The following is a 69,728-nucleotide window of genomic DNA, read 5'->3' as shown; positions in this document are numbered from 1 at the left end:
ACATAGTCATAATTGCATTTAGATTAAAAGCTTCTAAATGACAGTTGTTAGACTGAATAAAATCACCAGCCACATTGCATAAGTATAACTAAAAGAGTGACATATTCACCATGTGAAAGTAACCACAAGGAAACTGACAAAGGAGACCGCCCTGCGTGTGCTCTGGGTCGAGGAGCCAGCAGAGGGCTCAAGACCACAGGAAGTCAGGGCGACCTCAGGAGTGTGGGCAGTGGCGTAGCTTCAGACACCGCAGCAGCAGAGTTAGGGGAGAGAGAAGCCAGCAGACAGCTGGAGAGCGTAGCATGAGTCTGACACACTCGGTAGGCCCATCAAGAGGAGTGCGGTTATGTAGAAAGCTTGACCAACTATTTACCAAAACATTTAAGTGTACCTGAAACATTGGCAAAAAAAGACCACACCCTGGCTCTAGGGTTGGTCTCTACAGACTCCACATTGAGCTCCTGCAGAACATGCCCCTCCTCTAGATGGCGCTAAAGGGCCTGCATCCTCTCCATATTCTGTGGCCAGGACTGAGCTGCTAGCCCACACAGCAGCAAGGGCTCATCAGGAAGCAGAGGCAGGGCTCCAGTAGCAGGGCCAGCCCGTCACAGGATGCTGCTCTGGAGGCTGGTGGCCCCGCGCCTCCTGGGCTGGTGGCCTGCTTCCCATCGTGCTGTGGGAACAGCTGGGGTCTGTCCTCCTGCGGCATGGGTGGGGAGCTCCCCGGGTCCCCTGAGGTAGGCCCTGGAGTGAGCGCTGGTCTGGTCCTGCCAAACCAAGACCTAGAGAGTGACCAAGCTCTAAGCAACTCACCAGCAACCAGAGACAAAGTCCAGAGGCTGAGACAGGACGTCCACAGGAACACGCTTTATTCCGCGCAGGGTGAGTAAGACTGCAGTGCTTGGCACCCAATCAGAAGTTTATCAAAAGGGCAGAAGGATGTAACCTGTATTTCAACAGAGACATGCCCAGAAGTGACTGAGAAGACAGAGTCCGTAGATGTGTGGACAGCCATGGTAAGTGCTACGGCAGTCAACGAGCATGAAGGGTGGGCGAAGAGACGTGGGTAGTTTTTTTGTTTTTTGTTTTGTTTTGTTTTGTTTTTGGTGGTACTGGGGTTCCTGGAAGCCCTTCTACCTCCGGGCTACACTCCCAGACCTATTTTTACATTTTATATTTGGAAACAGGGTCTCCTAAGCCAGCGCGCGCGGCTGGCTTTGAACCTGCGCGATCCTCCTGTCTCTGCCTCCCAAGCGCGGGGATTACAAGTGTGCGCCACCACACCCGGCAGACGTGGGTAGTTTTTGAAATATACAAATCCAAATTCTAGAGATGTCTTAAAAATCAGGTTAAGCTGGGTGTGGTGGTAACACCTGTTTTTGTTTGTTTGTTTGTTTGTTTGTTTGTTTTAAGAACAGTGCAAAAGCAATTCAGTGGAGGATTGTCTTTTTTCAACAAAGGGTGCTGAAACAGTTGGCTGTTCAAATGAAAAAGAATGGACTTGGACTAGTACTTTACACCATAAATCATGTATGTGTACACGTGTGCAATCTATAATTTTAAAAAATTGAGAGGAAAACAGGAGAAAATTTTTGTGTTCTTGGGTTTAGTAATGATTGTGTGTGTGTGTGTGTGTGTGTGTGTGTGTGGTACTGGGGTTCCTGGAAACCCTTCTACCTCCAAGCTATACTCCCAGACACATATACATATATATATATATATATATATATATATATTTTTTTTTTTTTTTTTTTTGGAAACAGGGTCTCTTCAGCCAGCAAGGCTGGCTTTGAACCTGTGCCATCCTCCTATCTCCGCCTCCCAAGCATGGGGATTACAAGCGTGCATCACCACGCCCAGCTTAGTAATGATTTCTTAGATATATCACTAAAAACAAGATCCATAAAAGAAAAAAAGTTGACAAATTAGACCATCACAATTAACAGCTTCTGCTCTTTGAAAAACTCTTCTAAAAGACTAGCCCTCAGGAGCCTGAGGGAAGAGTTAAGTCATGTCAGTCTTAAGGCCAGCTTAGATTAGTAAGACACGATCTCAAAATGGCCAGGGGTATAGCTCAGTGGTACACTACCTCAGGGTTCAATCTCTAGTACTGCCCCAAAAACAATGAAAAGGTGAGCCAAGACTGGGGGGTACTTGCCGAGCTCCTATCTGACAAACGATCTGTATCCAGAATATATAAAGGACTCCCCAAACTCAGGAGTTGTAATAAAACCCACGTGTACCAAAGTCTACACAGACACCTGTAGGCCAACGCTGATGGCAGCTCACCCAGAAAGAACTGCTCACACACCTCGGTTGTTAGAGAAACACAGGTTTAAACCAGGACGAAATGTCACCTTGAACCACTTACCGGTGCTAATCCTTTATAGCAACTCATCAATTTTGTGTGTGTGTGGTCCTGGGGTGGAACCCAGGGCTGTCTACCTCCGGGCTACACTCCCAGCCCTATTTTATACTTTATTTGGAGACAGGGTCTCACTAAGTTGCCGAGAGCCTCTCTTGGTAGCTGAGGCTGGCTTTGAACCTGTGCGATCCTCCTGTCTCAGCCTCCCAAGCGCGGAGATTACTAGCATGCGCCACCACGCCCGACAACTGATTAATTTCTTTAAAAAAGCAAGTTAGAATTTTGATTGCAATTAAGTTGGCTCTACATTGTTTGAGGGAGAGTCGCCACCTCATTGCCACTGAGCTCGTCCTAAACATGGCTACACCCTGAGCTTTCTGGGGCCTTCTTAAAGTCCCTCACAGCAGCAGAGACTCGCTTTCTGGCAGTCGAGGTTCTAGTTAGGGACGCTCTTGAAAATGAAGTTATTTTCTATCTTATTCCGCCAGTGCTTGCCTCTGATATCTAGAGACAGGATTGAGTTTTCATCGCACCCTGTGACCTGGCAAGTCTTGCTTATTCGTGCAGAGTCTATTTTGTCAATTCCTTAAGACTTTCCACACAGAGAATCATGAAATCTCCAGAAATACCGTGTTGCAAACCCCTCACTTCTCTTCCATGTCTCCTTCTCCGTAGCCAGCCCATCAGCGGGCGCCATGGGTCAGTGCAGGCCTGGGCCTCCGCCTTCCCTCCTGGGTCAAGCGCACAGCCAGATGCCCGGCCATTCGAATGTCTGCGCACTGGACGGTGTCCTCGCTGCGCCTCCAAGTACGGCCACGATGGTGCGGACGTCCACTTTCCCAGGCCCCAGTTTGCCTTACATCAGCCCAGAAGTCAGAGAGAAGGGTGCTTGTCCGTAGCTGCACAGACCAGATCCCCTGAGCTTTCCACCAGCAAGGAGGCCGGCCGGGCTGGACGCTCCTCTTACAACGCTGGCAATAACCGTGCCAGTCCACGAGATCAGGGGTGAAGGGGTGGAGCTGAGGCGGCGCCGTGATCGTGGCTCTGCCCGTCTCCCACTGTTGCTGCGCACGTCCTGGCCACTGCAGAGGTACGTTCACATCGTGGGCTCAATGTTTTGATAGGGACAAGCCCCAAGGGGCTACCTACCTGCCCCTGCCTGCCACTATGGGTCAGGGAGTAACTATGTGTTCTGCCAGACTCTGGGCCGGCCTCATAAAACCACACATTCCCAGACAGGGTAACAATGGTGATGACCCGGCCAGACCCTGGCTCTGAAAGGGTCACGTGGTGCGCCCGAGCCCTGGGAATTAGCGTGGCTTCAGAGCCGTGCCCGGCGTCCCGCGGCCCCCAGGTCCCTCCTGTGGCGCAGACACCCCGTCAGCGGCCGCATCCCTGTGGAGGCCGGGGGGCACAGATCTGTCGTGTGCAGTGTTCCCGGCTAGCGGTCTCCCCCGGGCACCGAGTCCCCCTTTCATTCCAGCCTGTGAGACAGTGAGCTGGCTGAGATCTGGGCTGCGTGAGGGGCTGCCTCTGCTGTGATGACAAACTAGTGCTGCCGCTGGTGGTGAAGCCACCGCCCAGCAGCGACGAACCCGCACCCATCAGCTGGTACCAGGCCTCTGCTCGCTACCTCTGCTGGAGACTGGAGGTGAATTGATGGTAGCAACAGAGAACACAGCTGACGAAAGACAGTTACTAACCTCAGGGAAGATACGTTTCCGTTCCCTTCAGGCTGGGACAATTAAAGGGACACGGCATCCTGGGCATGGTAGCTCAGTTTAAATAATAAAACACCTCAGCCAGAACATCAGCCAGTGTGGAGGTCATAGAGAGTTCAGATTGGCTGAAGGTTTGGAGAGCCCAGGGGGAGATGGCTTTGCCCCGGTCCAGAGCACACAGACCCCTGGCACCGGGAGCCTTCACATCTGCCCGGCGGCCCAGGCCTCAGGACAGCTGGACCCACAGCCCAGCGGCCCAAAGCAGTGTCTGCCTGCTGCTCCCTCCAAGCCAGGTGGTTCTCCAGGCTGGCTACCGCTGCTGGACCCCACAGTCATACTGGACACAGGGCAGCCACAGCCGTGCGGACACACAGCAGAAGGGGCTGGCTGGAGTCACAGTGCCACCCCCACAGTGGACACAGTCTCCACACACACAGAGTGGGGCAGGCGGCTCTCCTGGTGTGTGGGGGTAGGAAGGCTCTTCTCCTTGGGAGGCAGGAGACAGAGCAGGCTGGCAGAGTACCCCACCGTGCCAGGGCCTGGACCTCCGGAGGGAGGACTCCATCTGAAGGTGGTGCCATTGGCTCCAGCGAGCTCCTCAGGGGTGTGGGAACTCACTGAGGAGGTCAGCAGGGGCCGCCAAGGGCTTTTTGGGGTGTGTGCAGGGGAGCGCAGGTGCGGCTTCCATGCAGGGTCAGGACTGCATGGACTGGGCGAGGTGGGTGGCAGGAGACGCTGGCCCTGAGACAGCCTCTCGCCTGGCCTGGCCACCATGTCAGCTCCCTGCCCTCCCGGAACCTTCCCAGCACCAGGCCATTGTCAGCTGGGCTCCACGTGGCTTCCTGGGGACCCAGGGGCACCCGAGGGTGTGCATAGTGCTAGCTTCCAGCACCCATCAAGACAGCACATCTGATCTGCAGCGTCCAGCAGCTAGGCTGTCACTTCCGAGAAGGAGCCAGGCTGGGTACCGGTGTCCCAGGACAGAAGGGCTGTGCCTTTCCGAATGGGGGTTCCTTGGCAGGTGCACTCACAGCGGGAGGGGCCAGCTTCTGGTGTGGGCAGTGCCCACACTGCCTCCCTGGCACCAGGCACGGGCCCTGAGAAGCCCTCTTCCTGAAAGTCTCAGGGCGCCTAAGGCCGCTCCGCCACCCCACTGGCCCTGAAGTCCTTCATGTTCCAGTTAAACATTTCAGTTGCTGCAGCCATGGGTCAAATGCATGGTTTTCTCAGGCACTCCATTTTCTAAATGACCTTTCCTGGAACCAGTTTGCCAAGCTTCTTTTCTGTTGGGATTGAATAGACTCCCCAAAATTCATGTATTAAAGTGCTAAGCACAGCTGGGCCTGGTGGCACAGGCTTGTAATCTCAGCATTTGGGAAGCCAAGACAGGAGGGTCGCGGTTTACAGACAGCCTCAGCTACTACTTAGGCTCTTTGCAGCTCAGTGAGACCCTATTTCAAAATAAAGAATAAAAACTAGGACTGGGGGGTGTAGCTCGGAGGTAGAATGCTCCTGGGACCCATCCCCAGTATCACAAATAAAGTGCTAAGCCCCCAAAACCTCTGGGTGTGGCCTACTTAAGCTAGGGTGGGCTAGTTGGGGGGCCTAATTCAGTATGGTGGTGTCCTTGTGGAGTGGGGAGACAAGGCAGGCATGTGCTCAGGGAGAGCCCGCGAAGACAGAGGCAGAGTTCAGTTGGGTCCTGGGCCTACAAGGAGCCGGCAGAGCTGGTGCCCAGCAGCAGGTCCCCACTGTCCCACCTTGATCTCAGGCTTGCAGCCCAGAGCTGCAAGCCAGGGGACAGGCGTCTGTCACTCCACCCAGTCCGGGTCCTTTGCCTGTGCCGGCCAGAGCTGACTCCTTCTCCAAGTCTGGCCCAGGACCAACCCAACACCAACACACTGCAACGCTGAGCTCCTGAGTTCTGCCATAAGAGTCGTAGGGCAGAGTATGTTTCTGCAGCCACGGCCTCTGAGGGATGCGGTGACCCATCTCCTGATTCACTGAAACTCCATGTGGTTTTGTGTTTCCCCTGCACTGCTGTGAAATCAGAAGTGCTCAGGCCTCCACTTATCCTGCAAGCCCTGCAGATGGTTTCCTGAAGCCTGGATGGAAGCTGCGGCCATCACCACACCCCAGCCTCTGCAGGTCCCGCAGCACCACCCTGACACCAGCATGTGGCCCGGGTCCTCCTCCCCCCACGGGGGGCACCCACGCTGCCTTCCAAGTCGGGTGAAGCGAGCCCGCCCCAGGGCACGGTCCCCGAGGCCCTCCAGGCTAGTACACCACAGGCAAAGCCACGGTGGAGGTAGCGTTGGCGGGCTCCCGTGGGCTTGGTGGCTGTGGCTGATCTCCAGCAAAAGGGAGCCAGCTTTGGGGCCGGCAGGAAGGAGGCGAGGCTCTCCAGCTCGTTCACCCAGGGCTCTGAGCCGGCAGCCGCTGCGGCCGCCGCCATAGTGAAGCTAGCTTGGCATTTACGGCGAAGTTGCGGGCATGCAAAGGTCGGCCGCTTAATCAGGTCTAATCAACTCACATGCAAGTGCACTGACTGCCCCTGCAAACCCAGACAGCGTTCCTGTCCTGCGAGGGTGGAGCACTCTGCTCTGTCGTCTGTGGCCAGGCTGAGGCCCAGCCCCAGGGGGATTTTGCTCTGAGAACAACCGGAGCTCCTGTGTCTTAATGCACGAAGCTGGAAGCCTGGTGTGGCAGCAGTGAAGGGTTCCAGATGTGCAGGGCCCCTTTACTTGAGCTGGGCGGAGGCGGCATGCCCTGCCACTCAGCTGTGGCTGGTGGCCACGGTCTGCAGGGACACAGCAGTACAGAGGCTGCCCCTCCCCCGGGAGGAGCAATGCACACCCGGGAGGCTTCTGCGGGGCTTGCAGTTCCTTCCAACACATGCTCTGTGTGTGCTCTGCAGAGTAGTGAGTGTTGGCGCAAACGCGTGTTCCTTTCCTTAGAAGACCCCCCTCCATCACTTTCAGATCTCCCGCTGGCCCCTGGCTCTCTGCCCCTCTTGTTGGGCCCATCAGGGCTGCCTCTTCTTCCTGGAAACCCGCGTTGCTGAGCACATGCGGGAGAGGGCCCTTCTGTGACAGCGTTGACACGCTGCAGGTTTGAGGCAGCACATCGCCAGTGTCTCCCAAAATCCCAGTCGTCTCCCTCCCATCACGGACTGAATCATGTGCCCCAGATCCGTGTGCTGGCACCTCTGCCCTCTGTGATGGGATTTGCGGGTGGGACCTGCTGATGATTAGCTTCGAAGGCTTCTCTTTCCAGAATGGGATGTGTGCCCTTGAAAACATAAGCCCCAGGATCTGGGTCCCCTCCTGCCTGGGAAGGTCCTAGAGAAACCCTGCTGGAACCTCAGACAGCCCTCAGCAGAGACCTGCAGCCGCCCAGTCGGGGCAGCTCAGCCTCCACCGCTGTGAGAAACGGACGTCAGCTGGTTTTGCCCAGTGGCCAGAGACAGAGTCACCCTTCCTTTGGCTTGCTCGGCTTCAGCCTGGAGGCGCAGCCTGGGGAGCTTCTTGCCTGGCATTGGCCCCAAGGTAGGGGGTTGGGGGGCTGTCAGGCCTGGTGGGGGGGGGTACAGTGAAACAATGGGGAGGTGGGAAGGCAAGGTGCTCTGAGTCCCAGGCAGATGCAGGGAGGGAAACCAACGGTTCCCTGGGGAGGAAGGCCCGAGCTTTGGGTGACGCCCAGGGCACAGAGCCAGGGCAACGGCCACTCACCCGGGCACCTTCTGCACACTTGGTCATCCCGGGCCTTCGTGGGTAGCCGAAAGCTAACATCTCTCCAGGGCATCTTGGCCAGCAGGTTTCAGTCGTCTCAGTCCTGGAACCCAGTGTCCACTGCGGTGGCTTTACAAACCCCACATCTTTTACCACGAGAGTGCCACCGGTGGCCCAGGTTTGCAAAGAGCAGGGATGAAGGAGTCTTCGCCTCCCAGCCCTGCCCGGGAGGCTGCGCTGGGGACCACAGACAGGGAGCGCGAGCATGCAGGCAGAGATCCAGACCTCGGGGTCCTGAGGCTTGCAGCCCGAGAAGAGGAGGAAGATCCCCTAGGTACGGTCCAGAGGCCCCTGGTCAGGATGGGACCCTGAGTAACTGCGATGAAGCTGGGGACACGAAAAGGGTGCCACAGCCCGACCACAGAGCCCTGCCGGCCAGCCACCGCGCTGCGAGGCGGGAGCGCGGCACAGGTGGGAGCGCGGGACAGGAGGGGCGGCCAGACTGCGCGAGGGGTCCTGCAGGGTCCTGCAGGCTCGTTGGGGGGCGGCAGGGGAGAAGCAGCGCGGAGACCGTGGGGGCCTGCCCGCTGGCGCGGCTCTCCCTGGAGGGGTCCCGCGCACTTCTCCGCTGGCCGCCTGCTCCTCACGGCCCGGGTAGCCCTGGCAGGCCTCATCCAGGCACCCCGCGAGGCAGGAGAGCGCAGAGGGGAGGCCCGGCCGCTCCTGCCCGGGAACCTCCAAAGGCGCCCAGCTCTCAGGCGTCCGAGCTCGGGGCCACACGACCCGGCGGCGAGCGCGCAGCCTGCACAGAGCCGCTCCTCGCTCCTCCGGGTCTGGGTGTCTGGGGGGCCGCTGTGGGGGCGCGGCCGGGCTCCTCCCCGCCCACCTGGGGCGTGGCGGAGGCGGAGCGGGGAGGGCGGGCGCCCCCGACCCAGGCGACTAGATAAGAGCCCCGGGCTGCGCCCGCCCAGCGCAGCGAGCCGGAGCGGCAGATTTCGCGGACCTCAGCGCCAGGACGAGCCCGACCGAGCCCGGAGGCAGGTACAGCCGGGGTTGCCGTCGGGCGCCGTGTCCGCGAGGCAGTGCGGTCTGCAAAAGTCTCCCACAGTCTCGGGTGCCGAGCGCGGTCTGGCAGTGAAATTTGAGACCCTAAGGCCGAAAGGTGTGTGCCCCAGCCGGGCTGCAGGGCCATGCCCGCCCCCAGGACCAGCATCCCGCGCTGACCCTGGGCGGGCGAGGAGCGCAGGGGCCACTGTTGCTTCCTTCCTGGGATGTGCAGCTGGGGCGCCCCGACCTAGAGTCGGAGCTGACGCCCCTTAGACCCCTCTCCTGGAGGTGATTTTCCCAGTCTCTGCATCCTTCCTGTGCGTGGTGAATGTCTGAATTGTAAGATGGGGCGGGTTGCAGGGAAGGACCGGCTAACACAGCTCCTTCCTTGACCTGGGCATGGGAAGAAAGGATGCTTTCTCGGGGGCGAAGTGGGCCTTCTGTGCTCAAACCTCTTCTCTGAGGCCCTGGGCTCAGGAGCAGGTCTCCCTCCTGCTGAGGGTGGGCCCCGCTGCCAGGCAGGGACCCACGGTCGGCAAAGGCTGGAGTCTGAGCAGAAGGGCCTGCGGGCTGTGCGTTCTGGGCCTCCTGCCCTCCGAGGCCACGGAGTTGCGCAGACAGTCGTTTCTGGCGGGAGGTTTTGGTTTGGGGCGCAGAGGAAAGTTGCCCCAGTAGAGCAGTGCCTGCTGTCCCGCCTCAATCAGCAAGCCTGCGCGGCGGAGGGGCCAGGTTGTCACTGTCAACGCTGCCCTGCGCTGCTGCTGCTGCGCCCGGGGCTTTGGGGAAGCAACTGGGAAGGATTTCCTGGTGAGGCTAGCGTGGAAGCCCCAGGCCATCCTGTAATCCTCCATCCAGCTCGGGCGGGACACGGGAAGGCCCTGGACACAATGGACGTGGAGACAGCCCCAGGCACGGGAGTGTGTGTGTGTGTGTGTGTGTGCGCGCGCGCACACACGTGTGTAAGCCCTCCAGGTGCAGATGCACGTGAAGAAGGCCCTGGGCACAGGTGGATGTGGAGGCACAGGTGTGTGGAGAAGCCTGGCACAGGCCCATGTGGATTGTGCAGGTGTTTTTTGAAGAAAGTCCTGTAATTGTTATTTTTTAAAACTTAGCTAGTGTAGCCAGTTCTGGTTGTGTGGAGTACACACGTGTTATTATAAAGACTTACTGTTGGTGCTATTTGAAGATCATGAAATTACTCCCTGGGAGTGTAGGGAAAGGAGGTAACATCTGTGCGTTGTTATTAGAAAGCAAATCAAGTCTTGTACTTGACAGGAGTTGGGGTGGGCATGGTGGTGTGGGGTCTCTGTGGCTGAGGGGTGGGGAGCGGTCAGCCGTGGGTCTGTCTTGGGGTCTCTGTGACTGAGAGTGGGAGAGGTGCCATGGGTCTGTCTTGGGGTCTCTGTGGCTGAGAGGTAGGAGCGGTCATTCATGGGTCTGTCTTGAGGTCTCCATGGCTGAGGGTAGGGAGAGGTATCATGAGTCTGACTTGGGGTCTCCGTGGATGAGAAGTGGGAGCGGTCATCCATTGGTCTGTCTTGGGGTCTCTGTGACTGAGGGTGGGAGAGGGTGGGTCTGTCTTGGGGTCTCTGTGGCTGAGAGGTGGGAGCGGTCAGCCATGCGTCCGTCTTGGGGTCTCTGTGGCTGAGAGGTGGGAGTAGTTCAGCCATGGGTCCGTCTTGGGGTCTCTGTGGCTGAGAGGTGGGAGCGGTCAGCCATGGGTCCGTCTTGGGGTCTCTGTGGCTGAGAGGTGGGAGCGGTCAGCCATGGGTCCGTCTTGCGGTCTCTGTGGCTGAGAGGTGGGAGTGGTCAGCCATGGGTCCATCTTGGGGTCTCTGTGGCTGAGAGGTGGGAGTGGTCAGCCATGGGTCTGTCTTGGGGTCTCTGTGGCTGGGTCCCCCACACTGACTCCCACTGAGGCCTGGGGTCCCCACCTCTCCTTGGCCTGCGGTGTTACCGTCAGGGCGTGGGATGCGCTGGTCCTTCCCTGGGAACACAGAGCAGCTCCTACTCTGGCCCAGGGCTCCTGCAGCCGGCTGCTAACGTGCACTCCACTTTCCTGTGTGTGTTTCCTGTTGGCCGGAGAGCAAAGGGAGGGAGCACGGAATCCCAGGTCCTGTCCACCCATGAGTAAGAACAAATGCTCCGTGGGACCGATGTCCTCCTTGGTGGCTCCAGCTAAGGAACCCAACGCCATGGGCCCCAAGGAGGTGGAGCTGGTCCTGGTCAAGGAGCAGAACGGGATGCAGCTCACCAACTCCACGCTGATCAAGCCGCCGCAGAGCCCCGTGGAGGCCCCGGAGCGGGAGACCTGGGGCAAGAAAATCGACTTCCTGCTCTCCGTCATCGGCTTTGCAGTGGACCTGGCCAATGTCTGGCGGTTTCCCTACCTGTGCTACAAAAATGGCGGAGGTGAGCTCCCCCCGGGGCTCTGCATCTCCTGCCAGGCGGGCACGGGGCAACGGGAGCAGTATTCTCGGGAAAGGCAATGCCCCTGCAAGAGGCGCCATCCTCCTGTGCAGCGGGGCTGCTTGGCGCAGGAGCATGCTGCAGGCAGGCCCCCAGGTGGAGAGCGGGGCCTCTGGTGTCGGTGGCGTCGTATAGACGAAGAGGCCAGGAAAGAAGGAACTGGGGAGCCTTGGCTGGCCACCATTCTAATCTCACCTCAAAAGAAAATACTCAGAGCACCAAAGAGCAGTGTCTTTGGATGGCTCAAACAGTGCTTCAAAAGTATGTAGAGGCCTTGAACTTGCAGGGGCAGAGAGGAGCCTGAAGTGTGCCCGTCCCCGCCCTCCCCTCCTCTCCCAACCTCACCGGCCCTAGAAGGGTGGGCTGGCTGCACAAGGACAGGGCTGCCCAACACTTTCCACTGAGAAGCCACATAATTTGGTGCCCATTCCCCTCGTGCCCCTCGTGGCCCTTCCTGTCCCTGCCAGGTCTCCCTGACGGGGGCCTTCCTGCCAGGTGTGAGACAGGGAAAGCCTCCCTCCCAGCTGGGCCCTCAGTAAGTTGGCTGCATGATGCCACCCAAGAGTGAGCAGGCACAGTAAACTCCCAAAGACAACCGAGCACTTCCCTGAGACCCAGGCGATGCTGACCTCCCCCGAGGTCAGGCCAGGTGCAGGAGGTCTGACCGTGGGCGTTAACCTGTATGTGGCTGGAGGGTGCACACGGGAGCCTGGGAGGCTCCTGCACCAGGGCTGTGAGAACCCCAGCCGCAGCCCTGGCAGAGGCAGGCACCAATCCAGGAACCAGAGAGTGGAAGCTCTGGGGTGCAGATCCCAGAGGATGAAGCTGGAGCGTCAAGTAGGACCCAACCAGGAGGGCGGGCCAGACCCAGGCTGCAGGGGAGAAGCAGGCAGGTTCCGACCTCATTACATGGGGTGGGGATAACCCAGGGTTTTAGCAGGAGGATGGCCAGGCAGGGAGCCTCCAGGCCCAGGGGGGAAGGGTCATGCTTCAGCCTGGGACAGTGAGGCCCAGCTCGAGTGGTGAGATGCACCCCGCCCACACTCAAGGTCCCGCCCCGTCCACAGGTGCCTTCCTGGTGCCCTACCTGCTCTTCATGGTCATCGCTGGCACGCCGCTGTTCTACATGGAGCTGGCGCTCGGGCAGTTCAACAGGGAAGGGGCAGCCGGCGTTTGGAAGATCTGCCCGATCCTGAAAGGTAACATGCGGGACATGTCCTTGTGCCCTGGCAAGGTGTAGACCACAGCAGGGCTCTGGGGCTCCGGAGCAAGCCGGCCACATGGTGTATTAGAAGCATGGCAGCACAAACACATTCTACCACGGGGCCACTTTAGAGCTCTGTCATGGCCAAGGACAGAAGAGACAGTTCCCTTGTTCCCAGGGTGCTGTCTGCACTTTATGTGTGGTGTTATTTTATCAGGGTGTTAAAATGGTAGATAAAACATCCATTTATCTATTGATCTGTCATCGACTTGTCCTGTCCATCAGTCACTATTTATTTAGCACCCATTCATCAACCATTTATGTATGCCTATCTAGCTATCTGTCAGTCATCCATCTATATCTTCATCCACCTCCCTTCTGTATGTATCTTAAGCGATCTATATCTATCTATGTATTGTCTTTCTCTCTATGATTGAGCTTTCTACTGGTCATCTATGTATCTATCTATCTGGCTTTTCATTGAGCCCTGTGTTGAGCCAAGGTGCCACACACAGGGCCTGGAGGGCACGCTGTGCTGTCTCCACTGAAGATGCAGGCTCTGGGCATCAGAGGGCTCCAGTGCTTTTTCCAGGAGGAGCAGAACAGGCTTTGACCCCAGACTGTCCAGCTCCCCAGCCTGGCCCATGTCATGCACTCCTGAGCCAGTATCGCCTCCTTGGCACTGGGGGCATCTCCTCAAAGAGACCCGGGAGCGGTCTGCCTGTGGACTTTCTCCTAAGGTCTTGGACACTGCACAGGAGAAAGCAGAAGCCCAGCAGTCTCCCGGGTGTGACCAGGGGGTCAGTGGGTGGGTACCGAGACCAGCAAGTACCTCTTAGCAGTGGAGACAAGTGTTATCTCCAGCTGCCGAGGCCAGCTTGGTGGGGACAAATCGCTCCGTGGCCATGGAAACACTGGGACCGGCAGGGTACAGAGCCTCCCAGGCCTCTGGATGGTCTCCATTCCTAGTGACCTAATGGGGACTCTTAAGACTTTAGCAGTTTTTTCCCCTGGTTAAGTGATTCCTTGAACAGCAGTAGAATGGAGCTACAGAGACTTCCCTCCCTGCCACCACACACACACAGCTTCAGAGTGAGACAGCGTCTGGGGACAGTGTGGGCACTGATGGCCCCTCTGAATGCAGGGGTCAAAGCCTCAAGAGCCCCTAAAACACCTGTGCCCTGTGTCATCCCCAGTGGAGGAGGGTTAACTGAAGATGTGGGCTCCTCGGCAGTGGGTGCCCAAGTCAGCGTGGACACTTCGCTGTCTGTTCACTGCACAGCATTGATTTGGCCGAGCTCAGCGAGCCCGAAGGGACCGCTCCAGATGCAAAGAAGCGTCAGTGCCCAGGCTGGCACCAGCGGGGAGTCAACACTGCTTCTGAGGCTGTTGGGACAGCCTTCACTCAGTTCCCACCCAGGTGGCATCTGAGAGCTCGGGGCTTAGCCTGCCACATTGGAGGCAGAGCCCGCCCACCTGGAGTGGAGGGAGGTCCAGGGCTGGCAGCACTGCCACACGGGCGTGGCTGGGCCAAACTGTGCTTGTTTGGGATTTCAAGACCGTGCTCTTCTGGTCTGGAGGATGCCATAAGTCTCTTCGGTACCCTGTGCCTTCAGTCTACTCTGGAGAGCCAAACTAGACTGGCCTCCATGTGTACAGGTTGGGAGAGGGGTCGTAGAAGAGGCTGGGAGAGGCTGTGGTCAGCGGACGGAAGCTGGCTTCCACCTGGACATCACAACCAAAATGCCAAAGCAGACTTTTATTTTTCAACGTATGAAACATCAGTAGGCGATTTCCAAGAACTTCCAAGCACTCAGCAGTGCTCACAAGCTTGACTGGGGTTGCCAGAGAACTTCTGGCCTTGACAGGAGAAGCTGTGGGCACCCAGTCGGAGGAAAGTGAAGACCACAAATAAGGGCCCTTCGAGAATGCGGAGAAGGTGGACAGCTGCACGCAGCGCGGTCCCTTTGCAGCCTCCCTCCGTGTGCCTGCACCCCAGATCTGCTTTTGTGCCCTGCTGATACTGAGTCCCTCCGAGCGCCAGATGGGGCCAAAGCCGGGCCACATGTGAGCCCCCAAGAGCAGACTCTCAGCCAGGGCCTGCTCTCTCCCTGGGGGACCCCGTGACTAGGGAAGCCACTCCTCTCACAAAGCAAGCCTCCAGCACTGGTATCTGCGTAATCACAGACAGTTCAACAAATCGAGGAAAGAAAAACTTTTTCCTTTTAAGGACTTGAGTAGTTTAATACCACTCAAGCCACGATTCCCAGCAGTTGTTCCTTTTTTTGTGTGTGGCACTGGGGTTTCTGGAAGGCCTTCTACCTCCGAGCTACACTCCTAGACCTATTATATATATATATAGGAAACAGGGTCTCTTAAGCCAGGGCAGCTGGCTTCAAACCTACACGATCCTCCTGTCTCCGCCTCCCAAGCGCAGGGATTACAAGCGTGCCCACCACGCCCGGCCAGTTGTTCTTTTTTGCTGGGTCTGTAGGTTGATCATAGGATGCCAGTTTGATAGGAGACCTTGGCTGCTCCTTAAAGTGTGAGCCAAAAACACATTTCCTGGGTACCCTGGTACAAGCACCTCTCCCTCCTCTGCCTTTTTCTTTTTTCTTTTTCTTTTCTTTTTCTTTCTTTTCTTTTCTTTTCTTTTTTTGAACTTGGAATTGAACCTGGGGCATTCTACCTCTAAACTACACCCCCAGCCCCTTTTTATGTTTTGAAACAGGGTCTTGGTAGGTTGCTATGGTCTTGCTAAGTTGCTGAGGCTGGTCTTTAACCTGCCTTCTTTCTGTCTCGGCCTCCCAAGAACTGGGATTACAGGTGTGCTCCATGACACCCGGCTTCAGCCATTTTTTAAGTCTAGCTGATATAAATGTTCATGTCTCATTAGACAGTACTGCACAGTGACGGACAGCCACCGCTAGCGTGCCCCGATCATCGTGGGGCTCAAAGGCCATTCGTTCTTCAGTCAGTGACTGGCATGCTGGGCCCTCCTGTAGACCAGGGAGCTTCCCCTGCCCCCAACCAGGAGCTGAGTGCCCCCTCTGAAAGCCAGACAGACAGTGGCGTGCAGGGGAGGCCTCCCTGCCTCGGGCGTGTAGTGCCTAGAGAGGCTTTGGTGGCCCTCAGCTCCAAAGTGTGCCTCGTGTGTCCTGGAGAAGAATGGCCTTCAGTGGTAACTGCTTCCTCTCTCCCGCTCTCCTTTCCTTCCCATGCGCCTGCACACAGACACAGCAGGCAGACGCTACATCCGGACCGACGGGAGGACCTCTCTCCTGTCTTTCTCCTAGTGGACCTGCCCAAGACTCCTGCAGGAACTGGAAGGGTGGCACCACAGAGATGTTTTCGCTAGCTGGGATTTCTGAACGTGTCTCTGGTCCTCTCCCCTGCTAAGACCAGCTTTGTGGGTGTGGGGGGGGGGCGCTGGCCCTTGTGGATGGTGGGGAAGAGTGACCACTGCCCTCGCAAGGGCTCAGCACCGAGCTTAGTAGGAAGCTTCCTTTCAGGTTGTCTGCTTACTGCAAAAGACAAACCTCATTTTATACAACTTATGGAAACATTACCACCGTAACGTACTGAATATAACATGATTCACAATATTTATATTCAATACTGTTTTAGTGTGGCTGATCAAACTCAGCCTTGCTCTGAAGAAGATTGTGTGGTGGCTCAGAGGAAACAAAACAGGAGGCCTGCAGAGCTGGGCAGAGAAATGCCAAGCAAAACAGCAGCTAAGAGAACCGACAGAAGAGCGCCGGCTGAAATGCACACTTGGCCCTGAGCTTCCTGGGAAAGGAAATGTGTCACGCTTTCTTAACGTTTCCTCTGGAAACACAGGGAGTAAGCCTGCCACCTGTTTAGGGAGAGCGCTCCGCAGGGCACTAGAGGGTAAAGAGGCCCTGATGGAGTCTTACCTAGGAGTACAGTGCTGTGGTCGGCAGCAGTCATCAGGTCTTTAGCAAATGGAACAGTGTGTTTCCGTGGCTGGGTCTTGAGTGACGTTAAGGTGTGACTGGGCAGTCGATTGGGTTGGTAAAGGGCTACACTGTGATGGCACAGGCCAGAGGCTTTCAAAGCCTCTAGCTTCTTAAGGCACAGAGCTCAAAGTGGCCAAATGAACGGGAGCACAGCCTCCCTCCTGGGAAGCCATTTCCTCCCCAGGCTGTGGGGCGGCTGGAGAGCAGCACAGGGGCGAGGCGCTCCCAGTCGTGGCCTTCTGTAGCTCTGCGTGCTGCGCTGTGCTGCCAACCACACGCACGCACTGGCTCGGGGAGTCGCACCGCTTTGACAGACTTGTCACTCTTGTGAAGGGCGATGCTCTTGTCCTCTGTTACGAAGTCCAGAGGAAGGACCCTGCACGTGTCAGTGGCCCCAGAAGGACCGGGGCAACATCAGTCCTTCCTTCAAACTAGACTTGGATACACTCCAGTATTTATTTATTTATTTATTTATTTATTTGGTGGTACTGGGGTTCCTGGAAGCCCTTCTACCTCCAGGCTACACTCCCACGGGCTACACTCCCAGACCTCTTGTATACTTTTTTTTTAATGTGGAAACAGGGTCTCTTAGTGCCTCCCACGCGCAGGCATTGCAAATGTGTGCCACCACGCCCAGCTCACTCGAATATTTAATCAGATTCTTTTTGAGTTCCCAAAGCTCCAAGCTAAGGATTTGGTGTACAAAGATTTAATCTTAAAGAAAGGTTTCAGATTGGTCATCACAGTTGGCCAGCTGTCAGAGAAAACTTCCCGTCATGTACTTCAGAACAACATGGCTTCCCAACAACATGGCTGCCAAACATGGCTTCCTAGACAAGTTCACCAAATCACAACCCAGGCTCTCTTCTGAGGCTCAGTGAAAAGAATTACGATGTAGAATTACTTAAAATTGACCAACTTTATGTTGAAGAAGCCCTTCCAAAGGAAACAATTTTGGTTTTGTCATCACAGCCTTGGAGCAAATTTTTCAAGGAGGACTACTACTCCTCATCCTGGGTTTAGAACAGGTCAATTTTAGTACCTTTTTCTTTGTTCTTGACTTTAAACAGGTCCCTTGAGTGTGAAAACAGACTCGCCGTGGGTTAAAACCACAAAAAGAAATCCAACCTACTCCCTGCAAATGGCTTCATTTGTTTTATTTTAGTTTTAGTTTTAGTTTTTGGTACTGAGGATGGAACCCAGGTCATTCTATTTCTGAGCTACACCCCAGCCCTATTTTTAATTTTTTATTTTGAAACAAGGTCTCACTAAGTTGCAGAGGGCCTCGCTAAGCAGTTGAGGCTGTGAACTGCAATCCTCCTGTCTCAACCTCCCAAGTACTGGGATTACAAGCGTGTGCCACCATGCAAATGGCTTCTTGAAGCCCCGTTCCTCCCCAACCCACAGCAAACAAGTCCAGACATGGCAGATAAACAGCCTTTAGTAAAACAAATTAAGGTTATAGTCCAAACCAGTGCTATTCACAAAGCTGAGAAGGAATGTCAAAATGAAAACAATTCCATGTGGAGCATGGTAAAGCAAACTATAATCGTAAGAACACGACGGGAGGAGCCCCTTGACCAACGGGAGGGGGACTTCTAACTGCCAGGGCATCTGCCCACATGGATGGCCCCTTGACCAATGGGAGGGGGTCTTCTAACTGCCAGGGCATCTGCCAGCACAGATGCCTCCCCCTGTTGGGCTGCTTACAGTAGCCTCCCACCAAATGACAGATCCCAAATTCTGGGTTTTGTGATCCTAGAAAGGATACACTTAATGGCCCTTGGTGGCCCTGGGTTCTTCTGTGTGGCCCTGGGCGGCCCTAGGAAGCCTGGATGGTCTCGGCCTGACCTGGGTGGCCCTTGATGATCTTGTTTGGCCCTGGGCGATCTTAGGAAGCCATAGGTGATCATCCATGAGCCTGGGAGACTGGATGGTCATGCATCGCCTGGTGGCTCTAGCTGGTCTGAATGGCCCCAGATAATTCTTTACCCTGCGTAGTCATAGAGAAGGCCATGGGTAGCTATGGATGGCCACGAGTGGCCTCGGGTGACTCCAGGTGGCACTGATGCTGTGAATGGCCCTGGACAATTATGGACGGTGTTGGGTGTCCTGGACGGTCCTGAATGAGCCTGGGTTGCTCTGGAGGGATGGCCACGGAGGCCCCAGTTGTCTCATGGTGCCTGTCCATGGCCCTGGACAGCTCTGCAAGACCCTGAGCATTCCTAGTGACCCTGGATGGCCTTGTTTTCATGAGTGTCCCTAGATGGCCCAGGATAATACTGGGTGGCCATCGGTGTCTGTGGCTGATTCTGCTGGTTTATAAGGACCTCGTAACCCTACATGACTCTGGGTTGGGTTGCCCTGGGTGACACAGAACAGCCCTAGATGGTCCTAGGTGAGCTTGAATGTTCCACGTTGGGCCTGAGAAGCTATGGGAGCTACGGCTGGTCCTTGCTTGCCCTTGGTGGCCGTGAATGACCTTGGCGTGCATGGGTGGCTCTGGAGGAGCTGGGTGGCCTCAGATGATCCTCTGTGCCCCTCGCTGACTGCAGGGGACTCTGGACATACAAGAGTGGTCGTAGCCTTCAGCGGCCTTAGATACTCCTCAGTGGCCTTCTACGCCTTGCTGGCCCTGAGTGGCCCTTGGAGATGCCCGATGTCTCTGGGTGGAGGATGGCTTGGGAGGTGGGTGGCCCTTCTTTGCAGCCACAGCGTGCAGCTGGCTTCAGCCCTTTCATGAGTCCTCCCCTCCTGTGTATTGAGCTGTTGCTTGGGACTAAGGAGTCCGTGCCTGCCGGCTCAGGCGCAGGAGGAGGAGAGGGCCATCTTCCACTGGTGGCTCTGTGCTGTCTCCCAGGCGTGGGCTTCACAGTCATCCTCATCTCGCTGTACGTGGGCTTCTTCTACAACGTCATCATCGCCTGGGCAATGCACTACTTCTTCTCCTCCTTCACCATGGACCTCCCCTGGATCCATTGCAACAACACCTGGAACAGCCCCAACTGCTCCGAGGCCCAGGCCAGCAATGCCAGCTCCGGCCTCAACGGCCTCAACGACACCTTCGGGACCACACCTGCTGCGGAGTACTTTGAGTAAGTGGGAAGCCGGCTCCTCCCCCCGGCCTTGAGAAGGGAGGCCTGGCAGGACTTGCTCGCCCCCGGGGTGTGGGGAGGACCCCCTCTGCCTGGCCTTCTGAACCCCACAGTGGTAGCCTCGTAGCTCAGCAAGGCCCTGCTGGAGTGAGCCTCGTCGGGGATGGTCCCCTGCTCCATGGGGACAGTGAGGGCCCAGTGGGGAGGCAGGAGCCTCCGGAGACTGCGAGGCCGCGTGGAAGGAGGGGCCCGGGCTCACCTCCGGCATGAGCGTGGCCCGTGTGTGGCCGCCCGTCTCCACCCGCCCTGCAGGAGGCCAGAGCTGTGAGTGGTGTTCTGCCCCTCTGCTCGCTCCATAGCAGTGCTCTGGCGCCTGGCCGCGCAGACGCGTGTCCGCGAGGTGCGAGGACCGTGCAGGTCTCGAGAGGCTGCCTCTTATTTTACAAACGCGGTTTTGCCTCCTCTGCTGCCTTCTCCTCTGTCCACGGGGTGGCCTCCCCTCTCCCACGCAGCGTGTTCCTGCGTCTCATGGGCCACGCAGGCCTGCCCCTCTCCTGGGTTCCCTTCCTCAGCTCCCGCATCGCCAGGCGGCCTGGCCTGGGGCCGTGGCTCCCCGTAACCCACCACCTCCCCTCGGCCTTTGCGGTATCCGGGTGCAAGCGTGTGTGAGAGGTGCTGGTGTGGGCACCGCAGGCGGGCTCAGGTGGCCCCCAGCATCTCCCAGCAAAGCTTTACCCGAGCTCAGTAAGTGTCATGGAGACAGGCGGGAGACAGCCCCGGCTGGCCGGCGTGCGTGGGTGCGAGTGTGTGAGGCTCTGGGGTGCCCGCTTCCCTCGGACCGCGGAGTCTGCCAAAGCCGAGGAAAGGACCCTGGCCGCAGTTGCTGTGGGTTCAGGATCTCACGTGGCCTGATGTTCTTTGGGGGCGGGTGGGGGAGCAGACTCCCTTGACCAATCAGGGCATCATTTTTATGCTTATATGAGACAGCTTGGCAGAAGGGACTTTGACCAATCAAGTTGGAACAATACAGGTTTTAACCACAAGGAGGTACATTTGCAAAACACCCTTGTAGTTGTAGAAGTTGTAGGCACAGTAAGAGCTGGGACTCTCAGAGGTGAGCAAAGCCCCACCCTGAATGTGCAGATGTGATCTCCTTGTGACAAGCAAGAAACATGGCGTTGTCCACATGGAGCCCCGCCTGCCGGCAGCCAGAAAAGACATTAGCACGGTCCTGGGGGTGGAACCCAGGGCCTTTGCATCTCCAAGCCACACTCCCAGCCCTATTTTTTTTTTTTTTTTTTTAGTCTTTTTCTTTTTGAAACAGGGTCTCACTGAGTGGCGAAGGCTTCGAGAAGTAGCTGAAGTAGTCTGTGACCTGCAATCCTCCCATCCTCCGGTCTCAGCCTCCTGAGTGCTGGGATTCCAAGCCTGCACCTGGTTAGCACATTCTTATGGGAGAAGAGAGCAGAAGGCCGTGGGTCTGCTCGTCACTCCATTTCCCAGGGTTAATACTCTGCCAAAGGGGAGCGAGGCCCAGAGCACCTGTGCTGCGTCTGCACAGCCCCGCACTGGGGCAGCACGTGACCCAGGAGGACAAGCCTGCAAGTGTGGGTGCTGGACAGACGCACCAAGGCCTGAGTGGCAGAGGTGGCCGTGCGGAGCCGGTGAGTTGTGCAGTTCAGGGACAGCCGGACTCTCCCGAGCTCCCCAGCACGGGTGGGTAGGAAGAGGCAGCTCACGCTCCAGGCAGGTTAACTTCCACTGCACAGGCCAAACAGTGGCTGTGTGGAGCCAGTGTCACTTCCAATTTTCTGGCAGATTCAGTGTGGCTTGGAACATTTGGAAAGGCCACGGAGACGTCCGAGGAGCGGGTGATGCCGGTGGGGACACCAGGCATCTTTCTAGGGTGTGGGGAGACTGGCTCCTCGGAGTGACTTTGCAGATAAGAAAGTTAGAGGTCATTTATGATGAAAAGTGCCAGAAAAAAGACTCTGTGTTATTTTAAAAATCAGTTTGAGCAGGCCATGGTGGTACTTGCCTGTAGTACCAATACTCGGGAGGCTGAGACAGGAAGGTTGAAGATTTGAGGCCAGCCTCAGCAACTTAATGAGATCTGTTTCAAATTTAAAATTAAAATAGAGCTGGGGTTGTAGCTCTGAGTTAGAATGATCCTGGGTTCAAACCCCAGTAAAATACACCACACACACACACACACACACACACACACACACACACCAGTCTGGAAAGGAAGGCTGGGCCGGAGAGGTGACAGACCCCTTCCCTCCACGAAGGCCTCCCTACAGCCCTGGAGACCCATGCTCACAGACGCAGCTAGGATGGGGAGGAAGGGGATGGGAGCGGCTTTGCAAAGCACCGGCCCTGAGCCACGAGTCCTCACTCTGCACGGGTGCTTGCTGCTCCCAAATCTCCAAGAGGGTCTCGTTCTTGGGGGACCCAGGGTTCCCTGAAGCAGGCCCAGTGACTGTGGGTGCCCAGGTCTGCAGGACAACAGGGCTTCAACCCCACTTTATCACGACGATCACTGTGGGAAAGACGGCAGGCTTCTATAGGCACATGTCTCGAGAACTCGTACCCACCACAAAATACACACAGGGAAAGGGAACGTGGAGGCCAAGCACCCCGTAGTGTGGGCATCCAGGGATAGGGTTCCGACTCCTTGTACAACGTGTGCGTTATGGGGTGTTAGGGATTTCACAACTAAGAAAAGGGCCTTGGTACATAACACCAGCCATGTGTAACTGGGCTCTGACCACAGAGAGACAGCCTGCTGTCCAGGACCCAGCTTTCCCAGACACGGCAAGCGCCACATACCCCCGGCTCCTGCATCCACCAGGCTGACCATGAGAGGACCCTGTGGGAGTGGGCAGCCCCAGATCCCAGGGGCCCCAGCCTGGGCACATAGTGAGCCCCTATCTCAAAAAAATCGTACACACATGCACACATGCACAGGTATGCTTATGTACATACATACATACATGCATTACACACATATGTACATATATATACATATACAAATACACATCTGCTGCTGTTGGGTCGAGTGTTAACCCAAACCAGTAGCCCATGCTCATCGTGTGTTCGGGTTGGCTGCACCCCTAGTGCGGCCCTCCTGCCTGTCAGGCTGACACAGGGCACTAACACCTCAGAACCGCGCGGGGCTGCCGCTCCTTTCCTGGCTGTGTTTGCTCTGTCTGTGTATCTCAAAGCTCTAAGCGCAGTTTGTGTCTTTCTTCTTGTGGTTCTAAGTGTCTGCTCTTCAGTGTGTTTCGGACTCTGGCATGAAGTGCGTGCACACTCGTGAACACCGAGCCTTTGATTTGACCTCTTCCCGCCGCGCACTGCCCTCCTGGTGGTGCTCCTCTTCCTGAAGTCTACTTTGTCTGATGTCAGTATGGCCTCCCTGTTTTCTCGTGCTGAGTGGTTGCATGGTGTAGCTTTCCAGCGTAGCGTTTCAAGTGGGCTCCGGTAGACAGGTAGGGTTGGTGCTTGCTGTTCTCTGCAGACAGTCTGCCTTTTAATTAGCATTTCCATTCAGTAATCGCAGTGTGTTTGGAGTTAAGTGTTGTGTTGCTGCTCTTCTGTTTGCCCTACCCCTCTCTCTGCTTCTTGATTTCTCTGCCTAGTCCCTTTTTTGAACTAACCGGCTTTTAGGCTTCCGCTTGCCCACACGATGGGCTAAGAAGCTGTTCGAGGTCGCCGCGCGCGCCTTCCGTCTCTGCTGAGACCGCCCACCTCCCGTGGCTTTCTGCCACTTGCTGGCCACCCGGGAACCACAGCAGGGACTTCACTTGCCCTCACGTCTCACGTGTTTTCTGAGATTTTGTTACAGATAGAACCCGGGGGCTTTCTGCCTCCGAGCTGCACCCCCAGCCCTATTTTTTATTCTTTATTTTCAAACCAGGTCTCACTGAGTTGCAGAGGGCCTCACTAAGTAGTTGAGGTGTCTGAGAACCGCGATCCTCCTGTCTCAGCCTCCCAGATGCTGAGATTACAAGCGTGCGCCACCGCGCCCGGCTGTTGTTACAGATCTTATGCTGTAGACTGCGCGTGCATTAAAGAATTGAATCTTGCAGGGCGTGGTGGGCACGCTTGTAATCCTCATGCTTGGGAAGCAGAGACAGGAGGGTCGCACAGGTTCAAAGTCAGACTCTCTGGCTTAAAAGACCCTGTTTCCAAATAAAAATATAAAATAGATCTGGGAGTGTAGCCTGGAGATAGAAGGGCTTCCAGGAACCCCAGTACCACAAAAAAAAAAAAAAAAAGAATTGAATCTTAAATAAATATACCAGAGGAGACATGTCTGTCTACCTGGTTGGCATCTCTGGTGTCTCTTGTGCTCACGTAGACCAAGTTTCCACTTTACACTTGTCTTTCTTCTCCCTGAAGAATCCCCTTGAGCAGTTCTCATGCTGAACATGTGCTGACCGGGCATTTTGTCACCTCTGTTTTTTCTGAAAATCATTTTGCCTTCTAGGCGGGGGGAATATTAAGGTCAACAATGCACGACATAAGATTTAGCTTTTTTTTTTTTTTTTTTTTTTTTGCAGGTCTGGGGATGGACCCAGGGGCATTCAACCTCCAAGCTACACCCCCTGCCCTATTTTTTGTTCTTTATTTTGAAACCGGGTCTCACTGAGTTGCAGGAAGCCTCACTAAGTAGCTGAGGCTGTCCGAGAACCGCGATCCTCTAGTCTCAGCCTCCTGAATGCTGGGATTATAAGCGTGCGCCACCACGCCCAGCTCCAAAATTTAGCATTTTAACCAGTATTAAGTGCATAGTTTCGTGGCATTAAGAATGTTCATGTTGTTGTGAAGCCATCACCACCATCCATACCCAGAATCCTTAGTCTTCCCCTAGCTGAACACTGTCCCCGGCAGACTCAACTGCCCTCCCCCGGCCCGTCTGGCTTCTGTCTCTGTGAGTCTAACTTTAAGGACTTACTTCAAGTGGAATCACATTGTGTTTGTCTTTTGTGACCTATTTCACTTCACGTTATGTCTTCACGGTTCAGCCTCTGTCCAAACATCACTACTTTTTAAGCCCCAGCAATATTCCATTTTACTGATATACCACATTTTGTTTCCGCACTCACCTGTCTGTGGACAGGGCTGCTTGCTCTCTCTGCCTACATGAAGAGTGCTGCTGGGAGCTCCGGTGCGCGGATCTGACAGCAGCCTCAGCACATTGCCGGCAGTGGGTGCCGCGTCACCCGGTCATTCTTTACCTAACCTCTTCTTAACCGCATGCTGTTTGCCGTGGGCGTGCATTGCTTTACACTCCCACCAGCCACGCACATGCTGGTCATTTCCTCCACCTTCTTGACGGCACTTGTCTTCGTGGAAGGTTGGACTGTTGGGTTGCAGCCGGCCTCGTGGGCGGGTGGTGGCATTCCTTTGCAGTTTGGCGTGTATTTCCCTGATGGTTGACGGTGTTGAACGTCTTTTCTTGTGCTCACTGGCCATCTGTAAACTTTCTTTGGAGAAATTCCTATTCAAGTCCCTTGCCTGTTTTTGAAGTGTTGTTTCTGTTGTTGAGTTTTAGGAGTTCTTGACATGCTCTAGACATGACTCTCATTGGAGGGGTGACTGGGAAATGGCTGCCCCCTTCCGTGGTCCCCCTTTCATCCCGTTGATAGACTCCTCTGGTGCACAAATGCCTTGAGACTGGCTTCAGTCCAGCTGGCCTGTTTTTCCGTTAATGTACCTAAGCGTCTACTGCTGACCTAAGGTCAGGAAAACTTATTCCTAGGTTTCCTTCCATGGGTTTATAGATTCTGCTCTGACCTTTAATCTGTTTCCCATTTGAGTTAATGTTTTATATGATGCGAAGTGGCTATTGGATTGGTCGATTTTTCTCCTGGTTTTGGGTCCTATTTTCTGTCTTCTTGTCATGTCTAGTAATTTTCTGTTTGATGCTAGACTTGGTGAGTTTTTCGTCCCTCATTTTAGGGTTGTTGTCTTCGCTGAGGAACGTGCTCTTTCTGGGAGGCTGCCTGCAGCTTCGTCCTTTGGAATGTGTGTTTAGCTTCGTGGCCATGGGTCCAGGGGCAAGTTGTCCCCGGGAATAGTTACCCCGAGCTGCGGGTGGCCTGCTCTCCTCCGGTGGCTGTGGTGGCCCTCAGCGGTGCATGCTGGGAATGCCCAGCTCCCAGCACCACGCTCCCTGGTCCTGCGGTTTTGCCCGGCAGCATCCCAACATTCAGCAAGGGCTCCGTGCACTGGTGGCAGCCCCTTCCAGCACAGGCCCTCCTGGTCACTTCTCTGCCCTGCAGCCTCCAGTACCACAGCCCCTCTGGACTCCAGTCCATTCCATCAGAGAGGTGAGACCCCACTTCACTCCACGCCCAGCCCTGCCCTGCCCGGGAGGGGCCTCAGCCAAAGCTGAACCTGGGCTCGCCTCAAAGCCCCTCCTGCTCCCACCTCAGCCCTATGCCACCTCAGCCCAGGGTCCAAGGCCTCCTCCGCTCGTCCCAGTTTCCTAGCTAGCCGAGATGCCCACCACAGCCCCATCGCAGCCCTCGCCCCTCATTGGCAGAGCCGGGGTCTGGAGCTGGACTGCTTGGGTCATCCTGTTCAGCTTCTTGCTGATGGGCTTGGGTGGGGATTGTCTCTGCACACCTTGGCCACCCATCTGTAGGCAGGTGCGACAGTGCCCATGCAGCCTCTCATGCAGATTGTCACCGACACTGAAGGACCATGGCCAGGCGCTCACCGGTCCCAAAGCGGGAAGCACTGGACCCTTCTTCCCAGGGCCGCCAGCCACCTGGGGTCCAGATGTGTCTGCACATCTGCCCGGGCCTCCTCCCAGGAGCCTGGCCCAGTGTGCCGTGCAGGCCCCATGCCGTGGCTGGCCCGTGGGCACCCTCCTGGGTCCACGGCACTCGTGTGTGTCCTTTTCTCTAACTCATCTATGGGGTTCAGGTATCTCCCAAGCACGGGGGCTTTTTAATCCGGGCAGGGAGTCATAGTAGTAGAGCCCCAGTGCTAGTGCCTGAGGCGATTTAGAATGTTCGCTGGTGAGGCCACGCGTGTGGGATAGCAGCCGCGGCTGAGGAGGTCGCTCCCTGGGGCACGGGGCTCCGTGGCACTTGTATTCCTTGGGCTCCCTGCGCTCCTTCTCCCAGGTGAATGATCGTTTACCACCAGGTGCAAACCTGTGACCCGTGCACACACGTGTGTGAGGCGTGCCGGCTGTGAGGTGTGGCTGGGGTCCTTGGAGTGTGAGTCTGAGGCTCAGTGGTCCTGTTCTGAGTAGACTTTTCCCCAGAGGACACCTCGTGGCTCCCGGAGGCAGGTAGGGCCCCGTGGCTGAGCAGTCAGCCTGAGCCCTCATGCCAAGGAGCTCCAGCCATGCCCTCGGGTGGCCGTGATAGACAGCGTATGAGCAAGTACTTGTGCTCCGTGAAGTGAGGGATGCTGGCTTTAATGTGCGGCAGCCTGCCCCAGCCACCCCAGCCACACTGGGACCCCGGTCCTGCAGAGTGGGGAGCAGCACTGGGGCACCAGCTGGTCAGTGCCGGCATGTCTCCCTGCCAGCGCCTGGCCTGCCTGCTTGGGTCTGGAGTCTAACGGTCCACATTCCTCCAGCATGGCGCCACTATGCCTTGCTGGTGGAAAGCTCTGGAAGCCACTGGCCAGGCTCTGCCGAGGGTGCTGAGCACTTTTCCTGGGGACCGTGGCTGACCACAGTCAGAGCGTAATGGCTCATTTCACAATGTGGTCCCTCCCTTCCCTGTGGCAGCAGCACCGTCTTTGGTGAGCATGACCACCCACATGTCCCAAGGGCCTGGAAGGAGCTGTCTCCCACAGCTCCTGCAGCTGTGACTGGGCCTAGTAAGTTCCAATACGGAATTGGCCAGGACCCAGGAACTGCCTGGGGAGGACACGCTCCACACCGCCATCCCGCCCCTCTACCCGGCCTCGGCCTCCACGCTGCCCTTTGGGACGGGCACCCTCAGAGAGAGGAGCCGGGGCCCTGAGCGGCCTCGGTCCTTGCCTCCTGCGTGCGTGCCCTCCCGGCCAGCGCTGCAGGGCCCCTGGGCGCCCACAGGCAGCAGCTTCCTCGGTGTCTGGAGCTCCATTCCCTCACAGACCAAAAGGCAGGGTGCGAAGTGGAAGGAGGAGGGCTGCTTCTGAGGGCGACTCCCTGGCCTCTGCGGGTGCCGCCTGGGCCGTCTCCAGGGCAGCCCGAGTCTGTCAGGGGCGGTGGCTGGACCTTTCGGAGTGGGGTCCCTGGCCAGCCAGAGCGGGCTTTCCACACACTGAGCGAGAGAGGCCAGTCCTGGGCCTGCGGCGCCAGGTCTGGGTGCGCGGCCGCTCCCTCCACACCCCTGCCTCCCCAGGCGCGGAGTGCTACATCTCCACGAGAGCCGCGGCCTCGGCGACCTGGGCCCGCCCCGCTGGCAGCTCACCGGGTGCCTGGCGCTGGTCATCGTGCTGCTCTACTTCAGCCTGTGGAAGGGGGTGAAGACCTCGGGCAAGGTGAGGTGCTGGCCGCTGCAAGGCCTGGGGTGTGGCCAGACGGGTGGGCACGTGGCCATGGCTGGGGGTGGGTGGGCACGCGGCCATGGCTGGTGTGTGGGCAGGTGGGGTGGGTGGGCTCGTGGCCACGGCGGGGTTGAAGGTGGATGAGTGGCCATGAAGGGCTGGGACCCAGGCCTTGGTCAGAAGCCACCCCCTTAGCACACGCCATTCAGGACTCACCTCGCCTCCGCCGGCGTCTACCCCCACCAGGCCCCCCAGGGCCGGGAGTCCAGCACCTCCTCCCCTGCAGGTCGTGTGGATCACAGCCACCCTGCCCTACGTGGTGCTCACTGCCCTGCTGCTGCGCGGGGTCACCCTGCCTGGAGCCGTGGACGGCATCAAAGCGTACCTGAGCGTGGATTTCTACCGGCTCTGTGAGGCGTCCGTGAGTACAGCCCGCCATGTGCAGTCGTGGGGCCGCGGTACACAGGTTTGTGCTCTCTGGGCGGCAAGCCCCAAGAACGGCTGGGCGGCACCTCTCTTGGCCAGGCGCAGGCTGGCCCCCTCTGCACACCTGAGCAGCCCTGCGGTCAGACCTGGCTGGGCCAGGCAAGAGAGGCCCACCTGCTGGCTCCCACAGGGACGGGGGGCTGCTGCCATCCTCCAGCCTGCGGAGGGGTGCTCATCTTCCCAGGATGAGCCCCGCAGCTCCTCGGTCTGCACATGAGGGTGGCAGCCAGGTGCTGTGGGTCCCCAGCCACCCTTCCACAGGACCTAGATGCAGTGGATACACAGGAGCCAGGGCTCTGTCCTTAGGAAAGGAAGCCCCAGGGCGCAGGCGCGGTAAGCTCCCCAACACTGAAGCCGCCCGAGGCTCTGGATGTGCCGCCTAAAGGACAGAGGCCTGGCCCCCTACAGCCGAGGCCCCTGCCTACTCTCAGGCAGCTCCCTCGCTCCACCGAGCTCAGGGGGCTGCTTGATGCTGCAGGCCCCCCTCCCCAGGGTCAGCGTCGACCATCACTGTTAGCATCCGGGCCCACAGGGACTGCCCGCAGGATGAGGCAGCCCCAGTGCTGGGTAGCAGGCCTAGTCCAGACCCTCAGGGGACTTTGGTGGCTCCTCCCTGGCCTCCTCACCAAGGCTGTTCAGGGGCCAGGAAGGCCTGGGCCACTGAACAGTCCTGGCAGGACTCTGACCTGGACAGGTTGATTTCTACATCGGTGCAATTATTGACCTGCACAGTGGTCTGCCACCTGCTGGGCCGCACCTAGCCTGTGGTGGGGGCTCTGGTACACGCTGCGTGTGGCTGCACTTCTGGGGCTGGGGTGCTTAGGGCGAGACGCAAAGCAGCTGTTGGCAGGAACACATCGGCCCACACAGCCTGTGACCAGCCGGTGCTCTCTCAAGTCGGGGAGCAGATGTCCCCGGCCCTGTGGGTTGAGTGCGTGATGTTCCGAGGGAATGGACGGGCGGACACAGACGCAGCCTCCTCTGTGCCCTCTCAGGCCAGTGACGTGGGAGGGCTGTTCCCTACAGCATTTGACCATGCCGAGGGTGTGGGGTGTGGCTCCCGGCCCGTGGCTCTCACCTGGAGATGGCCATGGGGTGGGGAGCACGGGAGGCCGTTGGTGCAGAGGCCTCGGGAGCCCCAGCCCCTCCGCGGTCTGGTTCACTAACCTGCCGGTGCTGTGCTCTCCTCTGGCTGCGCAGGTTTGGATAGACGCTGCTACCCAGGTGTGCTTCTCTCTGGGCGTCGGGTTTGGGGTTCTGATTGCCTTCTCCAGCTACAACAAGTTCACCAACAATTGCTACAGGTAAGGCCCAGCTCCACCACGGCAAGTGCCACAAGACCTAGCCAACATTGCTGAGGGCCATTGACTTGAGAGGATGGCGTGTCCCTGGAAACCGCTCTCGCAAAACCTCTGGGTCTCCGGCGTTCTACGTAGGTGATAAAATGGGGCAGCTTCTTCTCGATTCTTATGTTAAGGGAGACACTGAGACAGTGGGGACGTTGTGGAGCCTTCCTAGGCTGGGTCTGCAGTATGGCTCCGCCACACTGCCCTCTGCGTGGCCCGCTTCCTCTCATCCCTCCAGCCCAGCAGCAGCAGGGCTGTCTCCTCTGCTCAGGGTCTGGCCGCACACCAAGACCCCCACCCTGAGAAACCACTGCTCCAAGGGGACCTGCCCCCACCCAGGGCGTCCCAGACCCTGGACACCGCTCAGCCGGTGCCCTTGGCTCAAGAGGGCCTAAGTCACCTGCAGCCCTACCTACTGGACCTCAAATCCTCTAAAAACAGAAATGGAATTAAAGCTGAAACCTGCTTTCTTTGACCTTTATAAGCTGTGTTTACCTTCTTTCATATCAAAAGGATAAAAGTGTGCTAAAAATATAGATTGTGAGTACAGAATCACAGCCCAGGAGCCGGCCTCAGGGAGACCCATCTAGTCCACCTGGCCTGGGCCCTGCGGTGTGGTGCATGGCCGCATGGGCTCCTAGGCGGGGTGCTGGTCTTTGGGGACCTCTGGGCCTCTTGGCTGCTCCCTGGCTTCCCTCTGGCCTTCTGACTTCCCAGTGCTCAATGGACCCCAGGCCCGCAACACCAGCAACCCAGGCATGCTTGGGGAACTTAGCGGGGCCCCACCAGACCACCACTCAGAATCCGCATTTCAACAGGGCCCCCGAGCTGTGTGCACATCTAAGTCCTAGAAGCCATACCTGGAGGCCCCTGTGAGGTGGACAGGTCATGGTGGGTCAGCGGAACACACCGGCAGTCACCATTCCACCACCCTGAGCCCCTTGCACCCAGAGCCCAGCAGCCCAGGGTGGTCCTGGACAGGCTCTGCCAGGCGGCATAGGGCTGACAACCCCTCGGGACCCCGCCCTCCCCTTCTAGGTGCAGCAGATTGAGGGTAATGACTGGGAAATTGCAGGGCTGCGGCGCGGCTGGCGCCAGGACAGCTTTCTTCCTCTTGCAGAGACGCAATCGTCACCACCTGCATCAACTCCCTGACAAGCTTCTCCTCCGGCTTCGTCGTCTTCTCCTTCCTGGGGTACATGGCGCAGAAGCACAATGTGCCCATCGGGGATGTGGCCAAGGATGGTGAGTCCCCGCCCCGCGCACCCACGCTCCCTGTGGTGGGAAGGTGCCCAGGGCCTGAGCCTTGTCAGTTGCTGGAGTCGCCGACACCAAGGGGGCTGCCATGCCTGGCCCGTGTCCAAATGCCGTAGTCCAGCCATCAGAAACTTCAACTGATGCACGGGCTAATGCGGCCCATGGAACCAGGAGCGCCATCAACGCGAAGGCTCCCTCAGCAACTCAGCCCTCCTTGCGCTCCCTGCAGACTCTAAGAGCCTGCAGTCGGGGGCTGTGGGTGCCCTGTCCCTTGGTTCCCAGGGTTTGTCTGCACCATGATGGGCTCCTGCAGCTCAGGAAGGTGAGGCCTGAGCTGCTCCAGTCGCACACAGTGCGGGCCAGGGAAGCGGGCACGGCTCGGCAAAACAAGCAGTCGCTCCTGACAGCAGCAATTAGTCTAGAGAGATGACATGCCTAAGTGGACCTGGGGACCTAATCAGAGAAGTCCACTGGTCCAAGCACGGGGTTCCTTCTGGCCTAGCGGACTTCTGGGGCTGAGCGTCCTCTACACCTGGATGCCGTGGCTGAGCTTGGGGAGGGGATTGCTGTCTTGACCTGTCTCTATTATTCTAACAAAGTCCTGGAGACTGGATATTTATAAAGAAAGAGGTTTAGCCTTCTGGCAAGTCCAGGAGCATTGGCGCCAGCACGGGCTCCCCTCTGGCGAGGCCTAAGGCAGAGACGACACTGCACGCAGAGGAAGGGCAGCTGTGTGTGGATGGAGCCAGCCTTGGGTGGACTCGCTCACCCAGGCCTTCCAGACCTGACCTGCTCCCGGGGACCCAGCCCTACCTCCAAAGAACGCTGATCCCTTCACAGGGCGGTGCTGCAGAACCACCTAGAAAGCCCACCACCCACTCTGCTCCATAGCCATGGGTGAGAGGCCTCGCCCACTGCCGGCGCTTCCAGGCAGAGTCCAGAGACCAGGCGCAGGTACAGGCCTGGGCACTCACTCGGGCGGTCTGCCGTGGCTCGGAGCAGCCAGAACTCCAGGGTCTCCTAGGACCACTCGGGGTCCTGTCAGCCGGGGACCCTTGCCCACCTCAGGCTTGTTCTGAAGGGCAGTGAGGAGGAAGAGCCCCTTTTCCCTCCATGGGCTGACCTCTGGGCAAGGCAGGTCCCTTCGTGTGCCTCCTGCTGGCTTCCTCAGATCCTCCTCCTGGGGCTGCCCCTGACCCAGCCAGCATCCTCGCTGACCCATCTCTTCCTGTCTGAGGAAGGGACATGGGTGCTATGGGCCCCACTCTCTGCGCTCGGGCATCGAGCCGGGGCACAGCCCTGGTCATCCTCCCCTTGGTCCTCAGAGAGCTGAGCCACAGGACCTCACTTTGCAAGTAGGCACAGGCTGGGCGCCAAAGGGCTGCCCCCACCCCAGCAAGAGAGCCGGCGCTGGCATGACAGCTCAGGGTGCTTCCCAGGTGCTTCTCCAGGAAAAAGACTCTAATAAAGGAGGGAGAAGGGAGCCGTCGTGCAAATAAACACAGAGGAGTAAGTTTACTCACTGCTGTGTCTGCGTTTTCACCCTTCCTGCTGCCCTTTAGTATGATAAGTAGCAGTAGCTTGCCAAGCCCGTTAACCCCTGAGAGTGAAGCTCCGTGTCCTCGAGGTGCTTCCCAACAAGCAAAGTAAATGTCATGGGCAGCCCTCCTCTGAGGCCGCAGGGTGAGATGTCACTCAGGTACAGAAGCCCACGGCAGGACCTCGGCTCCATCCCAGGCAAGCCGTGAATAACCTTCCCAGTTCTCAGCTTGTGCCGTTTAGCTGCAGTCTCAAACATGCCTGAGCCCCCGCCCCTGTTGAAGCTGTGCCTGGCCCACCAGGGAGTGTGGGAGCCACAGGGAGCCCCGGCCTGCCCCGCTGCTTTGGGACAATAGCTCCCCATAAAACTTCTGGGAGGCGGACTTCCTCGAGTTTTTGTTTTTGGGGGTTTTGTTTGTTTGTTTGTTTTTTGTTTTGTTTTGTTTTGGTTTTTGCTGTATAGAGATGGAACCCAGGGGCATTCTACCTCAGAGTTATACCTTCAGCCAGATTTTTTTATTCTTTATTTTGAAACAAGGTCTCGCTAAGTTGCAAAGGGCCTCACTAGTAGCGGAGGCCGTCCACCAACAGCAATCCTCCTGTCTCAGCCTCCCAAATGCTGGGATTACAAGCATGTGCCACCATGCCCGGTTCTGTTTGGTTCTTTTTTTTTTGAGGGGGGGTTCCAGGGAATGGAACCCAGGAGACTCTACCTCCGGGCTACACCCTCAACCTATTTTATATTTTTTATTTTTGAAACAGGGTCTCACTAAGTTGCTGAGAGCCTCACTAAGTAGCTGAGTCTGGCTTCAAACCTGTGCAATCCTTCTGTCTCAGCCTCCCAAGTACTGGGGTTACAAGCGTGTACCCCCACGCCCGGCTCTCTTTGATTCTTTAAAGAGATTGGCGAGTGGCAGTTCGTGTAGGCTGGAGTTGGACATACATCCTGCTGAGCATGAGGGAAACAGAAAAATAGAAAGTTACAGGCCTGCGGGCCGAGCCTGGGCTCCACACCAGCGGGCAAGGTGCTCTTCTCCAAGGCAAGCCATGGGAGCCAGGCATGGTGGCACGTGCTTGTCATCCCAGTATTTGGGAGGCTGAAACGTGAGGATTGCAGGCTCAAGAACAGCCTCGGCAACCTAGCAAAACCCTGTTTCAAAATAAAAATAAAATAGGGCTGGGAGTGTAGCTTGGAGGTAGATTGCCCCTGGATTCCTTCCCCAGTACCACACACACACACACACACACACACACAAAAGTAAGCCAATGGTCCACTCAGCCATGTGGGAACATCTTTTACTGTGGGACCATTTGGGACAAGGTGTGTCTGGCTGCCCTTCCTTGTGTGTTTGTGTGTGCATGCATGTCTGTTCCTTGTGTGTGTATGTATGTCGGCTGTGTGTTCATATATGTATGTATGCAGCTGCAGCTGCATTTTTGTGTGTAGACACATAGCTCTTCCTTGTGTGTTTGTGTGTGCACATGTCTATGCTGTGTTTCATATGTGTGCTTGTGCAGATACAGCTGCATGTTTGTGTGTAGATACATATCTGTTTCTTGTGCGTTTGTGTGTGTGTTCATACGTGTGTGTGGGTGCAGCTGTGTGTAGGTAAACATATCTGTTCCTTCTTTGTTTGCATGTGTGTGCTTATCTACAGTGTGTGTTCATACATGTGTGCATGAGGGTGCAGCTGCATATTTGTATGTAAAAATATTCGTTCCTTTTGTGTTTGTGCATGTGTGCACATGTCTGCAGTGTGTGGTCATACATGTGTGCATGCAGGCGCAGCTGCCTGTTTGTGTGTAGACACATCTATCTGTTCCTGTGTGTTTGTGTGTGCACATGTCTGCAGTATGTGGTCATACATGTGTGCATGCAGGTGCAGCTGCATGTTTTGTGTAGACATGGCTGTTCCTTGTGTTTGTGCACGTGTGCACACGTAGTCATCACATTGTCTGTACAGGAAGACTAACTGGAAAGGTGTCGCACAGGTTAAGCAGGACAGAGACACAGGATGCTTCGGAAGCCTTCCTGTCCCGCCTGCCTCCCTTCTCTGTTCTGACTTTTCCCTTCCCAGCACCCACTAGCCGGGCGTGGATGGTGTGGGGGAGCGAGATGCGAGGCTGGGCTGAGAGCAGCCTTGGCATGTTCTGGAGTCCTGGCCAGTGTGTGCTAAGCGCAGGACAGATGCTCCGGGAGAGAGGAGCCGCGGGGGTGCCTGGCACTGAGCTGCCTGCGGGGCTCCGTGGTGACGAGTGCACTCTGACTCCAGGGCCGGGGCTGATCTTCATCATCTACCCCGAGGCGATCGCGACGTTGCCGCTGTCCTCGGCCTGGGCAGTGGTTTTCTTCAGCATGCTGCTGACGCTGGGGATCGACAGCGCGGTGAGTGCGGCGGGCGTGGCTGCACACCTGCGCCTGCCGGGACCACTGGCACTGCCCCTGCAGGGCCAGGCGAGACCTCAGCTGTTCAGCATGGAGCCCATGCATGCCCCTGGAGCGAGGCTTGCTGGGTGGTGCCCTGCCCCTCTCCTTCCTGCTCTGGGCCTCACGGGTGCTGCCCCGGGCTCCTGAGTCTGAACACACAGCAAGGCCCCAGAGGCATGGGTCAGAATGTGTGGCCAGCCACAGGGCATGAACAGCAGGTTCCCCGTCTGTCCCTGCCCTCTCACAAAGACTGGGGGCTGAGCACAGCCAGGCCCAGCCTGGACGCTCCGCATGCAGCCCACCCGCATCCTGCCGGTGTCCGGGCCTGGATGGGCCTGGTCTGCAGGACCTCGCCTCTCCTTCATCGGGGGGCACAGGATGGCTGGGTGCTTGCTGATGGGGCTCAGGGCATGCTTCCTGTAAGGCAGGCATTAAGAGACCTTCCCATAGGAGCAGGGTCACACACCACTACCCACACCTCCATCTGCCACAGCCCCAGGGTGCACCACAGGTCCCCGTGTTCTCGTACCTGGGAGGGCCCCCATGAACAGTGCTTGAGGCTCAGGGCACTAAGCAGGTACGCAGGCGCCCAGGTGATGGGCCAGTGCACCCAGCTGCTCTCAGGGAGATGCTTCACGTAGGAACCACTGGCCGAGCAGCTCTCAGCAAGGCGCCCACCCCTTACCCTCCGCAGCGGTGGGTGGCCCTGCGTTAGCCCAGGGGCTTTGAGGTTCATGGGCACCCCCTCTTCCTGGAGGCCACGGCCCAGGGAAGCCCTGCTGAGGCCATCTTCCCTCACCCTGCCGGGGGCTACTTGGAGCCTCCTCCATGGCCACTGTTGTCCCCCCACCGAGTGAGGGGCAAGGGTCCCGGCGGTGACGACCACTGCTGTGTCCTGTAGATGGGCGGCATGGAGTCCGTGATCACGGGGCTCATCGACGAGTTCCAGCTGCTGCACAGGCACCGCGAGCTCTTCACGCTCTTCATCGTCCTGGCCACCTTCCTGCTGTCTCTCTTCTGCGTCACCAACGTATGTTGCCGCCTGCTCCTGCCCGTGGTCCCCAACACAGGGCAGTGCTGTCGGCGCCTGTAGGCTGTGCAGAGCTGCAGGGTCTCCAAGAGCTGCCATTCAGCTCCCCCAAACAGTGTCCTTTAGCCACACACTGGGGCCGTAGGCCTGGAGTTTGGTCCAGGAGGACTTTGGCACCTGGGCAGCTCGCTTGGCAGCAGCCACCTCCCTGAGGAATGAGGGGTGGTGAAAGGGAGGTGGCAGAGGCCCTGTGGGCAGCCAGGGCCATGTCCCCTGCAAGGGGGGACACCAGGAGCAGCACCTGATGCTTTCTACCTGGAGTTGCAGGCACGGAAAGGAGAGGTTGCCTTTCATTTTTCATAATAAATATGTCCCTAAGAAGCCACACGCAGATTGGTTCTAGAAACTTAAATCAAGCTTTATAGGGAACGAGTAGAGTATGTCGGTCTGCCGAGCGAGTCCTCTGGCCAGGCTCTTAGGGGAAGCAGACCGGGGAGGTGCCACGGCCGGGCCCCATGTTCAGCGGGCTCCTCTCTCTTCCAGGGGGGCATCTATGTCTTCACGCTGCTGGACCACTTTGCGGCAGGCACGTCCATCCTCTTTGGCGTGCTCATTGAAGCTATCGGGGTGGCCTGGTTCTATGGTAAGTCCCGGGGAGTGCCGTGCAGTCCCCATAGCTGCCAGTTAGCATCTTCTTACTTTGTTCAGCAAAGCCACCTTGAAAAGAGTAATGTTGAGCCTGGCATGATGGTGCATACTTGTAATCCCAGCATTTGGGAGGCTGAGACAGGAGGATCGCAGTTCCCAGCCAGCCTCAGCTACTTAGGCCCTTGGCAACTCAGTGAGACCCTGTTTCAAAATAAAGAATAAAACATAGGGCAGGAGGTGTTGCTTGGAGGTAGAATGCCCCTGGGTTCCATCCCCAGTACCACAAAAGAAAAAAAGAAAGAAAGAAAAGAGGCATGTTGGCTCCAGGAAGCTCGGGCTGTGGCTCTTGTGGTGAACAGGGGTTTGACAACTACCCGTCCTGTCGGTCTGCCTCCCAGGAAGCTGTGAGGTGGTCGGGGCCAGCCTGTGTGGCTATGCACCTGTCCTGCAGGGACGTCTCAACAGTCTGGGACGGCGAGGCTCTCGGTGCTGGGGTTCTCATGCCTGTCCGCAGAAGGGAGGGCCCTGGCCAGGTGCCCAGGAGTCCCTGCTCCCCAGCACCAGGATGGCTTTGCCTCCATCCCAGGAACCGGCCAGCCTGCCCCTTGTAGGGAGCTGGGTCATATGATGCCGTTGGCTTGAGTGAGGGTGGTCAGAAGGTGGCCCACTTTCTAAGATGTCCAATGGATGTGCCCTGCTGACCACCACAAGTCCAGTCGCTTCTTCCTAAATGACAACTGCGAGGACGTGGCCAGCATGTGGCCTGGGGATGGGCGTGGCTCCCCGCTCACCGTGCCGCTGCCCCTGGGTAGCGCCCACGTGTAGCTTGAACGGCAACAGGAGGCCCACCCTGGAGACCGGCTTACCCTCTCCCAGCGCACTGGCCTGGCCAAGGCATGAGTCACATTCTTGGTTTTCATTCTGTGGAATGGGTCACGGTGCCGACTCACCTGACCTGGCCAGCTCCTTGAGAGGCTGGCCAACCACAGCACACGCTCCTCTCTATAAACGCAGGAATCTAGCCGGACGCCGAGCGGCTGAGCCCCACCCACCTTGGAGGACTCCTGGTGTGCTGCGTGTGCGGGCCACGCACAGCCCCAGGGCTCTGGAGACTGGGACCCGCAACAGGGCCCTGGCTTGGGAGGCTTCACCTGGCAAATAGCTCACGTTCCTAGAACATTTTGATTATACTTTTTGTTCTGCATAAAAGGGCACTATCGAACTGTTTGTGCTTTCACTGGCACCTGGAATCAATACTCTGTCGCTTTAAATTGTTATCCCAGACAGGGTGGCCCACGCCTGTAATCCCAGGGCTTGGGAGGCTGATACAGGAGGATCGCAGGCTTGAGGGCAGGCTCAGCAATTCAGTGAGACCCTGTTTCCAAACAGAAGAGCTGCGGGTGTAGCTCAGAGGTAGAGTGCCCCGGATTCAATTCCCCGTACAAGACCATTGCAGTCTCCCTCCAACCCCCAGAAGCAGAACCTCACAAGGAGCAGAGTGCTACCTCAAACATCTCCACCGCTGTGGCCTCTAGCCTCTCACTCAGCCGGTCCTCCCCGAGCTGCAGGAGCTGGGGCCGCCATTTCTCCAAACACAACCGATGCCACCTACGTCTAAGTGAAACCAGCCGGCAGTGCTAATGAGATCGCATCTGAATACGCCCTGCTGAGTGACCCTGGAGGGGGCTGGATCCGAGGAGGCGGGTGGCCAAGCCTGCCCAGGGTGCGGAGCCCAGGGGCCAGCACTCCTGCTGCCTTGGCCCCATTCCTGCGGCCCTGAGTCATCTGCGTGTCTCTGGGCGTCAAGGGATCTGACAGAGCCTTCTTTCTGATGTGACCCTGGGGCCTGCTTGGCCCCGAAGCCCTGCTCACAAGAGTCAGAGGCCAGGCCGGCCTCAGGGTGGAGGGGAATTGCCGCTAAGTTCTTATCAATTCCTGAAGGAGTCAGATAATACTACCCAAAGAAAAACATTTCTAAAGCAGAATGCTGGTCGTTACTACTAGGGAGAAAATACCCTTTATTACATTTCTAGAAATAGCTTCTCATAAAAAGCTATGATTGTGTACGTACAGTAGAACACGGCTCAGCCTTGAGAAGGAAGGCAGTTCTGACTCATGCTCTGTCACGGATGAGCCTCGGGACTTTGTGCTAATTGAAATAAACTGGTCCCAAAGGACAGTCCTTGTGCTCCTGCTCCTGCGCGGCAGGAGCCAAGTCCGAGGAGGTGGACGGCAGCGGCGGGGCCGGAGGCGGCGTCTGCTTCCTGGGACACTGTGAACGGCCCACAGGTCGTGGGCACTGATGGCTACGCTGCCAAGTGGGATGAGCTGAGCTGTTTATAAAACAGTTTAAAAACGGTTAAAATGCTAAATTTATGTTAGGTGCATTATACCATGTTTGTTTTGTGGCACTGGAGATTGAGCGCAGGGGTATTCTACCTCCAAGCTATATCTTCAGCCCTATTTTTTATTCTTGATTTTGAAACAGGGTTCCACTAAGTTGCAGAGGGCCTCACTAAGTAACTGAGGCTGGCTGTGAACCCTGATCCTCCTGTCTCAGCCTCACAAATACTGGGATTACATGCGTGCGCCACCACGCCCGGATTATACTGTTTTTTTTTTTTTTTAAAGTGAAATAAATCTGTGGGTTGCAGAGGGAGGTGGGGAAGTCCTGGACAGGAAGGGGTGGCGCAGGGAGGGCGGGGCGCGGGGCTGGCCTCGGGGCCTCCCTGGCTACACGCCCGCCCCGCACTGCGCCAGCACGGGGCTCAGTCAGTCCCCTTGGTGGTTTCGGGGCGTCTCCTGCCGTGTGTCCGGGGTTGGCAGGAACCTGGCATGTGTTGAGCAACCCAGAACATGCTATGCTGACCGGCTACGGCTCCCCACAGGTGTACGTCAGTTCAGCAAGGACATCGAGCAGATGACGGGCCGGCGGCCCAGCCTGTACTGGCGTCTGTGCTGGAAGCTGGTCAGCCCCTGCTTCCTCCTGGTAAGGGGCCCGCCGCGCCGTGCCTGCCCTGCCTGGCCCTCACATCCCTTCTGGCCTCCCAGAGGCGTCTTCCACCTTGGCCTCTGGTCCCCAGGGAGCCCGCGTGAGACCCCGGCAGCTGTGGACCACAAGGTCCCAGTGAGCCTGCCCTGGCCAGCCCCTCCTGATGGGAGAAGCCAGCCCAGACAACTGTCCCCACTTCTGCTGTGAGGTCTGAGGGGGAATTAGACTGGACGGAGTGATGGGTGGGGGCCCGATGAGCACCAAAAACCCTGAGGACAAGACACCCGGACTGTCCCCTGCGCCTGGCCTCTCAACCTCAGCACTGTTGCTGTGGCCAGTAGGTGGCTGGGCTTATGACCAGGGACCAGTCGGCAAACTAGAACCACAACCTAGAGCTCCAGCTGCCTGCGTTTGTAAAGAGCTATGGCAATGCGGCCACACCTCCTCTCCCAGGACTGGCCTGTGCTGTTTCCACGCAAGGACAGCGGGGCGGGCGCCTGGTGAGCAGACGCTCTGGCCTGCCTGAGGGGCGGGGGGTGCCAGGTCTGAGCGGAGGCCCTTGAGCTGCTCAGGGACAGGCACCACCCTGTGTCCAGTGTCACGAGGGTGGGCCAGCCCAGTGCGCACCCCCGCAGCCCCTGGCAAAGGTCCCTGTGCACCCAGGGTGCCAGACAGTATCCAGGAGCCGCCCTCCTGGGGAAGCCTCCGCCGCGCCGGCCTCTGCCTCCCAGGCCTGAGCCTGCTGCTCTGCTTTGGACCCTTGGGTCTTGGTTGGGCCACTCCCCTGTTGATAAGCAACTCCAGCACCGAAGAGCTGGCCTGTCACAGGAGAGGCACCAGTCCTCCGATATCCAGGTGACTCTTGGAACTTCATACTGAAACACGCTTCGTGAGCGTTACTGTTTTTTATTGTGTGTGTATGGGTGGGGGAGTCCTGGGGACTGAATCTGTTACGGTTTGAAATGGTGGGGTTCTTTTTCTTATTCAACTAAGGTTGGTTGGATAGAAAAAAGGGCAGTTCAGTGCAGCTTCAACAAACCTTTGTTACAAAATTAGTAGGAAATAGATCAGTAGGAAATAGAGAAGAGAAAAAGCAGCATGCTGACCCGCATGCTGGGGAGCCCGAAAATGGAACTCCGGCCCCTTTTGGGGACCTCAACCTTAAGTAGATTTTGTATTGGTATCTTTCTCATCAGCGTTACCAAGGCAATGGGCTAGTTACTTATTCCTTAGCCAGGTGGTGCCTCTTTGTCTCCGGACAGTGCACTTACTAAGTGCAAGGGTCAAGAATCTACCTGGCCCTCGGCTCTATTGTATTGGGCAGTATTGGTTGCTCATCAACTAGGGTGCTTTGAAGCCACACACAGAGTTTACCTTTCCTATGCCCAAGCCAGATCCCAGAGGAGAGGAGGTAAACAGAGGCACCCGTTGCATCTATTGTAATTTTAGGGCTAATGGCTTCAGTTGACTCTAAGGCTTTTTCTATAGGTTAATGATTAGAATGAAGGGCAAGGACAGAGAGGAACTCTGCACTGTAATCGCTGCAGCCCCTCCCTGCCTGAGCGCCTGCGCAGCACCCAGGCTCTGACTATACTATACACTTTAGAAATTACCAAAGCAATTTTCCAATACTAGCACCTTAATACATTGATGCCTCTTCCCAATACTGGTACAGAATCCAGGACATTCTACCTCTGAGCCATCCCCCTTGTACTTTTTATTTTTGTTTTCAAAACCGGGTCTTTCTAGGTTACTGAGAGTCTCATTAGGTTGCCAAGGCTAGCCTCGAACCTGTGATCTTCCGATCTCAGCCTCCCAAGTGCTGGGGTTACAGGCACGTGCCACCACGCCCAGTGCTTCATAGAGTTTTAGATAAAACCTGCAAACTATACTGACCAGAGCTTTGCTCTGCCAACCTGCTGGAAACATGACCTTCCGTTGCTTTGTGTCCTGCTCTGTTTAATTTTGGAGCCATTTCCTATGAAGTTTGGAGATTAACGGCAAGGTGATTCCCATGTTGTCTTGCGTCCCGAGTTGCCGTGTGGCGTCTGCCCTCTGGTCCGCATTCTGTCTGGCCCCGAGGAGACGGCACACACTGTTACGTGACCTCTCTAGCCGGTCGCGACACCACACTCCCCAGGCAGTTCCCAGAGGGAAACAACTTAGGCGCGGGAGTGTGACGTGGCAGGCACGGTGCACTCCCAGGGAGACAGCGCGGCACGTCAGCGCCACATGTGCCCAACTCACGTGCCAAGGAAACGGCCCTGGAGACCGTGCCCACTCCCACGGCCGGCTCTCAGACTCGCCTGCTCTCGGGGCCGGCCTGCGGCCCCGCCCCAGCCGCCTTGGCTCTGGGGCCCGGAGTCTTGACGGGCAGCGTGGCAGGAGGGCGTCCAGGCTGACCTGAGACGTGGTCTAAATGTGCCCTGCCAGGCGGGTGTCGCTTCACTGACACGGAGGAACACAGCGAGTGAGAACTCACATTCTAAGCTACATCGACACGCGTATGAGCCCGTGTCCCTGGGAGGACCCATCTCTCCTGGGAATAGTGCGGGTAGTTGGTGCAAAGTACACGTGTCTTAACGTACACCTAAGGTACATAGCATGCAGAAGTGTGCACGGTACACATGGAGTTATAAAGTGTACCTGTATGTATATGGTATGTTGTAGGTACACAGTGCTTGTGTTGGTACAGGATGAACACATGGGTGTACATTTGACACATGTACATGGCACATGTGTGGCACGTGGCACACCTACATATGACAGGTGCACCTTTACATTGTACATTCGTGTGCACCATGTATGTTGTCTGCACAGCACACATGTGGTACATGGTACATTGGGGGCGTGCAGTACTCCAGTGTATATACCGTGTGTGTGTATGGATACATAGTACATATGTGTGCACAGTATTTGTGGTTACACAGTACATGTTCAAGTGCATGCTACATAGGTCTGTACAGTATGTGTGGTTTTAAAATACAAATGTGTGCATAGAACATGTAGAGTACACTGTACACCACACATTGTGAGTGCAAAGTATGCATGTAAATAGTGCATTTGTGGTTACACAGTGAATATTGTGTGCACAGTCTATGTGTGGTACATGTGTGGATGCACAGTACACGTGTATACACTGCACTGTGTGGTTAGGTAGTGCGTGTGTGCACAGTACACATGCAGTATGTGGTATGTGTGTAGGTGCACAGCACACAGAACACGACTTACGCATGCACATATGGGGGATGATAACCGGCTGCGTGGAGATCCCTCGGAACGATGGGACCGCCCCTGCAGTGGCCGCCACTGGCCCCTTTGCAGCGTGGCCATCATATGGCCCAAGGTGAGGTCTGACATCCACAGGCCTCTTGAAGAATGAACAGGGACTGAGCCCCACTGCGTGGGGTGGCCTGAGGCTTCAGTGGACCGCAGTGGCCAGCGTTGCTTGTGCTTCCAGCCAAGGCGGGAGTGGGGCAGGGCAGGTGGGTGGACAGGCCGCGGAGCCGCCGCTTCAGCCCGAGGCCACGAGGGCCGTCCGCAGGCACGTCCCAGCAGCCTCCGCCAGGGCTGCTGACCGCGGGCCCTCGCTTTCAGTTCGTGGTTGTGGTCAGCGTGGTGACCTTCAGCCCGCCACACTACGGAGCCTACATCTTCCCCGCCTGGGCCAACGCGCTGGGCTGGGTCATCGCCGCGTCCTCCATGGCCACGGTCCCCATCTACGCGGTCTACAAGCTCTGCAGCCTGCGGGGCTCCTTCCGAGAGGTGAGTGTTCAGCTGGGCCTCCCCACCCTGGCCCTGGGAGCAGGGCGGCAGGGGCTGAGGGCAAGAGCGGGAGGTGAGCAGTGGAGCCGGTGTAGCAGGCAGGCTAGTATCCACCTGGTCGTGCATGCGTGTGTCCACGTGTGTCTGTGGGGGGGTCACACACGTCTCTGTGTGCCTGTTTGTGTCCAGGGGTAGACCTGTGTGTATGAGCATCATACCATATGTCAGTGAGTCCGTGAGTCTGTGTGCCACGTACATGTGCGCGTCATGCCCTATATCTGTGTGCGTGTGTGTGCACGCACATGTGTGTGCATAGGCACTTCCATGCTGCTGCATGTGAGGCTTCGTAGAAAGCACCACCGTCTGAGGCTCCTGTGGGGGGAGCCGGCCCCTCGAGGACTGAGACTGTGGGAAGGGGCCCGGTGCCGTGTCTGCAGGAGGGTCTGAGCCCACAGGCCTGCGTGGCGCTCCCCAAACACAAACAAGCAAAGCCTTAGCAGCAGAGACAGGTGGCCATGTGGAGTGGGCTGCCCCAGGGGCCCAGGCAGGGACACGCTTCAGGAGCCAGGGCCACCCCGAGCTCCCGACGAGCACAGGCCTGGGAGCACCGAGCAGTGAGCTTTGCACGTGGTGCTCCCAGCAGGAGAAAGGGCCCTGCAGAGCACCACCCTGCCCTGGACACAGACCCTCAGATGTGGCCATAGCGCGTCGACTCCAGGCCCGACCACGCGCCCGCTGCAGAGGCCGTCCACCACGGTGGGCGCGGCCGGTGCCAGCACCAACTGCCTCCTTTTCTCCTAGAAACTGGCCTACGCCATCACGCCCGAGAGGGATCGGGAGCTGGTGGACAGAGGGGAGGTGCGCCAGTTCACGGTGAGTCGGCCCTGCCCAGGCCCTGGGGAGGAAAACAGGCCGTCTAGGGGAAAGCGGCCTTCGGGCGCTGCCATGGCCCCCAGGGCCCAGAGAGCCGGCTGCAGCTGCAAAGCTCCTGCCGTCGGTCGGCACACACTCCGGGCCTAGGTGCTAGCCGAGGACTCTCTGAAGCCCTGGACTGGACAGGCAGCCCACGGGAATTAGAGCAGGGTCGACGATCACAGAACCCATGTGAAGGAGGATCCGTAGTGGTGGGGGCCGAGCAGACGTGAGGCCGCCAAAGGGCCGCCTGCCTCCCTGGGGACGTGAGGGCAGCGGGGCAGAGGGGCAAGGCCGGACGGGCTCCAGACGTGAGGGCAGTGGTCACACCTGGCCTCTGGTAGAGCTCACACTTCTCTTCTTGCTCTGGAGCCACAGTGCCCGCCTGCCTGCCAGGCATGTGCTGTGGAGCAGGCGTGGGTTATAATCCCAACCCTGGAGAGGTAGCTCAGTGCGGCTCTGTGAGGCCCCATGGCCACAGTGGGCAGCAGGAGGCCTGGCCTCTGTAAGGCCCCACAGCCAAACGGTGGGCATCAGGAGGTGGCCAGGGCTCTGTAAGGCCCCATGGCCACACAGTGGGCAGCAGGAGGTGGCCTTGGCTGTGTCTGGGAGCCTTCAGCTGCCCTTTCAGTCCCCAGGTGGTGGCCCCACTTCAGAACACTCACATGAATGCTGGGTGTCAGAACCCTGGGCCTAGGCGTGCCTGTAGGGCACCTGGCTGGGGTGCGCGGGGAGGCAGCAGGACAGGGCCCTCCTAGAGCTTTGCCCTCCTTTGGCGTGCCCCTCCCCCCCCCACTGGCCCTCCACCATGAACATTCTGTCTGTACTGAGGGACGGCAGGCACAGCCCCCAGGGGTGTCCATGACGTCCTGCTCACAGGAGCTGAGCGTTCACTGGATGTCACGTTGCTTCCCCTAGCTAGCTGGGCCCCGGACTGAGATCAGGACACCTGTGCCGGGAGGCGGGGACTGGACCAGTGAGGCAGGGCCAAGATCGGCTCCCTGCCTCCCTCCCTCAGCGCCCTTCCTTCCAACCTCAGAACCGCTCGCCTGTTCTGTACAAAGGAGCATCCAGGCCCCAGAGCTGGAGTTCCCCACCCTACCTGCCCAGCATGCCCTCCCCTGCCCGTGGCCCCATGCCACCTGGCTCAGGGCCTCCACTCTGACAGCACTTGCTGGCGGGCGGGCAGGGCCGCAGGCTTTGCTAGTCGTCTCAGTCTCCACGTTGGCAAGAAACTGCGCTCACTGGCCTCCTCGCTCACTGATTCTAGCTCCCTTCTACTTCCCACGAGTCCATTCTGTTACACTTTTACTAACTCCTTAACTTGGACCTTAAACCATTAATTTCCAACTTTTCTTCTTTTCAAATATAAGCATTCAAGGCTATGATTTTCCCTCAAAATGCCCCACTCGCTGCATTCCACGATTCTTTTTCCTAGTACTGAGAATTAAACCCAGGGCATTCTACCTCTGAGCTACACTCACATTCCCCTTTGATTTTGTCTTTTGAAACAGGGTCTTGCTGGGTTTCTGAGAGTCTCACTACTTGCTGAGGCTTTCCTTGAACCTGCAATTCTCATGTCTTAGCCTCCTAAGTACTGAGATCACAGGCATGTACTACCACATGTGGCTTACAATTTTTGATCTAGTATTTTTGTTATTTTTTAATTTTATTTTTATATGGAACGTATTGAAAATGGCATACATTCAGACTGTGCTTGGTGCCCTCTCCCACCCCCCAGATTCCCTTCCCCCCTCCCAACAATGAGAGTCCAGGCTGACCGTGCTACATTCACACACATTCAGATGTAGCTCCTCCATTGATCAACCTCAGCCTTCTTCCTCCCCTCCCCTTCCTCTCTGGCTTTGCTGAGGTTTCCCCTCCATTATCTGGAGTCCCTCTGGTATCCCCAATACTTTCTAGTTTGAGCATATCAGAGAAAACACAAGTCCCTTCTCTTTCTGTGCCTGGCTGATCTCACTTAAAATAATGTTCTCCGGGTCTTTCCATCTTCTTGCAAATGACATGATTTTGTTCTTTAAAGCTGAATATAATTCCATTGTGTGTATTTCCTATAATTTTGCAATCCATTCATCTGTTATTTAATTCTAATTAATTTTGATTTCCATTGTCTTCAACTCATAACTTGCTGAAAAGTCTGCTTTTAAATTCCCAAATATATAGGGATTTTTCTTTATCTTTTTGTTACTACTTTCTAAATTAATTGCACTAGGATGAGACATTCATGATACATGTTTGGTTTTTTTTTGAGGTATTGGAGATGGAACCCAGGGGCATTCTACTTCTGAATTACACACCCAGCCCTATTTTTTTATTCTTTATTTTGTTGGGTGTGTGTGTGTGTGTGTGTGTGTGTGTGTGTGTGGCTCTGAGGATGGAACCCAGAGGCATTTGACCTTTGAGCTATACCCCCAGCCCAAATTTTTATTCTTTATTTTGAAACAGGGTCTCACTGAGTTGCAAGGAGCCTCACTAAGTAGTAGCTGAGGCTGTCTGCGAACCGTGATCCTCCTGTCTCAGCCTCCCATGCTGGTATTACAAGGGTGCGCCACCACGCCAGGCTCATGATACCTGTTCTTTGAAACATATCAAGACTGCTTCTGCCCGTTATACTAGGCTGGTACAGGTGTTGCCTGGATTTTCTAGTCTGTAAGTTTAAGCCTACCTGGCCACTCGTTACTGAGTGCCATCTGTGGCATGGCCACTGGCGGGTGCTCTTCCAGCCCCCTGGGTCCCTAAGCCTTTGCTTCCCTTGCTCTGAGGCTGTTCTCTGAAGGAGATTCGTGTTCAGAATGAAGAAAGCTTCCCAGCGCTGTGAGCCTTCCCTCCCCACGAAGACGCTGCTCATCCGTGCTGAACTCAGAGACTGTCCTTGAGTTGCCTGAAATACTCTTGTAATCAGTTTTCATCCTTGTAGTGATGTGAGGGTTTAGATGTCTTTTGGAAACCTAGCACACACCTGGAAGGTTTGGTTTGGTTTGGTTTGGTACTGGGGATTGAGCCTGGGGACATTGTACCTCTGAGCTATGCTCCCAGCCCTTTTTAATTTTTTATTTTGAAACAGAGTCTCATTAAGTCACTGAGTTGTTGAGGCTGGTTTCAAACCTGTGGTCCTCCTGTCTCAGCCTCCCAAGCCGTATTTAGAGACATGTGATACCACGCCAGCTGATTATATTAATAGTTGTCATAGCAGTTGGCAAAAGCTTCACTTAAAGCCTAGAGTTAGCCAGTACCTCCATCCCTTCTGTGTACAAGGAACTAAATCTTTCTCCTACTGATTAATCTGCTACCATTTTCCAACATTCCACTTCTATCTTTTTAACCCACAAATTAGATATTATTTTTGCTGTTTGGATTGTGCTAATATCGACCACATTACGGGGTCTGTGAGTGCTTGGAGGCCATTGGCTCAGCACATGTTTGGCATATACATCATTCCTGCTAGGATCATTTTCTGGCTTTTTAAAGACATCCTTGAGACAGTCCCATATGAGGTCTCTGCGTAAACTGTCTCTTGAGTGGCCGCAAACCTCTTTAGGTCACCACCAATCACAGAAGTGTCTCCTGGGCTCCCAGTCCCGGCACGGAGCCAGCTGCCAGCTGACTGCTGGGACATCCCCGCTCCTGGGTCTCGGCCGATGTGCTGACTCCTGCCGACCACACTCAGGGCTGGCTATATCTCGTGTTTCTGTCTCCTTTATCTGAGAGTCTGTGGCTTGGCCGCAGCCTGTGAGGATGTGGCTTCTCCCTGAGAACCTCTTCCTCCAGAGGTCACTTCGCCCCTGCTGGTGATGAGGACAGAGGGCCACTCTCCCTGGGGTGGACTCAGCTGGGTCTCGGCAGAGCATCCCCTCACCACGGGCTGGAGTGGGGCTGCCCCAGAGTTGCCCCGCTGGGACTGTGGCCACCCAGCCTGACTCCTCCGCTCCCTGGGATCTATGACATACCAGACGGTTCCTTTGCCGGCATCACGTGTCTGCCCCAGGTCACTGTGGCCCCAGCGCCATGACCTGCGTAGGCTGGAGAAGCTCCGCAGGCCTCCACGGGGAGACAGAGGACCTGCCACGTGGCCGGGACGTGGTGGCACCCTTCTCTCTCTGTAGCGACTGTGAGAGGAACAAGCCCAGCAAGTCCTCCCTTAGAGATGTCTACACACATACTTAAAACACTTAGCGGTGCCTGCTTCCCCTGCTCCACCCCCGGCAAAACGAGCAGCCACACAGTGACAGGTGAGGGTGGGGGCTCCAATCCAACCGGTGCCCCCCGGTCTCCTCATCTGGGAGTCAGCAAGGCCGGCTCCCACAATGGGGGCTCAGCTGGGAGGGTCTCGGAGCACAGAACCCCACTCTGGTGAACCACCAAGGGCCCCAAGAAAGTGTTGGGGGAGGCGGAGGGAGCATCACCAGGTCAGTATGGCAGGACCATGGAAGGCAGCTCTGGTTCCCAGGTGCCGGCGTGCCTCCGGGACACCCGTGGCCCCCACGTCCACACGCCAGCCTGCGCAGAGGCCACCCTCCCACAGCTTGTTCTTATCAACCAACACTTTAGTTATAGACACTTAAATTGGGCTGCGGGTCCTCACTGCCCCGCGGGAGCGGCATTGACCTGGGCCCTCAGTGGGCTTCCTCAGGGGCAGGCTGAGCTGCAGCGGGGTCGGCACCCAAGCCGCCTCCAGCAGGGGCTGCTCTCCCCACTCCTGAACAGTGCTGCTTCCTTTCCAGCTGCGCCACTGGCTCCTGGTGTAAGGCGCAGCGGGGACGGACGCCCCGGGCCGGTCCTCACCTGGGAGAGAGGGCAAAGGCAAGTCCAGAGGAAGAGGCGACTTCTCCCTTCAACCTCTTTACTGGACATCAGCGCGTCGGGCTCCATCCTCGCGAGAGGCCGTCTGCCCTGTGTCTGCGGGAGCCACCTAGCTCCACCTGGTGGGGTCCGGCCTTCCACTTCTCACCGCCTCTGCCCGCGCAGGGCTGGCTCGCGCCGCCCTGGGAGCACGTCCTGCTGTCCACCTGTGCTCCGGGAGAGGGACCTTGCTAATTGTACATACACAAGAATCCCACTGCTCACGGTAGCTGCCCAGACAATTTATTTTGCTCACATTAAAAAAGCCAAGTATCTTAGTGTAATTGTACAGAGGTGAGGTAGGAGAGAGCGTTCACGTGTGTGAAGTCTTTTCCTGGTGCTTGGCTCTGAGCAGATGCCGGGATGTGCAAGCCCCTGGCCACCTCACCACCGCGTTGGCCTGGCTCGGGCTCAGAGGAGACTTGCTCCTCCAGAGCCCACACCCCAGCTTGAGCACACCTGGCCACACCCCCGGCCGGGCTGCTTCTCTCAGGCACAAGTCACATGGTAGGAACACTTTTCCTGTTAGGGAATGGCTCTGAACAGTCATATTTACCTGTGAGTCCAAACTAATTCTCCAAGTGCAAGGTTAGTCTCTGCAGATCTGTTTGCTGATGTTCCCATTTTGTTTACAAGAATAATTAGCAATACCAAGAGAAGGATCTGGGGCAGAGCTGCTGCTCACGGCCTGGCTGTGAGGACGGTGCAGGGGAAGGTGTGGGCTCTGACTGCCTCCCACCGACCACTGAGGGTCTGCCCAGGCTCACCTGAGCCCCGCAGAGCTCGCACCCGCACCCACACCAGCGTGGGGCAGCTGGAGCAGCCCCTGCGAGTGGACTGGACTCCTCTTGATGGGCAGGCAGCCTGTTGGCCTTGGGCTGTTTGCAGCCACCAGCGCCTCCTGAGCAGCGGCTCCGCGTAGAACCGGTGTTGTCAGCATGTTGTGTCTCCATAGTCAGTATCCTGTGTGGGTCCTTACACACAATAAAGCAATCCGTGCTGGAAATGACCTCGGTGTACAGTGGGTTTGCTTGGCCCTCTCCTCCCACACAGCTCTAGCCCACCTGCTCAGCCCTGGGCCCAGGGGTGCTGACTCCACCCAGGAGACCCTGCACGGGACCTGCCGCCTCTCTCCATCGCACGCAGCCCTCCACACCCACCCCCCAGAGCTCCCACGCAGGTGTGCCAGGTGACCTGCCCGCCTCCACTGCCACACGAGTGGCCCCGCCCACACAGGGTGACACGCTCACCTCCACTCCCCACACAGGTGGCCCCGCCTACCTCCACTGCCCACACTGGGTGACCCCGCCCACCTCCACTGCCCACCCCCATTGCCCACATGGATGACCACGCCCACCTCCACTGCCCATCCGGATGACCACGCCCACCCCCATTGCCCACACGGGGTGGCTCCGCCCTACCCTACAACTCCACACAGTGTGCTAGGTGTGACCCCGTCCACCTCCATGGCTGCACACCGTGTCTGCGTGTTAGCTTGACCTCTCCAGCTCTGCATCCCTGTGGTCGCTGGTAGTGGACACGGCACCGCTTTAGGCCACGTCTGCTCATTCAGGTGGAGTTCCTGTCCACCAGCCCTGCCCTCCTCCACCTCCATCCACTGGTGTCCCAGTGGCTCCTCAACCACCCAGCCCCTGGCCGCCCACTGCCCGGCCAGCAGCCCCTTCCAGAAACATGTCCGGTATCAGCTGAGTGGCTGCCAGCCCTGGTCCTCTGTTATCTCTTGTCCACAGTGTCCAGAGGGACCCTGGAGACACCAGTAGATCTGACCACCCCATGGAGCCTCGGTGGTCATCCTTATACTTGGTTAAATGCCAGCATCCTTAGCAGGGCCCACAGTGGACCACCTGGGCACGGACACCATGCTGCGACCCCTGCTAAAGCAGTGATCCCCTCCAGACATGACCCCGGTAGGACAGAGGTCACCCCAGCCGGCCCTCAGCAGGGATCTGTGGCACCCCCACAGGAATGCCTTCCTGTTTCAGATCTCAAAAGAGCAGCCCTGTGTCCAGCAGGTCTTGGCCCATAGGGCACCTCACCATGGACCCTGCCCAGACCCCAGGCCCGTGTGTTGTACAAGGGCTCGGCTGTCCAGGGTGACTGCTGTGTCCAGCAGGCAGACAGCTCAGCTTGCTGGCACCCCGCCTGTAGTCCAAGTCACTTCAAGACAGGGTGCCACCCGGCCACTGTCCAGATACCCAGATGGTGCCCAAGGTCTGGGCCAGCCTCTGGGTGCCCCCAAGTTCACCAGCCTCACACTCCACTACAGGCAACCCCAAACCAGAGGCAACAGGCAGAGCACTGCTGTCCAGGAGCACGCTGGCGCTCCTTCCAAGCAGTCATCCAGAATGCCCAAGGAGGTGAGTGACAGGAGGCTCATACACTGAATATAGAGAGAGCTCCTTGAAACCAGTAAGAAGATGCCAGCCCAGGAGGAAGAAGACAGACATCTTGAGTGGCAGAAGAAGAAATTAATGGGGAGCGCGGTGTCATCCAGGAGCTGGTCCCACCCGTGGCAGGTGCTGCTGGCTCCCCACCGAGCCTGCATGACCCCTTCACCCCTCGGTGTGGGGGCCCACCTGCTGCCGGTGTGAGCTAGGCATGGTGGCTCATGCTTGTAATGCCAGTATTCAGGAGGCCCAGACAGGAGGGTGGCCAGCTATCAACAACTTAGTGAGACTCTGTTTAAATTTTTTTAAATTATAGACCTGGGGGTATAGCTCAGAGGTAGAACACCCCCAGATTCAATCTTTAATACCACACCATAATAACAAAAAGGTCGGGCTTTTTAAACACACACACACACACACACACACACACACACACACACACACACACTTGTCATTACCAAGAAGAGAGGGCTCCTGGTGACCGCAAGCCCGGTGCAGCAAAGGGGACAGGGCGCGTCCTGGCCGCCCGGCCCGCAGTGCTCCTCACCTCCAGTTTCCTGCTCGTTGCTCTGTGGGAGGCCAGACCTCCATGGAGGCGGTGAGCTGCGGGAGCAGAGGGAGTGGACAGACGGCTGCTGTCTCCTTCCACCTGTGCCTGGGGTTCTAGGGCGCCTGCGTGGGCGCTGGCCGCAGGCCTGTGGGCTTGGCTGTCCTCGCCCTCTGTCCTCACTCAGTGCCTCTGGAGACGGCCGGGCGCCGGCCTGGGGTAACAGACAGCTGCGGGGATCAGGACCTGCACTCTGCTCTGCCCCTGCTGTGGCTCAGCCCACCCACCCTGGCTTCCCCCAACATGGAGCCACTGACGGCCTGCAGGTGACCAGAAGCCTGACCAAAACAAACAACGAGCACGGGGGGCTTTGTGGGGAGAGCAGTTACTGGGGATTAGCCCCGGGGTGTTCTGCCGTAGGGCTTCACCATGGCCCCTTTTATTTTTAAGGTTTGTTTCTCTTTCTTTCTCTCTCTCTCTCTCTCTCTCTCTCCTTTTCTTTCTTTGTTTCTTTCTTTGCATGCTACTGGGGCTTGAACCCAGGGGCACTCTACCTCTGAGCCACACTCCAGCCCTGTTTTTTTATTTTGAAACCAGCCGCACTAGGCTGACGAGTCTCGCGGTTTGCTGAGGCTGTGCTCAAAGGCAGGTTGGCATGGCGCCTCTCGCCCGCTTTCTTCTCTCCGTGTGCAGCCTTGAAGGGCCTGTGTGTATGCGTTCTGATTAATTTAAACTTTGTATAATAGGACTGTGTGTCTTCTAACAGTAAATCACCAAGCAGAACGCCATCGGTTTGTCCAGAGAGCACTGGAGCAGCAGCAGTCACGGCACGTACGTGGCAGGGGGTCATCGAGTCAGCTCACAGTCCACGGCAGCGTGGTCCCAAGGGGCCAACTGCCCGCCGAGAGCCAGGGAACCTGGGGCTGGCGGAGCGTCCAAGGGCCGGAGTCTCAGAACTGGAGCGGCAGATAACGCAGCCCCGTCCAAGGTGGGAAGGCCAGGAAGCTCCCCGGAGAAACGATGGTGGAGGGCCGGTTCAAGGAGCTGGAGGCCAACACCTCAGACGAGAGCAGACGCGCCTCCTTCAGGAAGAACCACGCCGCCTTCGCGGGCTTTCTCTGTATCCAGGTCCCACGCCCATCAGAACCACACTGCCCGTGCTCAGGCAGGACTTCCCCTCCAGTCTGCCTCACCCGGGCCAACCATGCCATCATCACACCAAAGTCACGCCATATTAGCGTGCCATGGTCAGGTTAAGCTGGCCGCGCAGACTGACCGTCACACCATCCAAGCTTATTTTATGCTTTCATAACATAACTTTTTTTCATTTTCCCGATATTTCAAGGCCAAGTGGTTTTTCTGGGGACTTTTTCAAATTGTGCAAGTCTCCACACGAGCCTCCACGTATATTGGACACACAACGGTCCGGCCACGAAGTTAAAAGGCACCTGTGCTGTGTCATGGCGCCACAGGCGGTGGGCTCGCCGGGGTGGGAGGGATCAGTCCCATGCGGAGTCCAGAGTCCAGGCTCCGGCTGGCCTCCGTGTCCTGTGCCTCCACCCGGTCCTCCCTCTGCAACAACCTGCTTCCCACCCACCCACCACTTCTGGCCTCCGCCTGCGGGTCAGCGTCCCTGGATGCCCCCGCGGGACCTCTGAGCTGCCCCCCAGTGGGTGCTCCTTGGCCCCGCTCCCACTCGCTCCAGCCCCCAGTGAGGGTCTTGCTGAAGGGAGATGATGTGTCCCCTCTCCTCCCACTTCCACTGGACTGGGCTGATCTCACTGGCCTGGTGTCTTCTACAGGCCTGGGCAGGGTGGTCGGTGGGCCCTATGTGTGCAGTAGGTACGCCAGTGGGTGGGTGGGTACCTGGGTGGATGGTGGGGGTGGGTGGATATGCCAGTGGGTGGACACACAGAGGGCGGAGGAGGGTAGATACACGAGTGGGTAGATAGATGCCCAGTGGGCAGCGGGTGGGTGGGTGCAGGAGTGGATGGGTGGGGGCCAGGTGCACAGAGGCGGAGGGAGGGTGGGCACCTGAGCAGGAGTAGAAGCAGGAGTGGGCGGCGGTGAGGGGTGCACAGAGGGCAGTAGGGAGGTAGAAACTCAAGTGTGTGCGGATGGATGGCACCCACAGGTCCTCTGGTCCTGTCCCCACTTCCCGGTGGGCCTAGACATGTGAATGCTGTCTTTGGAGCGATCTTTCCTCAGACCAGCTTGGTTCAGAGCCTGGCTCACGGGAGAGCCTCCAGCCAGTCCTGCTGACCGGGGTCTCCCTTGCTCGCCCTCCTTCTTTACCACTGGGTCCTGCCCTTGACAGAGGGACCTTCAAACAGTCTGGGCGTGGAATCCACTGATTCCCGAGAGAAGCCTTTTAATAAAGACCGGCCGCAGGGAGACGCCTGGCTGGAAGGTCAACGCCTCCCTCTGTATTTGGCTTTTTTTCTTTTTACTCCATAATCCACCTTTAGTCTCTGTGGATTCATCTGACCAGACCAAAGGCCACAGTCTCTACCTGTGTCCTGATTACTGACTACGGGAGAAAGGGCCCCTTTCTGAACCTGGGTAATTAGCCAGTGCTGTGTCTCTGGTGCCCGTGGAGATGCTGGCTGACCCCCACCTTGGCTGGACCGCCTGCTCTCCTCCTCCCAGGATGTGCCGGGTCACCAACACGGCCAGCCTGCAATTCCCCGTGGAAAGCCGAGGAGCCTCCCGCCTTCCCTCAGAGCTGTGTCCTCATGCCCACCCACCCGCCACCACAGGCCTGCCTCAGGGAGCCCAGCGCTGAACCATAGCCTCCCTGCCCTTGGAGGCCCACCCCTTTCCTGGCCAAGGCCTGACCTGCCTGTCAGCTGGTCCGAGCGGCCAAGGTCACTAGAGCACTGCTGTGCCAGGCCAGGGGACAGCTGTCGGTGCCACCTGGGATGGAAAGGGTCAGAGAGGGCAGTGCAGTTGCGAAGCGCACACCACAGCGTGGGAACGGGGAGGGGACATGCGGAGACAGGCAGACAGAGACCTTTGCAGCCAGGCTACCTCGAAGCCTTCATGTACCACGTTTCTGCAGCAGGATTCAGCAGACAGATCACAGAAACCAGAACAGAGCAGCCAGGCATTGCCGGGTAGGAAGCTGACTAAGACCGCAGAGGTGTGCGCATCTGGGGCTCACACAGCCCAAGCAGGTGCTGCTCATTGTATGCGTGGCGCTGGGGAGTAAACCCAGAGGCGTCCTACCGCTAAGATACAACCCCAGCCTTTTGTTTTGTTTTGAAGCAGGATCTTGCTAGAAAGTTTTGCTAAGTTGCTGAGGCTTGAACCTGCAATCCTCCTGTCTCAGCCTCCAAGTACTAGGATTACAGGCATGCACCCCTGCACCTGGTCAGTTATAAAGAACTATTAAACCCCATGGAAATGCAAACCCAGTGGTGCTTGGCACTTCTGATATTTTTTCTCCGCTTTCTCTTTGGAGAAGCCAGAAGGTTAGACTTTTAAGTGTGAGCAAACTGTCCCATTGTGTAAGCATCGGCCACTGAGGAATCTGGGCTCTCAATAGCAGCAGCAGCAGCCACAGCACCCTGGATACAGCAGAGGCTGCCCTGACGGGGGACACACACCCACTCAGGAAGGCCCAGGAGCCAGCTCAAGGCCAGCAGAGGGGCAGACAGGAGCTGGCCTGCATCCTGCTGGCCCCACACGGGCCCAGCCAGAGGTCCTGGAAGCCTGTCTCCCTCCCAGCACAGCTGCAGCGTCAGGTCCATGGGGGCTGAGAGCAAGGGCAGTGAATGCCACCAGGCAGCCACGCCGAGGGCATTCACAACCAGCCCCGGTGCGGTGGCGTGTCCCGGCGAGCCTGCTACCCAGGGCTGACGGCCACGGCCGCCTTCCAGGAGCACCCTGCGAGAAGCACTAGACCAGCAGCAGAGCTGGGCCAGTCATCCTGCAGCACTCTCCTCCCCTACCCTGGACACAGGGTGTCGGCCACTCGAGTTTGACCCTAAGCCCAGGGAGTAGGGAAAGTTGTGTGGTGAACAGAGGTGGCGCTCCGGTCCTCAGACTGCGTCCAGGCCACGAAGCATCCACCCCGCCCCACACCCAGCTGAGGCCGTGGCCATGCTCCAGCTCGTCCTTCCTCGGCTGGGCCTCAGAGGGCTCAAGTTAATAAAGGGAATTCTTCACAGCACTAGAAGGTCCACTCCACGCTGAGCTCCCTTCCCCTGGAGGTCATCCCTGGGGACACTAGCCCTCCAGGGTCTCCAGAGGCAGGTGCCAGAGCCAACGGACAGATGGCATACAAGAGCAAACTCTATTTGATCAAAAGTACTCTTCTAAATGAATGCAAAAGATCCCATTTATATAACTGAACTTCACAAGCAAAGCCAGTATTGAATGTATCAACCCCCCCGAATGTATTTATCTACAATTTAAATAATCTTACTTATTCCGGGAGCTAAGCTCCTCTTTCCTCAGTTATTTGCCTTCCAGATGAAGGGACGGCGCGTTTTATTGATTACACTTGGAAGGCATGTGTATTTACACAGCATGAGCGGGGCACCGGTGCCCTTTTTAAATCATGCCCTGGGCCCGGCTGGCCCCAGCCGCATACCAGCAGCCGGCCTGCAGGCCCCACGGTAAAGCCCTGCTCGCCTGGAATCAAAGGCTAATATTTGGGTTGTGGCATCACCTGTTGACCATTCTGGCATCTTCTAAGCCTTATTTACACAAAGAGGCTGTTTCTAAAATTCAAAAGGTCCTGTTATCCTACAAAGTGCTAATTTTGAAGATCTGGAAGGCAAGGGGAAGATAAATCACCTGTAGAGGCAGGACCCAGAGGGAGCAAGCTCGGTGCTACACTGGGCCCGGCTGCCGAGGCCCTCCGGTGCCTCTCCTGACTCAGGTGCCTGTGGGGCTGGCAAGGACCCAGGCAGAACAGGGTAAGGGTGGGGCTTAGGCCTTCCCAGGCTAGGGGCCCAGCTGCTGTGCCTCAGCTTACCCTCCTGTCCACGGGCTCATAGGCTCAGCTCTGACGGGTGTTGTAAGGAGTGACCAGGTTGGAGTGTGGCAGCATGGTGCAGCCGATATCTGGGCTCAGTGTGACGGCGGGCCCACACGGTCCTCCTGGGGGCTGACGCCCCCTCGGGGATGTGCATGTTCAGGGTCTCACCCTGAGATGCCGCTATCCCCAGCCGCCCAGGCTGGTCCCCAGGGCTACTCAGGGCTGCGGGCCGCAGCATGCTCCTGTCAGAGCATGGGGAGTGAGGAGAAGGAAGTGGGGACTGGGGAGGGCTGCATCCCGCATCCTCGCGCCCTGTTTCCTGAGTGTGCGTCCTGTGTGGTGTTTCTGCTCCAAACCTTGCGTGCCCTGGTTCTGGTCCCCACCTCTCCCTGACTTGGAGGTGAGGAGAGGCCCTGGCCGTGGGTCTCACGGTGAAGGTCCCTTCTCGCAAACATGCTCACAGCCAGCGCCCTACCCCAGGTCCTCAGCAGGGTGCCCCAGGACACCAGGCCACAGCGGGGCACTCCTGGGCGTCACTACTGACAGCCACACCCAGGTGGACTCCTGGCAGTGGGCAGGGCTGGGGTGGCGGTCCAGTGCCCCGCAGCTCACAACAGAGAATTCTGCATCTCACACATCAGCACCAAGGCTGTGAGACCCTGCTGCACCACCCAGTGGATGGTGCAGACAGGTGTGCGTGCACGTGTACAGGTGTGCCCGTGTGCACACCCGTGTATACCTGCGAGGGAGGGTGTGCACATGTGGTACGTGTGTGCCCTGTGCGGCATGAGCACGTGTACATGTGCTGTGTCTCACTGACAGGAGGCTGGAGCTCTTGCCGTGACTGTCTTGTCCACACCCCTGGGAGGGGACGGAATTGCCTGTCACCCAGCCAGGGGCCTTGGGAGCTAGACAGGGAAGGCTGCAGTTAAAGGCCATAGGACGGGAGCCCCAGAGAGGCCCAGAGTGCTCAGCCCTGCCCCAGCGTGGCCCCTGAGGCTGGGCCCCCGCCCAGGGTGGCCAACCTCCTCTCCTGGGCCCAGGTAGGCTTGGGCTCGCCCCTCTGGATTTTCTGCAACTCTCTCCCACCAGTGCCGAAGGGCGAGCCCTAAGCACCCTCGCTGTCGGGGGCTCCCAGGCCAGGCGTGCTGCAGTGCCAGACTCAGGGACTGAGTGGCCTCTACGGCAGGTGTGCTTTCCCCCCTGTGGGGGCGGGAAGTCCAACATCGGGTGCTACCAGACTTGACGTCCAGAGAGGGTGGCTCCTCCCTCCATGGCATGGTGAGGAAGGGCAAGGGGCCCGTGATGCGCTTACCCCCCAGAGCCCCACCTCTCAATGCCATGACCCCGAGCCAACATTATATCTGGGAGCACCGACATCCAGATCATAGCAGCCAGCCTCACATGTAGGCATTGTGAAACCACCCCAAATGCAAGCCCCTTGAGCTGGAGGGGTGCCAGCCACTGCCCAGCGGGACCCAGGGGCCAGCTCTCCACCTGGACACCCACCCCTCCTGCCTTAACACCTTGTTGGAGTGGTCTGGTGAAATGAGGTGCCTGGCCCCACACCACTGCCAGGGCACAGCTGCTGGGTGTGCATGGTACCTACAGGGAACCCTCCGCTCTCCACCTCCCTGCCCTCTGCCCCTGCAGGGGAGTGGGCGGCCAAGGCTGAGAGGGTCAGCAGAGGGGGCAGGGTGATGGGCCCTCGTCCTGGCCCTGGACGGCGAGAGCTGGTGGGCTTGGCCACTGTGGGCTTTGGGCCCCTACTAGAGGACCACAGAACTGCGAGCCCTCTCCCAATTCAGAAACAACTAAAAACAGCCAGGATGGGAGGGACCCCAAATGGAGCAGGAACAGTAACAAAGAGTCCACCAAGGGGGTGAGGAAGGACGGACATGCTGCTCACTCTGGGAGACCGTATTGGCCTCAGCAGGGAGAACTGCGTGGCCTGCGCCCTAGTTAGGAGGCTGTTCTCACAGAGACATGAGTTAGCAAACCTGAAATTACTTTGCGTGTATTCCAGAGCCGAGCCAGCAAACAAACAGATTATGGGTAATCAGAGCCAGCTGCATAATGTTCAAGGCCCAGCGCAAGGCTCATCAAGAGCTCGGGGGTGAGAACTCAGCGATAAACAGGCCTCCCAGCACGAGACCTCGGGCTGGAGACCTGGCTCTGGAGGGCGCAGGAAGGCAGAGCCCCGCAGGAGTTCTGTGGTGTCCAGAAGCCCCACATGGTGCAAATGTGCAGGTCACAGCACAGGTGACTTGGCCTCGCCTCAAAGAGCCTGCCGCGGGGACACCGGGAGCCCCCAACACCAACACCCGGAGCCAGGGTGGCAATTTCTAGCATCTTCCCAGCCAGAGGCCTCAGTGTTCTGCACAGCTGCTGAGGGAAGGAGGTGGCCCTGGAGCCACGCCCAGTGTCCTTGGAGGAGTAGAGACCCCAGCAGGCTTGCCCGTGCGGAATGGCAGAGGGAGGGGCGTGCCCACGGACCAAGGGACGCTGGGGCCAGCGACGCAGAGCTGCAGAGGGCCCAGACACAGACCTGCCCCTCCAAGTGGAGCAGCTCTGCTGCTCTGAGCCTGCAGCACACGGCCCTCCTTAGGCAGCCAAGGAAGCCGCAGCCCCGAGTCCCTGCCGCAGGCCTGCCCCTTGTGCTGGGATTCCCCTCTGCTGCGCAGGGAGCGCGATGGACCTGCCTCCGCCACACGGCCCTTTCAGGATGGGCTCTGGCCCATCCCTGGGTTGGCGGGCACTCCCTGCCCGGGTGTGGTGCCCACTCAGCTTTGACTTGCTCATGGGGCTTCGTGCAAACACCTGCATTTCTTTTTCTTTTTTAATTAAACGTTATGTTTTTGAGCAATTTGGCTTCAAAGCATAATTGAGCAGCAAGTGCAGAGGTCCCCGCCAACTCCCCCACGCAGGCCCGGCCTCCCACTTGCAGAGTCCCCGCTGGAGTGGACACGCCCAGCTGATCACCCACATGGGCACCACGTGCCCCAAGCCACAGTTACGGGTTTGGACAAGGGTATGATGACAGGTGAGCCCCTGGTTAAACATGGCGGCTTCTAGGAAGACAGGGCTGTGGGGTCGTCCTCGCCAGCACCAGCTGTCCTCAGGCCCCGGGGTCTGGCTGCTGACAGGTGGGTGGCGCTACCTCACTTGGCTCTGGTCACAGTTCTCTGAGGATACATGACAGGGAAACCCTTCTGGTCTGCTTGTGGCCACCTGCATATCTTTGCTGAGATGTCTGTTCAGACCTTTTGCACAGATTTAACCAGGATGTTTGCTTTCTTTTGTTGAATTTTAAGAGTTCCTTATACTAAACACAGTAGTGCACACTAAAGTGCCAGGTACTTAGAAGCTGAGGCCGAAGCATCCTGAGTTCAAGGCCAGCCTCAGCAATTTAGTGAGACCCTGTTTCAAAATAAAAAAATAGAGTTCTTTATTTTGTGTGTCAGTCCTTTACGGGTTATGCCTTTTGCAAATGTTTTCCCCCAGGCTATGACTTCTCTTCTTGTTTCTTAACAATGCCTTTTGCAGAACGGATACTTTATTATAGGGAATAGTACTTGGGAGTGAACCTCAGGGAATTCGACTCCTAAGCTGCACCCCTGCCCTTTTTATTTTTATTTGAAACAGGGGCTCGCTCAGCTACTGAGGGTCTCACTAAGCTGCTGAGGCTGGCCTCCAACCTGCAATCCTCCTGTCTCAGCCTCCCTTGTACCAGGACACAGGCATGCACCACTGTGCCCAGCAAGTTTTAATTTTACTCAGCTCAGCGTGCGGATCCTTTCTTGGCTTATGCCGTCTCTGTCCCAGGGTATCCATCTCTTCCTCTGCGTCGTCTTCCAGGAGCTGTGTGGCTTTTCTTTTCACACTCAAGATGCTAATCTGTTTCTCATTTGCTTTGCGGAGGTGTGAGGTCTGTGTCCAGATCCGTGTTTGCCCGTGGCTACGCGGCTGTTCCAGCACCTCTGGACACAATGGCCGTGCCTGGGGTTGAGGGCAGCGGCCCGTGCCCGTGGGTGTTCCTGCTCCCTGCTCTGCTCTCCTGGCGTGTCGCTGCTTGTCCAGCTGCTTTGATGGCCGAGGCTCCCAGCGGGCTGTGAGGTTGGCCAAGTCAGCTCAGGATGCAGCTGCGTCTTTCCCCAGTGTGTGTACATCTGTCCCAAGAAAATTACTGTCAACGATTCATCTTTCCCCACCGTCCCCACCTTCCAAACCTCTCTACACATTTGATTGTACTTCTGGACTTTCTATTCTATTCCACTGGCCACCTATCTAAAACATAAAACCCACACGTCTACACCAGTACACGAGTTTCCAAGAGTCACGGAATGAGCTCTAACCCTCCCGCTCTGCTTCGTTCAGTTGGGTGCCGGTGTCCCGGAGGGACTGCGACACTCGGCGTCTCTTTCTGTCAAACAGCAAATGGTGATGCAGGCTGAGCCGAGTGTTCCAGACAGAGTGCGTCCAAATCCACACGATCCGTTCAGAAAACGAGAACCCACCCATCATCAATGGAGCTGACTGAGGGCGCCGGTCCAGGGAGTCCACCAGCCAGCCCGCCTCTCTGTGGTGTGTCATTACACACCTGCCTCTTCACAGAGCTGCAGGCGCCAAAGCTCGCCTCCTCCCCTGGGCCAGCCTTGCAGTTGCCCGGACTCCAGGTCTGTGTTGCCTCTAACTGGAGCGCGGATGCCACCGGTGCCTAGGTCCCCTCGCTCCAGGGAAGAGGCTGGTTTGGAGGCTTGGAGCAGAGAATCCCCACATGAGCTGGGTGCCCAGCTCCTAGCAGCTGCTTCTTCCTCCAGTTTCCCTGAGAGAACTTGGTGGAAGGAAGCTAGTGTTGCCCTCCAGGCACCCTGGGAACGGATGCCACACGCGGGTGGCCCGTGCTCAGAGTCCTTACACAGTTATTCCTGTCTTGTAGCCAGAAAATAAGTCCTGGCCATCAGTGGCTCTCAATCTATAAGACTCGGCGTCCTGCCTTTATAACAATCGTGTGTGTGTGTGTGTGTGTGTGTGTGTGTGTGTGTATGTGTTACCAGAGATTGAACCCAAGGGTGTTCTACCTCTGAGCTACCCCAGTCCTATCTTAATTTTTTATTTTACAACAGGGTCTTGCTAGGTTGCTGAAAGTCTCACTAGTTGCTAAGGCTGTCCTGGAACCTGTGATCTTGCTGTCTCAGCCTCCCAAGTACTGGGATTACAGGCATGCACCATCTTGCCTGACTCTAACAAACCTTTTATAACTTCCTCTTAGCCTCCCAAAGTTGAATTCATAGACAGTGCTACCTACTTGTAAAAATCATTTTAAACAAGCCAATCAAGCCGGGCGTGGTGGCGCAGCTTGTAATTCCAGTGCTTGGGAGACTGAGACAGGAGGATCTCAGGTTTGTGGCCAGGCTCAGCTACTTAGTGAGGCTGTATGCAACTTAGTGAGACCCTGTTTCAAAATAAAGAATAAAAAATAGGGCTGGGAGTAGAGCTCAGAGGTAGAATGCCTCTGGGTTCTACTCCCAGTACTGCAAAAACAAACAAAAAATAAATAAAAATAAGCCAACCAAATAGCTGATCACAAAGATGATTAGTTAGTGTTCCTAGTTAGTGCCTGTACTGACAGATATCTAAATGGAACTTAAAGGCATTTAGTGCCTTTCCTCCCAAAGCACACCTCACTGGAGGAGCTGACGTCAGTCCTCCCGGGACAGAGGAGCCAGTGGCCACAGCAGTGACAGGGGTGAGTGCACGTGGCAGGTGACCGCAGTGTCCAGGGAGCCCTGGCCGGCAGGGGGTTCTTCACTGAACCACATGCCCTACCGCCCAAGTATATCACTGTCAAAGTCCTGGAAAAGTCAGAATGCTGGGAAACCACACAGAAATACGTGCACTGCTGTGCGAGTGAGCTGGTCTGCTGCAGGCTTTTCTGTGTCTCAGGACCTTGGTGATGGTGGGCGTGGCGGGCTGTAGGCCTCCGTGCGACCTGTCCTGATCACTGGGTGAGCAGCCAAGGGCTCCAGGATTTTCCAGGTTCCCAAGCAGCCCTCCAGCCATAGCCCTTCCCCGGGAATGAGCATACTGTCCCTAAGTGTAGACAGGAGAGGACTCGGCTGCCTGGAGCTGCTGCCAAAGACGCCGTCTCCTGAAGATACCCGCTGGTCTGGCGTGGCACTGAAGCAAGGTTTCTGTAAACTCAGAAGCAAATGTGTGCTAAGTCGGCAGAAGAGGGAGTGAAGCACACGCTGGAAGTCACATCAAAGATCTTCACACCTGGAAGCGCTCGCTGCAGGTAGGCAATGCGCCTGGACAGGGACCGGCCACGGCTCAGCACAAAGTGCCTTGTTAGTGAATTTCCCCAGCAAAGAGAAGGCGGTGCCAGAAGATGGACCTCACAGGGAGGAAGGCAGAAGATGGAGCCCGTGGGGAGAGAGGTGGAAGAGTGAGGGCCTAGACCCTGGCTGGTCAACCCCAGTGGGTGGGAGGGTGGGAGCCCACCCAGGCTGCCGTTCTCCACGTCTTCTGTCAGAGCAGGGCCTAGGAACCGCTCCCAGGAAGGAGACACCTGCCCACTCTGGAAACCCAGGTGGGGCTTCCTGGGAGTTCCCTTCCAAGGACCACCTGGCCAGAGCCTCCTTCAGCGGCCCAAAGATACCTGCTGCACCCCACGCCAGGCCCGTTCTTCTGTCCTTGCAGCCCAAGGAGCCATATGTCGCCCTCGATGCCCTGCTGTGGCTCTGGGCCATGCATGCATGGTTCTCTGGAGGTAGGTGCCGCCTCCCCTTCCACTTTGCTGCTGTTTGCGAGTGATTCAGCACCAGCTCCAGTGGAAGTAGCAACTGTGCCCCAGTGTAGACCAGGAACAGCTCCTTCCAGTGTTAATTCACGTAGAGATACTTTACCAGAAGAAATATTAGTTTTGCTGGGCGTGGTGGCGCATGCTTGTAATCCCCGCGCTTGGGAGGCCGAGACAGGAGGATCACATGGGTTCAAAGCCAGCCTCAGCTACTTAGTGAGGCTTTCAGCAACTTAGTGAGACCCTGTTTCCAAATAAAAGACAAAAATGGTCTGGGAGTGTAGCCCGGAGGTAGAAAGCCTCTGGGTTCCACCCCCAGTACCACCAAAAAAAAAAAAAGAAAAGAAAAGAAAAGAAAAAGAAATATTAAAGGCAAGCCTTTTGGCAGCCCCAAATGTGTGTGGCCGCAGCCCTAGACCCCAAGCCAGGCAGAGCAGAACCATCTGCTTGCTAGATGGGGTCAGTCCCAGGAGAGGGAGGGCACCTGGCGCCCCATCCCCGGCCCCTCACAGGCTGCTCCTTCTGTCAAACCCTTCCAGCTCCGCTGCCTACCGCTCTTGTCCCAGACACCACACAATGGAAGCTGACTCCTGGCCAGGATGCCTGCTGCGGCCGCCATTTCAGCACCCAGATCCCTGGAGCTGTCAGACACCAGGCCTCTGGGTGGACGTGCAAAGCGGCGGCATCGGATCTCAGCTGTGTTCTGGGGTTTCCAGGAGGGGAAGTGGCCCTCGTGCCCTCTGCCCCATGGAGCACAGGGTCCAGTCTAGTTGCTGCCACAGGTCCTGCCACCCTAGCAGCCAGGACAAGCAGTCCTGCTGGGTTTCCCCACCTGTCCTTGTGGGACACTGCCCCCGCTCCTAGGTGAGGGGCTTGCGCCCCTTCCTGAGACTCACCCCCCACCTGTTGGCTCTAGTGTGAGCCATGCACAGATGCCCTCCGGCCTCTACCGTCCAGCCCGTATGCACTTTCCCAAGGATGGGGCAGCCATCTGGCACAACCCCTTCCTGCCTCAGTCCCTCAGCTGTAGAACGGCATGGCTATGGGGTCCTGGAAGGGAATAAACTGTTGACAAGCAAGTCTCAGGATGGCGCCATCTCGCGATGATTATTCTTCCTAGACCACCTGCCACCACTTTCTGTCAAGTGTCTTTCCCAGGCGCCTGTTGGTGTGGCTGGTGGCTGGGCCCCCGCGGCCTCCGTGCACCTGGACGGGAGCTGTTCTTGTGCACACTGCAGCCAGCGTCTGAGGAGCCCCGGGCACCCCTGCCTGTGGCCTGGGTCCTCGCCGGGAGGGCTCCGTGCCCTTGCTCTGGCTGCCAGGCAGTGGATCCAGAGCTGTTGATACTGTGCTCGGCCAAGGAGGCAATAATAGCGACTGTCAGACAGGCCGGGCTTCAGGGTGGCACCATCACGACCTGATGAAGCAGCCCACTGAATGACATCTCCCTGCCGCCACGAAAAGAGCCATCTCCGTAAGCCTGCGGCTGTCAGAAGTTGTTTAGCTCCCCATGTGTTCCACAGAATATAATCTGTTATTTGGTCAAAAATAGGTTTCTGGAGGTAACTACAAACCCCCCAACACTAAGTGCTACTGAAAGCTCTGTGGGAGGCTGGCCTGGCTCTTTGTAGGATAATAACAGGGCTCCCAGGCTGCATGGCTGAAACCACAATCTCATTGGTTCTCCTCCCAGGGAATTGGACCATCCCTGAGGGTGATGCCCCTGGTGACCCAGCGAGGTCCAATCTGCGCAGAGGCCGTGGAATCAAAGTCCAAAGCTGAAGCCTGGAAAGCCCTTCTCCCTGCTCCAGTGCCAGCCCTCTCTCCCCGCATCTCTGACACAGCCAGTTAGAAGAGGATGGTTGCCTCTGCCCTTTGGCCCTGGCCTGGGGACCAGAGCCCTGAGCAGGCAGAAGCTGCAGTTAAACACGACCAGCCGCAGGCCTGCCTGCTGCTTATCTCTAACCTTCAGGTCTTTAGATACACAGGAGTCCCCAGCCCGGGTGAGGAGGGAGCCCCACAGCTGGCTGGCTGGCTGGCTGGCTGCGGGTCCTCCCAGTCCTGCTGGGTGGGGTGCACAGTGCAGGTACCCTCCTCTGCCCCCCCTTTGCCCACCATCTTCTCCCCTTCCCCAGGCTGCAGGGAAGGGCTCAGTGTGGGGGTGTTCCCACCCCTTTTTTGTTGTGTGGCCCAGGGATTTTCACCAAGACTGAGTGTTTGGAGTCCCCAGTCACCCCGAGTTACCACCAGCATTCACAGGAAAAAGAACAGGGTCTAGCTATATCATCTGCATCTTTGGAATGTTCTAGACATTCCACGTACTAACAGCCTCCTTTGCCAAAGGGCCCTCAAGAAATGAGATTGCTAAAGCATTTTAAAAATTAATATATTACCTATTCCTGAGGAGCTCTGTGTACACAAATGCGGGTACCCAGGCTGAGGCCAGTGCGGGGGACAGGACAAACGAGGCCCACTGACTGCGTTTGCACCTGGCTATCCAGTGTGCAGAGCCCGCTGGGCTATGTGGGGCAGGAGAGGCCTGCTGAGTCTGGGGACAGCCTTCTGCAACTTAAGAAGCCACCGCCATGCTGGGAGCACCAAGGGTGCCAGGAAAGTTTAAGGGCTATGCACCCCTCCGATGCTTTCAAAGAGATTTCTGAGGAGATTCTCATTCTTTCTAACACTGCTAGTGTGCCAGTGTGAGCCGTTTTGGGGTTGGGGTCAGAAGACGGGGGCAGTTTTGGGGTCGGAGTCAGAAGATGAGGGCAGGCACCCTTCCCTTCCCTTCCCTGTGGGGCCCTGGGCAGTGGGATGATGGAAACATCAGCCTGGACCCACACAGGCAGCAAGACCCACTGCAGGCTGCACAGGCCCCTCTCCCTGAGTCCCAGCAGCAATGTCTGCAAGCCCGGAGCAGAGGCCGGAGCCTGACAGGAAGCAGGCACTGAAGGGATGGGCAAGGCGAGCAGCAGCCAGGGCTCCCGGGGCCTCCAGCCCTTTCCGTCCCGCCGCTGCACGTCCTGAGAGCCCCACCCCACCCTGGCAGCTCCTGTGCTTAGGGGCTGGAGTTGGTTTTGTCTCCTGCAGACCTGTGGCCCAGGGCATCATCTGCAGGTTGACTGGAGCGGGAGGAGCCATCACTTCAGGAGCTGGCGGGCAGGGACAAGCAGAGGCCTCCACTTCCTGCTCACAACACATGGCCCTGTGGGCATCCGCGCGGCCACCCTGCAGAGCTCAGGAGCCTGCTAAGGAGGGACGCATGGCAGGGCAACCTGAGTGTGTGCAGCGTTCCGACGGGGCAGGTTCTCTAAGCAGTAACAGGCAGGAGAGAAGGATGGAGGCGCACAGTTCAGTTAGACAGCGCTAAGCCAGACATACGCTTGGCTCCTTGGGGGTCAGGACCCTCGCCCTCCCCCCCAGCTCACAGAAGGCCAGCTCCTCTGAACTCTTCCCTGAACCCATCACCTGAACCAGTTATCCCCAACTCTGAAACCCTAGACAACCTAATGTCTCCCACTCCCAGAATCGCCTCACAATGCTTTTGTGTCAGAGAAAGAAACAGGAAAAAACACTTCAGAGAAGTGACAGGCGTGAGCAGCCGTAACAAATCAAGGATCTTCCTTCTGGGAACTCACTTCTTGGAAGGCAGGAGACTGCATGTCTGCTAGAACCAAGTGGAGGCCAGACGCTGAAGTGCTGTCCACTCAAGAGCCAGCAAGCACTGGACAAGGGAGCGCCGGCTCCCTCCCTCCTGAGGGGCCTCCACAGACCCCATTCTGGACTCCGACAGGCCGCTGGCTATTTTGCGCCAAGAATTTTGTGTATTTTTTCTTCAAAAGCACCTGTGGCCACCTTGGGTTTATATTACACACCAAGAGGTCATAAAGGAGGCTAAAATGAAGCACAATGAAGCAGGTGCAAACTGGAAGAACAGATCAGTCAGGGGCTGAACCTGTGCTCAGCCAAGGTCAAGCAGGACTCAGACTGTCACAAAAAAAGCCTTTCTTTGGGGAAGATGAGCAGGATTGAGAAAAACCCCGCAGCTGGGAACTGCTGAGGACCAGGCTAGCATACACCTGCAAGAGCACGGGTAGGTCCAGGCCAAGGCAAGCTGGATACTCCAGCTCTCCTCAAGCTTGCCAAGTATGGTTCTGGAAAAGCGTTCCCTCTGGAGACCGTCCCCTGAATGATGTCTGTGTGGCTCTTGCCTATAGGAAGAGCCTCTAGGACTCACAAAAGAATTTCTGCTCTTCTTTAGGCCATTCTGCAAAACCCCTTTTCATATTATCAATACTGTAACAAAACCCCCACAGAAATCAGGTGTTTCACCTTGCCAGTTTTGTATTTAACGTGTGCCACTAAGCCATACCCCCAGGTATTTTTTTTTTTAATTGATGAAAAAGGATCTCACTGAGTTGCCGAGCCTGGCCTCGAATCTGCAATTCTCCCGTCCCAGGCCTCAGTCTCCCTATTCCAGGACTGCAGGCGTGAGCCCTGAAGCTTGGCTTTTTCTTTTTCTTTTTCTTTTTTTTTTTTTTGCCTTTTGACACAATCCCTGCCGTAGGCCTCTGGCCAGCACTGGACTTCCTGCACAGCACCTCCAGCATCCCCAAGCGTTCCCGCTCACTTTCCAAAGCAGCAACAGCGTTCAGGTGGGGGCGGCGCCCCACACACAGCCGGGGGCACCGTGCCCGGCCCGCGCCCCGCGCCGCCCGCCCGGCCTGGGGCTCCACTGCCCCGCCGCCGCCCGCTCCCGCTGCCCAGACCCGCGGCCCGCCACCCGCCACGCCCGTGGGCTCCGAGCGCCGGCGCGCGGGGCCTGCCGGGAGCGCGGCGCGGTCGCGTGACGTCCCAGCGCGCCCCACCCGGCAGCGGACGCGCGTGCGCGCGGCGGCCGAGCCGGCTCCCAGGGGGCCGTGCGCCCACTTCCGGCGGCGGCGCGCGGGCCCGGAAGCGGCGGCCGGGACGGCGGCGCCGGCGGCGGGAGCATGCGGGGCGGCGGGCGCGGCGCCTGGGTTCCCCCGCGACGGCGGCGGGGCGCGGCGGCTCTCGCGTGAGCGGCGGGCTCGGGCCACTCGCTCGTCCCGCGGCGGCGGCGCCATGTGGAGCGGCCGCAGCTCCTTCACCAGCCTGGTGGTGGGCGTGTTTGTGGTGTACGTGGTGCACACCTGCTGGGTCATGTATGGCATCGTCTACACCCGCCCGTGCGCCGGCCACGCCAACTGCATCCAGCCCTACCTGGCGCGGCGGCCCAAGCTGCAGGTGAGCGCCGCGGGCGGGGGCGGGCGGGCCTGTGCCGCGAGCTGCCCACCCGCCCGGGGCCGCCGGCCTGGAGAGAGCCGGGTGGGCCCCCAGGCAGTGCCCTGCTGTTACAGCCCCGTGCCCGGGTCTTCCTGGGCCTGTGCCGCCCCCGGCCCCCGAGCCAGTGCCTGGAGTCCGGGTGGGGCTCCTCCCGGCGTCACCCCACCCAGACGTGTCCCCTCGTGCAGACATCCCCTAGGAGCCTCGAGCTTTTGCAGGTTCTCTGCCCCACACACGTTGGACACCTCCACCCTGACCGGGCAGGTTCTGCCCTGGGGGTTGCCTGGCCTCCCAGGC

General features: G+C 57.5%; 2 protein-coding genes across 2 annotated transcripts in view; both read left to right on the top strand.

Annotated features, from left to right (window-relative positions):
• Positions 1-10,990: 10,990 nt before the first annotated feature.
• SLC6A3 (solute carrier family 6 member 3) lies at positions 10,991-49,292 on the top strand (the record flags this gene model as incomplete). The annotated part of the gene is made up of 14 exons (XM_080715921.1): positions 10,991-11,276; positions 12,401-12,532; positions 19,381-19,615; positions 27,979-28,117; positions 28,410-28,544; positions 29,810-29,913; positions 31,076-31,200; positions 35,025-35,137; positions 36,081-36,209; positions 36,753-36,852; positions 39,746-39,846; positions 43,447-43,614; positions 44,416-44,487; positions 49,269-49,292. The coding sequence occupies 14 exons, from the start codon at positions 10,991-10,993 to the stop codon at positions 49,290-49,292; spliced, it is 1,863 nt and encodes a 620-aa protein (XP_080572047.1).
• A 19,938-nt stretch (positions 49,293-69,230) lies between these two features.
• The window catches only part of CLPTM1L (CLPTM1 like), a gene marked incomplete at both ends in the record, with an annotated part of 14,773 nt that continues 14,275 nt past the window's right edge, over positions 69,231-69,728 (top strand). Inside the window, one exon of the mRNA XM_080697153.1 lies at positions 69,231-69,392. Coding sequence (XP_080553279.1) covers positions 69,231-69,392 — 162 coding nt within the window. The remainder of the gene's footprint in view (positions 69,393-69,728) is intronic.

Source organism: Muscardinus avellanarius (genome assembly GCF_963383645.1).
Source record: "Muscardinus avellanarius genome assembly, chromosome: 1".
NCBI classification, from domain to species: domain Eukaryota; kingdom Metazoa; phylum Chordata; class Mammalia; order Rodentia; family Gliridae; genus Muscardinus; species Muscardinus avellanarius.
Note: the sequence above shows the minus strand (reverse complement) of the source record. Positions and strands in the feature narration are given on the sequence as shown.